We start from the raw sequence: 72,089 nt of genomic DNA on the forward strand, positions 1-72,089 counted from the left end.
CAATTAATAGAAGAAACAAAAATTTTTTTAATTAAACATATTTTTTTTTCATAGAGCTCATTAAGTTTATATATATATATATATATATATATATATATATATATATATATATATATATATATATATATATATATGTAATAACAGGGCTCCAACCCTGTTATCAGTGTTGTATTTAGCTTGAAATAATTGCAGTCATAAGCCATCAGACGTTCTAAACAGGCTTATTTAAATGTTGGCTGGTATTGCTAACAGCTCATGTCCCCACTCCTGCATAGGAGGGGGAGTGGACAAGACTCCGGACAATCCCGGAACAGCTTATCAGGATCACATAATTATGAAAAGGACACGCAAAACTATGCGCTCTTACGTTTTATACCAACACAGATTTGAGGTAAAAAGGCACACTTCATACATTCCTTGTAACCTTACGCATTAAGGAAAATCATTTCTGATTCCTTATATGGAAGTGAAAAAGGAAACGATTCTAAAAATAACTCTTCCCTTGAAATATAAATCTATTTATATTTCAATGGTATGCTTTCAGCCTTGAATTCCCAAAATAGAATCTCTCTACGCTTATTCTTTAACAAAGACATTTTATGAAAACGAAAGAGATTTAATTCTTTTATTAATACAAAAGTATTTACTTTTTGTATTTCATCCCCCCCAAAAATTTTATGGTGAGCCAAAATAAAAATATTTAGAATACTTTAAAATAAAAATTTTTAGGTTGGTACGACTGTTCCTTTTTCCCTACTACAAACAACATTTTTTCAATTATGTAAAGAAGAAAAAAATTATTTACAATGACAAAAATATTAAAAACATGATTATGCAATTTATCTATTTAGTAACTAAACAGAAAGAAAAATTAAACATTTATAAAACTAATCTACTAAAATTTTCAAAAAAAATTTTTCAAACAAAAATATACTACATTTTATGGAAACGAACTGGACAACAAGTGTCATTTAATCAGAATTTAAGATTCTGTGTGGTTAAATGATCATTTACTTGATGAAATATAACTATTTTACTAAAATTTTCAAAAAAATTTTTCACACAAAAATATACAAAATTTTTATGCAAAACGAATGGACAACAAGTGTCATTTAATAAGAATTTAAGATTCTGTGTGTTTAAATGATTATTTACTTGATGAAATACTACTAAAATTTTCAAAAATTTTTCACACAAAAATATACAAAATTTTTATGCAAATGAACTGGATAACAAGTGTCATTTAATCAGAATTTAATTTCAACATTTGTGGTTTGTGATATTTCCTAAGCTTTGAAACATGTACTTTTTCAAAATTTTGTTTACTTAAACTTCTTTTTATTTATTTTGTAATCAGTTTCTTGGTCATTCTTTCTTTTTCCTATTTTTCCTTTTATTTTTTGTTTTTGTTACCCTTTACATATTTTTTCGTCGATATTAACCTGATAATGAACGCATCCATTACCTAGATCTATTTTCGAATCATTTGAACTTTTTGGACATTCTTTCTTTCTATTTTTTGATGTTTACTTTTACTGAAACATCCTTAACATTCATTTTTTCGATGCTTATTTTTTTGACACATCATTCTTTTCTTTTTTCGATGTTTACTTTTTTTTAAACATCTTTTTCACCATTTTTTAACCTTAACATATTGAGAATTCTGCTGTCTAATGTGCAAAGATAAGTTGTCACTTTTAGAATTAGCAGAGATGATCAGTCTCTTACCAAATAGAATAACAACTGGCCCGACACAATCAATAAGCAAACAAAAATCCCTGCAAGTCTACAACCCTGCTAAAGCATATGGTAAATCAGTATCAAATCTAAAACTTTGCTGAGTTAAAAATTTGGCCTATCGTAATAAGGGAGTCTCACAAATTTTGTTAAGTGTTAACTGTCCGTTTGTTTGGGTTTCACATATTTTAAAATAGGAATTTTTAGTTTTGACCAAGTCCGAAAAAGTAAAAGAATTACAAATTTCTTTAAGTTTTTATTTATTTTTTTGAAACTCTTCATCGTTAGGCTGAAAAGAAAGTTCTGAATAATTTAATTTTTTGCGTGTTAAATCTTGAAAAATCATTAGAAAACAAAAGTTTAAATAATGACTTAATTTTGTTTGCCGTCACTAGTTCAATTGACGTTTGAACCACATTTTTTCTTTTCAAAAACATTTTAAATGCACTAAAGAACTAAATTGTATCATATATTTATGTAAAAAAATAAATAAATAACTGAACAATAGAAATGCAATCTAATCCTTAATAATATACTATTGAATTATTCATAATAAAAAGTTTAGAACAAGGCTCAAATTTAACTTCTATAAAATATGAACAACCTACTCTCCAACGCCGACCTTCATCAATTTCGTTGAAGAGAAGAAAAAAAAAACATTTTATATGCACGATAAATACAATACTATATCATAATTTTTTATAAAAAAAATATATAAACACAAGAAATACAATCTAACTCTTAGCAATACTCTATTCCATTATTCAAAATAAAATATTTAGATTACTACTCATATCCAATATTACTAAAATATTTAAGCATAACATTGAGAAAGAAACAAAAATGAGAGAAAAAAAAATCTATCTACAGTAAATCCTTTCCATTTGCCACACTTTTCTCCTTTGACCTTCATCGATTTTTCTTTGACGAGAGACACAAAACATATCTTTTTTTTTTCTTCTTTCGCGCACTTAAATCGTAGCAATTCATGAATATTCATGATTAAGATTCGCGCACATTCACTTTTTATTTCACAACTTGAGTAGTAAGAATTGTAGGATCACTCGGTGTCGAATCACTACCATGTTTGATGTTTCTTCCAACTTAGATGCACTATGGAATTGTAGAGTCATCGGATGGGATACTTTCACTGGTTTCAGGGGACAATCTCCAGCCATCGTGCTTCCTACATCAGCTTTTCAGGCGCGACGAGGTACAAGTAGTACGGGTGGAAAATCGCCATCCTTCCTTCAACGTTTTTTTCACTGCTGATTTTTTTCTCCTCCGGGGGTGATGGAAAATTTCCACGAAGCAGTCAAAATGGGTAAACTGCCTCCGCAAGTATTAATCCTGGCGTCTTGTAATAACAGGGCTCCAATTCTGTTATCAGTGTTGTATTTAGCTTGAAATAATTGCAGTCTTAAGCCATCATACGTTCTAAACAGGTTTATTAAATGTAGGCTGGTATTGCTAACAATTCACGTCCCCACTCCTGAAAAGGAGGGGGAGTGGACAAGACTTCTGACAATTCCTGAACAGCTTATCAGGATCAAATCATGATGAAAGGACACTCAAAACTATGCGCTCTTACGTTTTATACCAACACAGATTTGAGGTAAAAAGGCACACTTCATACATTCCTTGTAACCTTACGCATTAAGGAAAATCATTTGTGCTTCCTTATAGGGAAGTGAAAAAGAGAACGAAACAATAACTCTTCCCTTGAAATATAAATCTATTTATATTTCAATGGTATGCTTTCAGCCTTGAATTCCCAAAATAGAATCTCTCTACGCTTATTCTTTAACAAAGACATTTTATGAAAACGAAAGAGATTTAATTCTTTTATTAATACAAAAGTATTTACTTTTTGTATTACTTATTTATATATATATATATATATATATATATATATATATATATATATATATATATATATATATATATATATATATATATATATATATATATATATATATATATATATATATATATATATATATATATATATATATTATTCATAATATATATATTCATAAATAAAAAAAATTTTTATGAATAACAACAATTTTCTAAAGATAGAAATCTATCTTAAAATCTATGGTTCTAAATTATTTATTCTATTATATTAAATTACTTGTCACAAATTTATTTTTTTGTTAATAATTAAGCTGTTTTTAATTTTAATTAACAGTTTTCAGAAAAACTTTTTTAAATTGATTTTAGGTGAATAAGGATGCGGAAAGATACATGAAATTTATGAGAAAAATATCAATGATATGAAAATATAATATAAACAATTACAGGAATCCTATTTAAAATTTAATTAACATATGTACCGCATAAATTTAAATTATTAATAGACTGCATTATTTTATTACTGATATACGTTAACTTTTTTACGCACAAGAAGAATTAAATTAAAAATATAACATATACTTTAAATTAATTGACTTTTTAATGAAAATAATGATTATACCAAATTAAAATCAAATAAGGGTTATGCAACCTATTACTTCATTAAAAATTTCACTCGTTTGAAAAATATGTAAATTGGAAATAACAGATTTCAAGCTATCAAAAATAAGCGCACTTTTACTTGCCAGACGTGAATGAGAAGAAACAAAACTAATTTGAAATATAAAGCGTGAAGTGCGAAATATAAATTGGAAAAATAAAGGTGAGGAACAGAACTAGAAAAAAAACTGTAGCCGAAAGAGAGAGAAAACAGATCAAGAAAAACCACAGTGAACGAAAGGGGTTACAAGTCAAGGTAAAATGCATTTCCGCGAGACATGAAGAGGTGGTTGGAAACTAATGTAGTTAAGAAAGAAATCGGCATTCATGTGAACAAAGTTACATGGCTTTAAAAAAGGCTGATGTGACTGGGGTGTACATCGTCTGAGGTGTGCAAATGATTCTGCAACCTATTTTTTTAGCAAAATAAAAAAAATATTTTGAATGAGTTGATAACTATGAATGAATGGGGATTAATATTAACCATTATGGAGACCTTATTTGATCATGTTTTCTCTTTTACTTTCAATTTTATCTAACTTCACTTTTCACGTTAATTTTTTATCTTCCTTATATAACTTGAAACTCTTTGCTGTCAAGATTAAAACCTCATTCCCCTCAAAAGTAAAAGCCAATCGAATGAGTGGAAATATTTGTCGAAAAAAAGAAAGCCTTTTTAAGGAATCCGACTGTCTTTATGGCCTAATTTTAATATAGTACCATCACACATCAGGTTTTACGTAAAATGCAAGAATTCGCTTTTATCTCTCCAAAACCCATTTGAATCTTATATCTTAAATGGAGCCAAAGTTTGACTATTTAAAGGACAAAAACATGTACCCATATGCTGACATACCATGACCCGTTTAGCCTTGACCATGTTTAGCCTTGTTTGACCATGTTTAGCCTTGTATCTGAAAACGTGATTCGTTCTACTGTCCTCCATTATCAAGGCCTATCCAAGGCCAAGGATTATCAAGGCCAAGGACCTTCAGACCTACAGATCAGGATTCGTTATTTCCTCACTTTTAAAAGCGGCATCTTGAATTCAGTTAATCCCATTTACTTTGCAATACTGCTGAAATGTGTGTGTTATCGAGGGAACAGACAACTAACTAATTGATCTAACTATTAAAATTATTGCAGAAAATTTTAAAATGTACATAGTTGTACTTTTTTTACGTTTTTGCAGAATGCCTTGCGATATTAGATAGTGTCTAATACATTGTTTGTTTTCCAAGCTTATTATTTACAAACACTTTAAGCAAATAAAATTTTAAAATAATATGTAATTGATTTATAAGACGGCCAGAAAAAAAATTGAAGTCTCAAAGCATGCTTATGTTTTAGTACATAATACATACATAAATTTAAAAAAATAAAATAAATGTTTCAAAATTTGCCCTCAATGGACCAGCGTACCTTCTAAAATCCATTTGTCAGCAGAAAGATTTATGCTATTTTTATTTAGGTCGCTTTTTTTTATCCTAAACTAATGTTATCAGCATTATAACCTTTACTTTAGAAAATATCAGTCTTACTTCACTTCTTGCAGATGTTAGGGAAAAAAAAGATAAGACTGATAGTATTTCGAATCCTATTTGAAGATGTCGGATATTCAAACCCTACTCTAAGATGTCGGATATTCAAATCCTATTCCAAGATGTCGGATATTCAAACTCTCTTCCAGGATGTCGGATATTGAAATCCTTTTCAAGGATGTCGGATATTCAAATCCTTTTCAAGGATGTCAGATGTTCAAATCCTATTTGGAGATGTTGGATATTCAAACCTTATTTGGGGGTGTCGGATTTTCAAATCCCATTTTAGGATGTCAGATACTTCACCCTTTGCGGTATTATTAAGTTTATGCACAGTTGCCATTCTGGTCCGAATAAGTTTTGTAGAAAGAATAGTCAAAATTATGAGGAAGAAATATTTCGTTCTTAAGAGTTCGAAACAATATTACACTTGTCAAAAGCTAAGTTTAATCTTTTCGCTCAGTTGCTTTATATAAACAATTAACAGATATTTATTATAGAAAAAAAGGAAATATTTATTAAGTTTCTAAAGATAAGCTCCCCCTTAAGCAAAAGAAAATGAAAGCAAAAGCTCATCTTGTTGGAAGTAGAACAAAACAAAGACTGAACTAAATCAATTTTTAATTAGAATTCCATAAAAGATTAAGAATAATGCGAACGATATGACAATTAACATAAAAAATGCTAAATGATAATAAGAATAAGTCCAGCATAAAAAGCTCACCGTCAATCTGTTAAAAAATGATTTAAAGAGGAACAAAAAGACAAAATTAAACTCCCAGAAAATAATATTATCTATGTGACATAATTCAGGAATCTATAAACACTTGTTTAGCTTTCGGTAGTTTTGTTCAAACCAGACGATGAATTAAACCTGATCTTAAGAGCAAAAGTTGTATCTTCTCGGGAAGAAATCACTTCTAGAGCTGATATATAGAAAAAAAGCAAGTTTTTTTAAAAAAAAAATAAACCTTAAAAATACATTCATAGTTTTGGCTTTTTTTATTTTTCCGAAAAAATTTCAAAATTCCTTTTAAATAAAATCGTTAAGAAAATAATGAAATATTTTCCTTAACTCATCTTGTTTTGTAAACTTCTCTTGACTCAGAAACTATATGAGAAACATCAGAACTAGTGCGTAAAATGAAATAAATTTTATAAAAACCAAATTATCACTTCGAAAATAAAATATTCGTTGTTTTTTTGTTCAGTGTTTGATGAGTTAAAATGCAAAACTTTGATTAAAATTGATGAAGCTGAACCCAGCAGTATTATATTTACTCAAGGGAAAAAAATATTACTATATCATCAAGAGCTGCCGAAAACTAAACCAAAATTACTTTGGCAGGAAAGACGGGGTCTAACAATTGGGATATAAGAATACGTCATACAAGAATCGGTCATTTTATGTACAGCTTTTGATAGTTACGGTCAAACCGAACGATGGATAAAGACTAATGTTAAGAGCAAAAGCTGAATCTCCTTGAGGAAGAAATACTTTTTATAATGAATATGTGCAAAAATAATCAAATTAAATGTACATAAATCCCTTATACTTATTTTTTAATCATCAAAGTTGTTTAAAAATTAAATCTTTAAGTATTAATGCAACATTTTTTCTCATTTCTGCAGGTTTGTAAACTGCTCTTGACACAATAAATACATAAAAAAAGCCAAAACCAGTAAGTAAAATAAATTCTATCGGTTGAACCGAAAGAATAAGTACAACAATCGGAAGATTATTAATGATGCTACGCAATTCAAGAATATGACGTTTACAGATGTAGTTTTCCGTCGTTTTGTTTAAACTTAACGTTCAATAATTACTTTAGCAATAAATATTTCGCATCAGTGAAGAAACCTTTTCTGAAAAATGAAATAAGCAGTATATACACCTCATAAATATATCTATATTTTTTTTTTCCTTTTTACATAAAGCTTTATAAATTATTTGAAAAAAACGAAATAGTTAAGAATTAATGAATTGTTTTATCTCAGTTCTTCAGTTCGGTAAACAGGTCTTGTCTAAGAAAACATATTTAAGATACTAAATTCAGCGTTTAAAATAAATACAAATTTTATAAATGCTAAATTATTTCTACAACATAAATTATAAAGCGTATTTTTACTCACTATTAGACGATTGTAAGCTATAAAAATTTTTAGAAAAATAATAAAGCCGAACTTTACGATATTATTTTTATTGAAGGAAACAGCATAGATAAATCATCTAGAGCTCTTGAAAACAGAAACAAAATTATTTTTTGTGGAAAGAAAAGAAGAAATCCCACAATATAAGAATATTATCGATGCAATGTTATGCAAGAATGTGACATTCACAAGTGCAAAACTGGTAGTTTTGTTCAAATCAAACGATGAATAATGAATTTTTAGAAGCAAAACATATGTCACCTCGGTAAAAAAATCACATCTAGATAATAATAATTCTGTAAAAAAGTATATATACCTTATAAACATATTTATATTTCTCTTAAAAAATTTCTATTCATTTTACAATAAAAATTTTTTAAAGCAAATAAAGAAATTTTTAAAATAAAATCGTTAAGATTAATGCTTTAATTTCTCACCCTTCGTTGGTCCTATAAGCAGCTTTTGGCCCAAACAACACATTAACTTTAGACAGTGAAACAAAACAAGATTCAATAAATGCAAAATTATGCAACGTAAAGTATGCATTGCAAAGTTTATAGCCTTTTTTTTTTTGCTCAATTTTTAATAACCGAAAAATATACAAATTTCGGGAAAAATAATAAAGCGGAACCAAATGATATTATTTTTATTAAAGGAAAAACATGAACAAGCAGAGCTATTGAAACCGAAACCAAAATTACTTTTGGTTGAAAGAAAAGAAGAAATCCAACAATCAGAAGATAAGAATATTATCCATGCAGCGTAATTCAGGAATCTGGCATTCACAAATGCTGCTACTGGTAGTTTTGTTCAAATCAAACGATGAATAATGACTGTTCTTAGAAGCAAAAAATGCGTCACCTCGGCGAAAATACCTCTCCTAGATGATAATAATTCAGAAAAAAATTTTATATACCTCATTAACATATTTATATTTCTCTTTTAATTTTTTTTCTGTTGATCTTAAAATAAAATTGTTTTAAAATAAATAAAAAAATTTCAAAATAAATAAAAATTATTTTAAAATAAAATTATTAAGAATTAATGTATTAATTTCTCACCCTGCGTTGGTCCTGTAAGCAGCTCTTAACCCAAACAACACATTAACTTTAGACAGTAAAACAACAAAATTATACAACGTAAAGTATACATTGCAAAGTATAAAACGTATTTTTGCTCAATTTTTAATAACCGAAAAATATAAAAATTTAAAGAAAAATAATAAAGTCGAACCAAACGATATTATTTTTATTAAAGGAAAAACATGAATAAATCATCTGGAGCTGTTGAAACGGAAACCAAAATTTCTTTTGGTAGAAAGAAAAGAAGAAATCCAACAATCAGAAAATAAGAATATTATCGATGCAGTGTAATTCAAGAATCTGGCATTCACAGATGCAGCATCTGGTAGTTTTGTTCAAACCAAACGATGAATAATGACTGTTCTTAGAGGCAAAAAAATATGTCACCTCGGCGAAAAAACCTCTCCTAGATACTAATAATTCAGAAAAAAAGTATATTTACCTGATTAACATATTTATATTTCTTTTTTAATTTCTTTTCTATTTATCTTAAAATAAAATTATTTTAAAATCAATAAAAAAAATTGAAAATAAATAAAATTTATTATTAAATAAGTAAAAAAATTTCAAAATAAATAAAAATGATTTTAAAATAAATAAAAAAACTTCAAAATAAATAACAATTATTTTAAAATAAATAAAAAAAACTTAAAAATAAATAAAAATTATTCTAAAATAAAATTATTAAGAATTAATGTATTAATTTCTCCCCCTGCGTTGGTCCTGTAAGCAGCTCTTGACCCAAACAACGTATTACATTTAGACAGTAAAGCAAAAAAAGAGTCACTAAATGCAAAATTATGCAACGTAAAGTATACATTGCAAAGTAGGATATAATGTATTTTTGCTCAATTTTTAATAACCGAAAAATATTAAAATTTAAGGGAAAATGATAAAGTCGAACCAAACGATATTACTTTTATTAAAGGAATTACATGAATAAATCATCTGGAGCTGTTGAAAACGAAACCAAAATTACTTTTGGTAGAAAGAAAAAGAAGAAATCCAACAATCAGAAGATAAGAATATTATCGATGCAGTGTAATTCAAGAATCTGGCATTCACAGATGCAGCATCTGGTAGTTTTGTTCAAACCAAACGATGAATAATGACTGTTCTTAAAGGCAAAAAATATATCACCTCGGTGAAGAAATCTCTTCTGGAATAGATGTATATATATGCGGAAAAAGAATCAAAACAAAAGAAAAGAAAAGAATGACGTTATTCAGAAAACGGAAATAAAGGTCAGCAATATGAATAGCTATCAAGCCCTGATGTTCACCACTTTGTTTGAATTACCGGGTTTTGTTGGAAATGATCTCTTTATTCATATCTTTTTTTCCTACTTGAGTTCGGGTGATAAAACTCTTATCTTTAGTCTATGGATTGTTCAGCTTCAACTGACAGGGTAATTTATGATAGAAAGTAATTTCCCTTAATAAAGACGGATCTCTAATTAGCAATACACAAGAAATAATTATTTTTACCTTTTTTTGTTTTAAGTTGCCCTCGAGAGAAAGAATTTCTATTGGCATGCTTTATCACCATTTGAAAGCAAAAATGAAAGAAATATAATTAGTTTTCAAAAGGAAATTAATTTTACTGTTTCGAATTAAACACAAAAGAAATTCACGGTAAATTATCCATTTTTAAAAATGATGCATTTTAAAAATAAATGTATCAGTTGAAATTAAATATTTTAAATTGAGCAATATTTATTTTTAAAACTAAAAAAGTTAATTAACAGAGCTTTTTTTACAATTTATGATTTTTTTTAAAAATTTCTAATGCTTCCAGTTTCAACACGATAAATCGTTTAACACTGTCATGAATAAATTATTTGTAGGATACAGGAAAGCAGTTTCGAGAGTATTTAAAAAAAAAACTTTCTGAATAAATTTAAAACGTAAAAATCAAACTAATTGATGAAGATTAGTATTTTCTGAAAACTCATAATTACTGATTCGTGCGTTGACAAATTTAATGTTATTTAAAAAGTGATACATTCAACATAAAAATAAGGCATTAATTATTATTGATGATGCTAATTTGTCAGTTTATGATCATTTTTGCATTTTAAAAGAAAGAAAATATCTCTAAATGATTTTAACAAAACTTAATTCCTAGAAAAAGAAAATTAAGTCAATGGAAATATTTGAATAATTTATCAGTATAAGCAGAATTAGGCTGCAATACATCTTTAAAAAACTTTAAACGTTATTTTCTTAAGAAAACATTAATTTTAACTGGTTTAAAATTAAGAATTGATATTAGAAGTTTCGTTTTGCACTTTGTTAATTTAAAACAAGGAAAAGTATTAAATAATTGTTTATTCCACAAATTTTAAATTTTTTTTTTGTCTAATTTGATAATTAAATCCTTTAATGCCCTTTTGTTACACACGTATAGAATCAATTTAAACATATTGAGTGAAAATCGAGCAGCAAAACTTTGCTTATTAAAAATATGTACAGTAAAAAATTATAGCTTATACTTATTTTTAAAATAATTTGATGATTGATATTTTAACTGATTTCGCTCAGACATTAGAAACTCCTTCTCGATAAATATTTTGTACTAATATTATATCATATCCAGATAATTAAATTTATATATCACAAAATATAATTTTTTTTTAAAAAATCATGCAAATTTAGAAAAATTCGAGCAAGAATATTTATATGCAAATGTTTGCATTTATATATGTCCTCCTTTTTACTTTTATGTACTATGCCATATTTACTATTCAATACTTAGAACAGTATCCGTACTATAGTACACATGTATTTATCTTAACTATTTAATTTTGTTGTTCTAAAGCTTCAAATTTGACAACTTTAGGATTGCGAAATAGAATCAGATAGTGAAGTAGAAACAGATACTGCACTTGGCGAAGTTTCTTTTACACTTTGGCATTTTGCTTCTCGTAAGTTTTTTTTTTTTTAATTTTTTTACCATTAAAGAAACATAATAAAGTTGAGTAGGATAGTGATTAACTGATGTAACTATTATTATAAACATATTGCTTTTTTTTATTTATTTTTTTGCAAAATTTCATAATTGGAAGGAAAAAAAACTGTCTATGAACATGCGATAACTACCATAACTGTAGAAAAGTGTAATAAAAAGGACTATGAAGGGTTTTGAAACTCTATTATTTCACAAAATATACATGTATTTTACATTTTCTTTGAAACTTTGAACAGTTAAGATTAATTTAATAAGCAGAAAAAATAAATGAACAAATAAATGATAAAAATAAAAAAGGAAAGAAAATACTTGATATTTTGAGAACCCCCGAATAAACAGACATACATTCCAATTCATACTAATTCCACAGAAAAAATCTTGTTTAATTTTTGAAAACCGTTGTAACTTTCTTAACTACGGTTTTAAATTTAGGAACGCTAGCTGTTCTGCAGAATATTGTTTGTTAGATAAAAAAAAAAAGTCGTGTAAGTTACATTAAAGCAGCATGTTAATTCCACGTAGTCAATTCATGTTAATTCACCGTGGAAAACCTTGCTTAATTTTTGTCTTAATCACGTTTTTAAATTTGGGAATATCGTTAACTGACCTGCAGAATTTTGCTAGTTTGATAAAAAAAATAGTCACTTAAGTTATATTAAAATAGCAATTGCACATTATTATTTTCCAACCTCAATAAGACTACCTACTACATTGCATATGCTAAGCAGTTTGATTCACAAATGTTTTTCTCACTTTAAGTACAATATTTTAACTTATATACTATAAGTACAATACTCTAACTTATATATAATAAGTACTCATTTTAAGTACAATATTTTAACTTATATGTCTTACTAATAAGTGAAAACGCAATATTAACTTAACTTAAGAAAACATAAATAGACAATAGTATCAAAATCATCTTTCGAAAAATCACCACTTAAATTATAATTAAGGTAAAAAGAATTAAAAATATTCGTTTGAAAAGGAAGGTCAGAACATTAAATCAATTATTTTGAAAATATTTCCTTTTAGTACTTGAAAGTCCTGACTTTTTTTTCATTAAAGAAACACTTGTTCCCTTTTGATTATTATTTGCTTTTTTGTTATGAAGACATTTTTGCAAACACTTTTCCAAAAAACCGAACGCAAATTGATTTATTAGTCGAAAATAACATTAAATATGATTTTTTGCAATTTTTTCTTCTTCAATAAATTCTTTTAAAAAAATATTCGAGAAAACTTTTGCTTCTATTGAGAGGCGTTTTTTATTTGATTTAATGAATCTTGTTGAGTGATAATAATGTTTTTTTGCTATTTACGGAAAAAGCAGTTGAAGTTTGGCAACGCTCATTAATTAAAATGCATTTTTTTCCTAAATATGTGTTCTACATGGGGATGACGTAAGTAATTAAAAAAATTCAGTTTTAAGTTGAAAAATAAATCACTGTTTTTTTTTTATACAAACTATTATATTTGTAGTTATTCACTTTTTATATTAATTTTTTGAGAAAAACTATTTTTTTCTGAAAAATAATGTATTATAGTTTCTTAATAGATATTAAATATCATTTAATTGTGCCATTTTAAGCATAAATTTTATATCAAAGTGCAGTTAGATTAAATCAAAGCATTTCCTCTACAGCCCATTGTGTTGCAGGGGGACCATGGAATGTAAGTTTTCGTAATTTGGTGACCAGCAACATGATTCCGGTGATGTCTATACTTTCCAGACCAGCTAGCACCCATCCATTTAAAGCTGGTAGTCAGCTTTAGCTGGTAGAAGCTGGTCATGATTTGGGTTCAACCTGCCACTAAGGATCGAACACCAGTCCTTTATATGAGCATCATAAGTGTCTCTAACGTCAGTGAATTTGTGAATTTAACTAATTGTGAATTTGTTTTCCAGTTCAAAAAAAGTTAAAATTTTAGTTATAGAGAATTCGAGCGAAATGATTGATGTTCTTCAAAATATTAGTGTCACACGGAAAAAAAATCCGGCAAAATTACCACTTTTTATGCTAATGAAGCATTTGAATGCTTACCACGCTTTATGCTAATGAAGCATAATGAACATTTATGTTAAAAAAATAATTTCAGTAATATAAACTGAAATATACGGTGTTTGAACCATGTCTTCTGTAATTTTCGTGTTCATATCATATGGTCACAGCTTACTAGAAATTCCGGGTTTTAAAATTATCCATTCTTATTCCCACACACTTAGCAAAAAATACAAAATTGAAAAGCGCATTTAAGCGATCCCAAGCTCTATAGTAGTAAGATAAAATTACTAAATTTTACCTCATTTACCAACTTAGACTTCAGTTACCAAATTTATCACATATTATAAAACCATATTTTACTGTTAATTTTACCAAAATCGTAACCAAATCGTATCGGTAAAAATAACCTGGATTTTTGGTGTCCCCATAGAGCTAGAAACACGATATATTTTACCATTTATTGGTAGTTTTAACCATACTTTTTTTTCTCACCATGAAGAAGATAATAAAATTCTGAAATCCTTAACATACAGTTTTAATTATTTATACAAATGTCTAAACTTTTATGCTAAGTTTTAAGTTTTAATTGTTATACTAACAGCTGAAAAATTATCTAAAGTATTTTGCAGTTTTATCTCGTGTCTTGTTATTATATCTTGTTCACTATTCCCTTATACTTGACAACTATATTTTGTTTTTTGAAACCTGAAAATATAACTTACTATTATTTTAAATATTAAAATACTCATTTAATAATAGTTTAGTACTTTTTAAGCATTCATTAAAAAAAAATTTCATATATTTCCTTTTAAAATATAAAAGTAAAGAAAAGCGTATTATCTAATACGGTTAAAAACGAGCAAATAAAATGGAATATTTTACTTTTTATTACTTAAAAATGTTAATTTAAAGTACCTTGCTTTACTTGCGAAGCAGTTTTTGAAAACTCTTCTTATATGTAAAACACAAAAACTTCTTTCATTGTAATGCAAATAAAAATCATTCATCTAATTCTTTTCAAAATATTCGTTAAAGATGCTAATTAAATTAAATTGTTTTTAAAGGTTCAGATTTTAAACTAATGCTTATTCAAAGCGGTAGTAAATGATTTCTTTTGTAAGCTTCTTTATTTCACAAAAAGATAAAGAAAAGAAAATTGCTACATAAAAAGAATGTTTTCCTCACGTTAATTTTCAGATGATTTTTTTTACTCGAAAAGCCGGTGATTTAAAGGTTTAAAAATAACACTGAACATAACACTGAATTTAAAATAAAAATACTATTAAACTGTTTATTTTCTTTTCCAATTGTCTATTTTTCATCCAATACTTACATCTTAGTATTACATTTTAGACATTATTTCTTTTTAAACATTCAAGAGGACATAAAACTAACAAAATTTTACTTTATGTAATTTTACTTTAGATATCTTTTGTGGGGAAGTTATAATTTCAAATTTTTACCTATTTTGCATTTATTCCCTGTACTTTCTTTCTTTAAATACAAATACATAAATATCCCCATGAGTAGTAGGGAAAAACAGCGGTTTTATCTGCCAGTATGTGTAAAACTTTTGATTTAGATGTGCTCGATGGCGAACAAATGTTCAGCAGACATCTAAAATTTTTCAAGGTCGTTAGTTTCAAGAAGAATACACGCATAATGCGGAGAAAAAAAACTAGCAGTAGGGCAAAATGCACATGATAATAATCTTTGATAGAACTTGGTATAAAACGGCTCAACCTTATTGTAAGTAAGTCAAATATCAACTCAAAAAATAAAAACGCCTGAATGACAACAATCACACTTATAGCTATATAATGTTACGATATTCCCCCGAAGTCTGGTAAATCCAACGTTTTACCGATAAAACGTAGAATTTACTAAAATGGTTTGGTAAATGTACAAAGCATGCTATAATATGATTCCGTTTCTGACATTTATCAAGTCCTTGTGGTAAAATTAGGAGAAGCCAACGACTTCCGGTAATAGTCCAACATGAGGATTTTTTTAAAACTGTTACTGAAATTATGTTTAAAAAATATTGGAATCTCTTCAACAGTTATCATGAAAATTTTGAATTAATTCAGCTTTTTCACTTGAGATCTTATTTGTGAAATAGTATTTCATAGACAGTGAAAATTTTTTTCCGCCTAATCAAACAAACATAATAAAAATAATCTCTGTTTATCATTTTTCATAACCTGATTACTGTAAGTGCCCTACACTGAAAGTTTTTTTAAGTGCCACTTCCCGGTATATATTTGCCCTTCATACCCTGTACTGATGGTTTTTTTACTGTTAAGTGTCACTTCCCGGTATATATTTGCCTGACATGCCCTGCACTGATGTTTTTTTTTACTGTTAAGTGTCACTTCCCGGTATATATTTTCCCGACCTACCCTGTACTGATGGTTTTTTTACTGTTAAGTGTCACTTCCCGGTATATATTTTCCCGTCATACCCTGCACTCATGTTTTTTTAATGTTAAATGCAGCTGCGAGGTATTCGTTTATCCTATGCACCCAATGCTGATTTTTTAGTGCCATATTTCCCCGTATTCCCTATACTGGCCGTTAAATGTAAAGGTTGTCCTTGTGGTCCTGAATTTTAAGGCGTGATTCTCCGAATTTTAAAGAGCGAATCTCATTGCTAATTTTTTACGGCCTCCTTTAACGGATCAGTACCCTATATATCTGCAAATGGAAAATCCTATCATAAGTAATCCCTCGTTTCGGACTTTTCCTGGAAGACTCTGATAAATTTCTTATTACAAATTTCGTAATACGACAAGAATAAAACCTGTTATATTTATACGTCGATAATTGCTTTATTAAAAGCATGTACCTAAAAAGTAAAAAAAAAACTTAAAGTATAATTTTAAAATGGTAAAATTATACCGAATGTTATAAAATATATTAGATGCTAGTTCTCATTAAGCGTGATAGCTACCATTATGCCCTAATTTAGGTATCATATGCTCTAACTGATGATGTAAAAAAATTTTAAAGTATGTTAACTTGAACTATTTATCGAAAATGGTTTATCAAAAAAAGTCTGGCAACGCCAAGTAATTTATCAGTATTAATTATCATATTAACTATTAACATAAATTATCATCAGCTATATTATCAAGGCAACAGCTTTTTGATTATTTCTAATCCTTGAAAAATAGAAATAGGCTTTATTTCTTAGGTGGTAGATTCGTAGCTACAGGCTAGAAAATTAATCCCTAGACTAATAAAATTTAAATAATTTTGTTTAACAATAGTTAAATTACTTTAAACCACTCATCGAAAAATATACTTTTCCAAGTAATTAAAATAATATGAAATGGAAAATAAAATATAATTTATTAATAAAATAGTCAAATTTAAAATTTTTCATATTAATAAGTGTTTTATATTTATTTCTAAAATTTATCATTTAAGATATTATAGATTTTCATTATTTTTATCAAGACTTATTTTTTATTCTGCTACGTGCATAATAAACATTAATGTACTTTTTGGACTAAAAATGGAATATTTTGTCATTTTTTTAAAAAAATAAATTGAATTATATTTACTGACGGTCTTTTCACGTAAGTATAAGTAGTCTCAAGTATATTTTCCAAATCTAATCCCTTTTAAAATATATTTTCTTAGAGCAGATTGTATTTAATATTTTAAAAATGATAAAATAAAAAATCTCAGGAGAGATCCATATAAGTGTAATTCCTTCTGCTTTTTCAAAATTCTGAAAGTTGTAAAAATGTTTCCTACGCCGGGAACACAAATAAAGTACTTATTCTAAGTACTATCGCTGCATTAGAATCTTTTAATGGAAAATGAAAGCACCCAAGAGTAGCCCGAGGACTTACATGTAGTCTTTCAGCTATGCAATACGAACATAATAATATTTTTTTTCTGAATAGGGAAAAACTCTAGTCGAATAAGTCCCTGATATTTTAAGAAGAGGGATTTTTTTAGGGAAAAAGCGTGTCAAATTTATTCGAAAAGGGAAAATAAATAAAACATTATGGAATAAACATTACGGATAAAGATAAAAATTATACTGTTTAATGGATGCCAAGTAAGTGCAGAAAAAGACAGTCTTGGACTCAAGAGACCCATAAAAGGAAGAAAAAAATCTAAAATAATAGGCTGATTTAAATATTTTTCTCGTAAGAAAAAATGACTTAAATAAGCCTCATATTAAAGTACACGGATATATTGTGTCGTTCTATTGGGTTCGCTTACAAGGAAAAAACTGATTTTCATATGTAAATACAAGTTAGAGAAAATATTATTAACAAGAAGATTTATATAACAAAGAAGGCAGAAAAATTCATTAAAATAAATTAACTTAATAATTTTTTATTACAAAAAAAATATTTAAACTTCTTATAACTTTTTTATATAATACATTTATAATATAACTTAAATATTTCCTAATTTTTCTTTTATAAATCAGGTCTATGGGGAAATAATAAAGCTTAATTCTTATAAGAATAAATAAAGTCTACACTTGTAGAACAATTTAGATATTTTTAGCTCTCTAAGTAACTAAATAATCCAATGATAAAACTTTTCTGTACTTCAAAGCTGTTATTTATTACGAAAATATCACAAATCGTTTTACCCCGAAATAACTTTACAAAGTTCATTTTTTAACCATTTTTAGACATTTCATTTTGTTGATCAATCTATAAACTCCGATAACATGGCACATATTATTAAAATGCAAGTAAGATAGAAAACTTTTAATTAGTTTTTAATTTCATGTTAAAAATTTTATTTGAACATTTGAAAATATTTATACTAACAAATATAAAAGTAACAAAACTTTTTAAAAGTAATAAAATTTCTCTATTATGTCTTCATTTTAGAATAAATATCAAATTATTTCATTGTAAATATTTAAACCTTTAAAATAAAATAAAGCTTTAACAAATGAACTAAAAATCCCTTCCAAAAAATATTATACTTATATAAGTATAATATTCTTTGGAAGGGATTTTTCAGTTTATTTTCTAAAAATGGGTTTAATATATCGTTTATCTTTCAATTACTATAACGTGTAAAAATAATTAATGTCTTTCTTTTTTCAGAAAAAAGGAGTGTACGCAAATTATTTGTATGTTAATATCCTTAATACGCTCATGACAAAGTATTAAAAACGCATCTAAAAAAATGCTAGCGGGGAAAAATATTTATAACTTTAAAAGGGTTCATGTCATTTTTTGCCACTCTGTAAATATCGTAATAAACAAATTTTAAATTATTTTGAAAATTATGAGAAATTTATTATAATTTATAACTGCTTTAAAGACTGGACATTTGAAAAGAGCCGAGTAATACGCAATCAAGGATAATTGAATTAAATAGAAGCAAATAGTTTTGAGTCAAGTATACCAAAAGCCTCATGAACCAAATAATTTTCTCATTACAACTGTATGGACCGAGCGTTTAAGGCTAAAGTGATTACATGAGCTTTGCAAATTAATTTCAGTTAAACAATGCATCCCTATTACCAAATTATGTGTCATCCATCAACGAAAGTGTCATGCTGACCTTATCGACTCATTTTGACAGGACAATGAAAATGCTATTTACTGTAAAGATATCTATGCAATTTATTCCTATGACTGAAAATCGTTAAATTACTTTATTGCTTATAAACAACACTATATATATATATATATATATATATATATATATATATATATATATATATATATATATATATATATATATATATATATATATATATATATATATATATATATATATATATATATATATATATATATATATATATATATATATATATATATATATATATATATATATATATATCGAAAATTTAAATGAACTGTATGTAGAGAAAATGTATTTAAATCATTTAAAATAACCATTGTTTTTATTAGCTTTAGATTTTAAGACCATTTTAAAAAAGTTTTTGACATTTTTTTAAAAGACAATGCATTGTTAAAAACTTTTTTTTATCTAATTTTTTTTACATTTTTGACTATTAAAACCAGCGCCAATGTTAAGAAAGCAAAGTATCAAATTATTAAGCGTCATTATTTTTTTTAAAATTTTAAGTACCATTTAAAACAAAAAAGTTTAACCTATTTTTTAGGTGTTTTGAACTTTTTTTTTTCAAAAATATTGTAATTCATACTCTTTGAAGCTGATGCAAATTTTGTGAAAGTATAAAATAAGTATAAAGTTGTAGCAGTTCCAAGTAAAGATCACAGAGCACGGGTTTAAAGCAAACATTACACTTTACAAGTAAAGTAAGTATTAAGTAAGTATTGCAATGTTCAAACATGAAAAGTATAAAAAATAGGGCATATGAGGTAAATTAGTGTGTGTAAATTATTAGACCAATGTTGGCATAAAAGATATTATAAAATATCAAGAATAAAATTAATATTAAAGTTTAAATTTTATATAATTTGAAACAAGTATTTCGTCTTTAACTTACGTGGTTTTGATAGAATTTCGCAATTATACTCATTGATTTTTAAACAATTTTAAAATAATAATATCATTTAACTTGGATTACTATTATTGCTATTAACGGATCTTGAATCGCACAAATGAGAAATTACATAGCGATTATCGACCACGTTAGATTAATTTGAAACCGATTTCATCGTAATTCCATGTTCGATCGCACTCGTTACTATGGATTTTTACAAGATTTTTAAAATTCCTGAATCTTTTAATACAATATTATTACAATTTATGGAATCAAAAATGTACGAAATGCTCAAAATTTTGCAGATAACGAAAAATTTAATGGTTCTTCCTATAACCGTTACAATTAAGTAGGGAAACGGGAAAAAATATAATGTTTTAGCTGTAATGTAATACTCAGATTAATTTTTTAATGTAAATATTAAGCTATAAGAAATGACAGAAATCAAAAAACTAAATGTATAGTTTAATTTAAAAGCTAAAAGTATAGCTGCCACTTAAAATTTATTGGTGACCAGTCGACCGTATTTCACGTGCCCTGGACATCGTAATTCCTCATCTCACCAAAGAAATAACTTAATTTCCTCAACCATTTTTTACCATGCTTAATTGAACAATAGGAATTAATTCTGGATTCCCTCTCAAAGACTTAGGGTTTTCGATCGTACTTGACAATGCATGTACCATCAACCTAGTTGATAAATTGCTCTGTGCTTTTGCTAGTACTTGACAATGAATGTACTATAAGCCTAGTTGATAGTACTTGACAATGAATATACTATAAGCCTAGTTGATAGTACTTGACAATGCATGTACTATCAACCTAGTTGATAGATACTATTCGTTTAGCTACTCAAGCAATTTTACGTATCTAGCAAGTCTGCTGATTACAACAGTTCTGTTACCGGAATGTATCCGAAATTCTCCCCAATGTGAAAAATTCTGAATCAAATTACGGTATAAAGCCCCGGTACTTTAATCATATGTAAAATGAATTTTTACCGTAAAATTGTATACCTTTAATTTAGAAGTGATATTTACCTGATTAGAGTAAATTAGTGACTTTACGGCAAATATTACTGAAAATATTTCGGTACATAATACTTTTAGTTTCGTAACATGTTCCGGTAAAATAGATTTTACGGTAAAAAGAACTGATCTTCTGAGTGCCTGTAATTTCGCTGTATTGATCCGAAACTTTTCATATTGTACTCTTAATGCGTTTTATAAACGCAGTACCTCTAATATTATCCGCAATTTCTTACCTCTGGATCACTCAAATAGATTGGTGTGAAAGCAAAATTTTAATGCAGTAAAATAATTTCTTAACTTTAGAGCTATTACATCTATATTTGAACTAAAATAGGAAGAAAAACTTGTTGATTATTGTTATAAATCTTAGTTCCGGTTGTTACTCTTAGTTTCGATATTTAAAGTAAATAATTGGCCTGATAATTGAAATTTTGAGTGCCTTTTTAATTAATTTTAACTAACTAATTGTAGTATGGTATACTACATATTCATTAAAATCATTTGTTAATTCTAATTTAATTATCCAATTTCATTATCTAATCATCTAATTTATTTAATCATCATCATCCATCTAATTTAATAATCATTTGTTAATTGTTAATTTGTTAATAATGTAATAAACAGCTTAAATAATTGTAACTGTTAAATTTGTGATAAACTTTTAATTGTATGTTTTTTAATCTCTTCTTTTTACACTTGTAATTAATATTATTTATTTATCAGTATTCAATAATTCCTTGCAACAATTTCATGTAATATTTAAGTTTTAAGCCTCAATTTATTTTGTAACCTTGGGAAAGTAATCTTTCTCTGCATTTATGTTCTTCCTTTAAAAGAAGATTCCTCCTTTTGTTACTTCGCTGACAGCAAGATGTATGTCCAGTCAGCAAACCCCTTTTTTGGATTGAGAAGGAGTGACCCCAATGTCCGTTTTCCCACGTTTCAGCTTGCATCAAATGCAAAGCTCCCCTTTTGATCTTATGATGGCGCCAAGAATGCTCCAGAACATTCCACAAAATTCTTTTCCAGGTGTGTCACCACTTTTGACAACCCTGCTTCATGTTTGGCATGGAGCATAACAATTAATTTCGCCAGTTGGCCAATATTTGCAGCTCTGTGATTTGCCCCTCTAATCCTTCTCCGTCCAACCAATGCGATATTCGTAAAAGTTTAATTTTTTTGGCGAGAGTTTTCTCCCCTATCTTCATAACGAAGAAATAGTCAGTAGTTGTTTTTCTCTCAATTTGTGTTCGTTTGTTTTTCGGCTTAGGCCGAGTTATTTTTTTGTTGGCCTGTTTGCCAATGTGTTGATAGTGCAAAATATGTTAAATTTTTAATAAAATAATCGTATAGCATCCTTTACTATGGGTCTGGTGAGTTACTTTATCATGTAAGTTGTTTTCTCTTCCTTCCTTTTTTCAGCATGTTCCTCGGTTGCACTTATCTGAACCATTGCATCATACAATTGTAATGTACCCCACTATCATCTTTTTCGGCCTTTACTTAATTACTTTCTAAATTGCATTTAATCTTAATTTGACTTAATGTTAGTTACCCCCCCTTTTTTTACCCATTTTTATATAGCTACACCACGCTAATTAAATTCAAAGCGATACATTTAATTTTGACATTTATAATTTTGCTCGTCGCTCACCAGGGCAAATGAATGCCAATCACTGTATCAGATACAGAACACACGATGTTTACGAAATTCAAATAAACATGGACCAAAAATCATATGTTTTTTCCCCCCGTAATACTAAAACCTTTTAGTATGACACATACATTAGTTCTAACTAGTACACACTATAGAATATTCATAAATAATTTTCATAATTCGCCTATTTTTTTTTTTGTTGACAGTATAACAAAACAAATTCATTAAAGATCCAGAATTATGCAATGTATGATGATTTGACCCACAACAATTTTCCTTACCCTACTATTACTAACGAATCCTTAAAAAAACAAAACAGAAACCAATTAAACTGGATATTAAAAAGCATAAATGGAAATGGATTGGTCATGCTCCACGTAAACCTGAAAAATTTAAATTTAAACAATTTTATGACTTTAATCACCAGAAGAATAGAAAAAGAAGAAAACCTAAAACTACTTGGCACCCGTCGATTATACGTGAATTGAAAATAATAAGAAAGACTTGAAGATAAGCAAAATATCCGGCAGCAAATGAAGTGAGATGGAGAATTAGGAACTAAGAAGCCGCGGTGGCTTAGGGGATATAGCGTTCGCCTTCCAATGAGGTGAACAGAGTTCAAATCCCTGCAACGGCTGGTCGAGACGAATCCGCATCTGGCTTGCACCGACTACAGTGCTGACATGAAATATCTTTAGTGGTATACGGAGTCTCCTTGTCGTCAGGCTAACCGTGGAAGTTTCTCGTGGTCTACCTCTCCATGTAACGCAAATGCGGGTTAGTCCAATCAAAAAAGTCCTCCACGAAGGCAAACTTTCTCCCAATACTTGATCCAGGAGTTCCCTTGTCTTCTGGATTGGGTTCAAAATTACAAGGCCTCGGAGGTCAACATTAGTAGTCGTAAACACAAAAATTGGGTCGGCTGTTCAACGACGGTTTTAAAATAAAGCAAAATTAGGAACTAGGATGGAAGTCCTATGCTCCATCAGGAGTGAAGAGAAATGCGTATGCATGTGAACTAATTACTAAAGCAGAAAAATTGTTTTAGTAATAGTAGGGTAGAGTACTCACTCATGCTTTATTTATTAAGAAATAGCAAGAAACAAAGCTATATATAAAGCATTAAGACAAAAAAAAACCTCATTTCAGTCAAAAAACAAATTATATAATCTATTTTCCGAGTTTCAAACGACAGCCTCCAATTATAAAATGTTAACAAACTACATTTATTGCCCAAAATATCCTTCCTTCATCATTTTTTTGCTTCCGTAATCCAGAAATCACAAAAGTGAAAAAAAAATGAATAAATCTTTTAACATATCTGGAAAAGATACGGGTATCAATCACTTCAAATGGGAGGATTTGTTAAGATAAGAATACCATTGATGAAACATTACCCCGGTTGTTTGACGCATATACGGCAACTGGTATTCTTATTCAAGCCAAAAGATGAATAATGATTGTTCTTCCCAAGAAAACTATATACATCTTTTGAAAAAAATCTTTCCCTGAATTGATACCCAACAGAAGCAATTGATACAATCTCGAAGAAAAGTGCGGCATTATTCAGAAGATGCTATTGAACGTCAAGGTTATAAATAGCTATCTGATGTGCCCTACTTTGCCTGAATTTCCTTTCTGTTCAACGAGATATTTTTTGTACCTTTACGAACGCTGCTTTTGCTGAAATAAGGAAACTGTTAGTAAAATATAGAATTTTTTTATACGTGATGGTAACTTTTTTAAATAACAAGCTATTTTGTTCGAATCTCATTTAATTTGATCTATTGATTATTTCCTAGTAGTTTTAGTTAGTAGCCGCAACTTTTATTGGTAGTAAATTTCTCTTTTTTTCACTTTTATAGTTTATAATTTCTATTACACTAGAAATAAATGAAAAAACAATGTTTTTATTTCCTTTGACCAATGGCAAACAATTATTCGTAAAGCAATAGCTGCATTGCAGATTAATAGCTTATTTTTTAAGTTATCTTTATGGGACTGACCAATTAGACCAAGCATCGAATATAACTGAATGCAACTTTCTATTTTGAAAACTTTTGAGGATTCTTTACCTTTTTTTAAAATATTACAAAAAGTACGTGATTTAATTTCATTTTCGTTTTGAAAAATAACTTTTACAATATGAATGCGCAAACCTATCATTACAGCAAGCGATCGCTTGGATCGTAAATCGATGATCGGACTTTTTATGGTCATAAGTCAGTCAAGCTTGCTAATAACTAAGCAAATGTAGATGAGAGGTAGAAGACTGCCTATTTAAGAGAAGGTGGATCGAAAAAAGGGGAAGGCATATAAAGTTGTTTTGAAGTTTTGACTACACATAGTTGCGTTTCCATTGTGTTCACATGTTTTTTCTTTGAGATTGATCATTTCGTTTGCGTTAAAAAAATTTTCCTCAAACCATAACCAGTATAACTAATTTAATTTCGTTGTAGATAAATTCCTGCATGCATTGTGATCAGCGTACTATGTTACGTACAGTCCGCAAAAAAAAAAAAAAAGATATCACCCTGAATAACTTTCGTTCTAATGATCGGATTTTCAGGAACTAAGTGTCAATTTTAATGGTTCCTGGGGGTGATTTCAAATATGCTAATTAATTAGTGCTAACTATTAATTAAGTTACGAAATCAGACACAAAAACGTACTTTCTCTGAATAAACATATAATTTTTTTTACATATTTGGATTTTTAACCTTCAAAATATAGGGGGTAGCCGCAATCTGGGAAATATGGTCCCCATAGTTTGGTCAGGAGAGTGATCCAAAGTTCGTACCCCTTAATGTTAATTTCACTTTTTACGTTTTCAGTCATATTTTTAAAACTAATAAAGCAATTCAAAGAAAATTTCACCCAGTCATAAAAATCACTTACCCAAAGATAATTTCATGAAAAAAATAATTTTTAATAATAATTAATTATTTTTTATTATTTAATTAAATTGAAAATGAAAAAATTTTGAATTATAAGGTATGAATTTTTTTATACCATATTAATCTACATATTTTTCAATTGAAAAATCTAAAGTTTCAACTGTTTTTATTTATTAGAAGCTGAGAAAAATTAAAATTAATTATTTAAAAAAAATTAATTTGGTGACAATAAAGAAATGATTTAATGGGGCGATTAATATTAAAATGTGATAAACTTGCGAGAACTTCACTTCGCGCGCGTCGCGTAAAATTTCATTCATATTTTTTTCACTAATAATCGCTTGCTAATCTTTTTATTTTTATTTTTTTTGAACTATAAATTACAATGTTTCTTTTTTAGTCTTCTAAAAATCGATTTGCAATTTAGAAAAGAAATTTGAATAAAACATTTTATTGAATAAAAAAACATTTTATTCAACGAATGTCGAGTTTTATAAAAGCATGCTTCTGATAGAATATGATTATACAACAGATAGTGCTTCTTTAATGTGATTACTTTTTATTTTTCAGTTTTTTTTACTCAATAACTGATACAATTGCAATAATATACATACGTGTGAATAAATTTGGAATAAAATATTTATCAATTTCTTGAATATATATTTTATAAATATCAATAAAAATGCGTAGTCAACATTTTTAAGCATCTCTCACAACATCGCAAATTTCTCAACATCTTATAGGGTAAACTAACCAGTGAATGAACACTTAAGCTTAGCTTGCCCTTAAAAAAAATCATAAAAATCTCAAAATTTGTAATTTTAGCTAAATGATAGTGTCGAGGTATTTGTTATTAAATGCAAATTATGTAAAAAAATTTAGATAACTTACATAATATTGTTTTAAGCTTTTGGTGCCTTAAATAATAAGTAGTAAGATAACCAAGTGAAGGAACAGTTCTTACCAGTGAATAAACATTAAATTTTCCAGTGAATGAACACTTAATTTTGAGAATGTTTGATGCTCGTTAGGAATCCATAGGCCACACAAATGCCTAAAAACAAGATTTTTCTTAGAATTACAACATATAACCACAGTTAACGTGAAAAATGTTACTTTTTTCAGGCATGGAATGGAAAGTAAAATATGTTTGAATACATAATTTTAAAAAATGTTTTTCATTTTTTTTTCTCACAGTTTAGTAGTCCGTTCTAAATTATGAGCGTTTATCATTGTGTTATCCGGTGATGTTTTTATTATTATTATAATTAGATCACTTTTTTGTTTACTCTTTTCCCTATATTTTTTAAGCTTTTTTTAAAATCTTTTTAAGTATTTTTCTTCTCTTCGTCATACTTTCTGCTTTAACTTTTTTTTTCCAGCTCTTTCAATCTCTTTAAATTTTCGTTCTTTTTCTGAAGTTAATGCAAAAAAGTAATTTATTTCTTTTTCTTTTGATTTAACCTTCCTCCTTTTTCCAAATTTTTGGCCAATGTAAATGTATCTACCAAATTTCTTTTGATTTTTCCAGTACCATTTCTAGAATTCCTCACTGGATAATAAATGAGAAAAAGGAGTTTCGAAGTTTGAGTAAAATCCATCTCCCATTGACTTATATCTAGTGGATCTTCAGCAGTACTTACCATTTACTTATGGAACCAATTTTTTTTGCAACTAACAATGCCTCAAGAGGGCTTATCTCAAAATCAGTTTTCAAGATACTTTCATTATAATATAATTTATTTTATTTTAATTAATAATTTATTTTAATTTAATAATTTATGTTAATTTAATAATTTATTTTAAGCAAATTATTTAATAATTTTAAGCAAATAAAGGTGTAAAAATAAACTCGATCGAAATATTCTGAATGTATACCCTAAAATATTTGTAGAATAAACTTTGAAATCGATATATAAAAATTACCTTTTCAAACAACTTCGAGTAGGACAGGAACGCTAACTTGTTTTAAATAGTTGTCCTTGTAACTATTTAATTTCGATTCCTGGTGCTAGGGGACATTCCATTTTCACATTCGACTTTTGAAATTTCAATTGTAAACGGAATTTTTTTATGTCCTTGAATTAAAATGTTAAGTTTTGCAGCAAAAAAAATTGTACTGCATTGATTTTTTCACAAAGCAGTAAATTATTAATTTTTTCAATCTAAGAACCTGTGCCTCTAACTTATGTAAAACTTATTTTAATATCGAGTGAAATAATTTAATATGTTGTGTAACTAAATGGATAATCCCAAGAAACTGAATCGAAAATATAAAAACTTCATTGATTTAAAAAAATAATAGATAATAGTAAAAATAGACATGTTTTGAGCGTAGAATAATAAAAGTCACAAGTTATTCAAACCTAAAAAGTCTTGAGAATGGGCGATTATATTTGAACGCTCGAAACTTGTCGACTTTTAGTACCCTCTTCATATGTTTTGAAGCCAGTTGACATTTTATTGTCAATTCTACTGTTTTACAGTTGAGTCTTGATCATTATTTTGATAAGGATTTTACACTCGTTAAAGTAAACATATGCATTTTAATATTTTAACAGGATTCATGTGGTCTTTAAGAACGTAAGAGCATCAATATTGTAAAAGTTATGTTTAACTTAAAAATTAAAATTTTGTGAGCAGATATTTTCAGTTAATGAAATTAAATATTTTATCTTTTAAGTTTTTGTGCCCCTATTTCAGTATCTTAAATATCTTACAAGCTCTGTTTAGAAAGAGAGTATCAAATATACATAAGGGAAACAAAAATAATCATAGGAGCAGTATTTGGTGGTAAATGTAGCTTATCGTAATTGAAGAATATGCTGTGCGACACTTATTGGTGAAGTTGAGAACGTAAGTTTCAGAATGTATCGAAACATAAGGATGCTATTTTCTAATCATCTTTATCCAAAAAAAAACATGTAACCTAAATATCTAGCAGAATGAAGTGATTTTTTAAACAATTAATCATACAATATGCAACATATTATTTCAATATCTTATTCTTAAACATAACATATTTCAATGTTTTTAAAATGCCACTAAACATTCAGCAATTCCTTGAGTTATAGAAAGAAGAAATATCGTAAATTATAGAAAACTCTGTGAGTGTGCATTAGAATTACTATACAATCTACATTTTATTTTTCAAGCACTTTTTTTCCCTTCAAAAATGATAATCCCTAAAATTTTGTATATAGCTATAATAAGTTATGTTAATTTGATTTTTCTGTGAAATCCTCGAATAAATATAGCAAAAACAACATAATCTAAATAATATCAGATGAAAAGTTCATGTGTTTAAATACTAAAAACTCAGAACGTAATAAATAATTTATAAATCGATTCAAATTTTCTTTTCAAAGGGGATTTAAAAAAAAAATTTTTTTTTTTGCTTTTTGGACTGAAATCAGCTTAAAAATTGTCTATTGCCTAGAAACTTCGAGATATTTTCTATTAATAATTAATAAAACCTCTTAAAGCAATCACAGAACTTTATTTCAATTTTTTTACGGTCAGATTTTGGTTGCTTAGCAACCTAGTAAAATTAAGCATTCCTCTTTTGAATTAGTCAATGGGTTATCTTAAAATATTCATTTGCGCAGGCGACTTTTTTTGGCGGTTTTCTGGACTATCGCCAAATATATAAACCTTTATTGCTACCCAATTTACCACCCAAATTTTTTAAAATTTTGTCTCTCCCCCTAATTCAAGTGTCTAGATTCCAAATATGTAAAAAAAAATATATGTTTATTCAGAGAAAGTACGTTTTTGTGTCTGATTTCGTAACTTAATTAATAGTTAGCACTAATTAATTAGCATATTTGAGGTCACCCCCAGAAACCATTGAGATTGATACTTAGTTTGTGAAAATCCGATGATTAGAACGAAAGTTATTCAGGGTGATATCTTTTTTTTTTTGCGGACTGTACACCGTTGGTAAAAAATATGTACTGAATGAAAAAATGCCGATAGATTTTTAATTACTTTTGAAAAAACAAATTGGTTTAGACACTGAATCTAGTGAGCATATTCATACAACTACAGTAGGTAACAAAATTCTGAGAAAACTCCAAATATCATTTATTTTTATGGTACATTGCTTAAAACGAATAACTTTAAAATAGTGAAGCAACTGAAATAAACTATATTTTCTCAAATAAATAAAAGAAAAAAAAAGTTTAATTAATTTCACACAGCAAGCGATTTTTTTAAAAAAAAAATTGAATATAACATAAGTATAAGACAACTTATTTCTTTCCCCGAAATCGTTTGATTTTTAAATTTTTTTTCTTTGAAAATCTTATGTAAACTGTAACTTTGCATCGCAGAAAACGAAAACGATAATATTATAAAGAATTTATGATATCATATAATTTCATTTATTTGTTTTCAATGCTACGCGTAAAAGAATTATCTGAGCTAGAAGTTCAAAAAATATAGTTTTTTAAAGGCTCTGGAAAGTCGGAAGGTGAAATATGTAAGTTAATTAAATGTTCTAAAACTGCTGTTCCTAATATTTTGGGCAAAAAAGATTCTCATGGAAAATTTTAAGAAATTTGGTAGGTATGTTGTGAAGTATCTATCGATGAATCAGTGGACTGTAACACACATAATTTATTTAAAAATTTAAAGACATAAAATTGACAGGATCATTGTGAAGTTATCGGGAGATACGCCCTCTTCTGAAGTTGAATGGCAACTGAATGATATTAACATGAGCGCCGTCTCACGGCATAATATGAAAATTTTTTGCATACAGTATTCTAATTTTTGTTAAAATTAAAGACAAGAATATCGTTTTTATTTGTTAGTCTTAACATGGAGCTATTTTTTTTCCGTTAGTATTCTCCATGAGACAAAACTTTTTTTTTGGATAAAAAAATTGTTGAATTACTGATTTTTTTCATATTTTACTGCATATAAAAACATATGTTTTAGTAAAAACTCGAAGACATTTGAGTGCACATGCTAAAATTCAAAAATATTTTCTGTCCTTATAGAATTTGAAAGCTTTTGCGAGCAATCAGTGAAGTTCAAGGTCTGTCTTCAAATTTTGAGGAAGTCTGGTTACCCTAGTTTACAATGGAATCAATTCGACACAAAATAGCACAAATTTATTTATTTTTCAAATTTTTACGAGCTTTTAATATTGTTCAACAGGGAATGTCCAAAATGTACTATCCGCATACCAACACTCTAAGACTGGACATGATCAATATAGTGGGGTGGTCAGCTTAAATTGATTTTATAGTGACACAAAATCCACACAAAAAATCCCAACCCACACAAAATAATTTTTTGTTCTCTTTCTGAAGCACCATTAATTAATTTTAATTTGTATCAACTTAATTTCAAAATCTTTGCTTTTATTCGTCACGATCATAATGTTGCAATAATTTTTGATTGCTATCATAATGTGATTTAAATTTGCTTCATATTCTATAGTTAGAAACGAAATTATTATTCTCTTTAATAACGTACACCAAAACTTTTTTTTATTTAAAATAATGAAAAGTCATATTCACCATAACATGATTGTGTGTATCCTAAAAAAAAGCTTTTAAAATAAACAATTTTCATTACACAAACTTTGCAAAAACCTATTGTTCAATAATTAAAAACAAACTGTTTATATTATATGTAGTGCCTCTGGATATATTATAAAAGACAAAATATTATTAGAAAAGAGTTGGCTGTTTATTTGATATTTCATATTCAAAAGAATCATACTTTAAGGTACGGAATTTAGTTTCGAAAACTTAGAAAATGTTTGAAAACTCAAAGAAAAGTAAATATTTTGTTTGAAGTAATCCTCTGGAAAAACTCAACACAAAAAGATATATAAATATTTCTTTCAAGTTTATATCCCTAACAAAATTTCATTACCTCTAAAATATGAAACCAAGTAATAAATTTTGAAGCTACTTTTAAGATTTCGAGCATACATATTTAATTAATAAAATTAAATTTGTCGAATTTTACGATCAAATTATATACTTTAAGTAAAAGGTTTTATTTCGAAAAAAAACTTATAATTAGTTTAAGAGTATATTAATGTTTCATTACCTGAATTTAACTTTTTGGATGAATAATTTTAATAGAAAAAGAGGTTTAAATAAAGCAAAAAATTACAATTTTTCTCACTATATCATAAAGAATAATGGTCTAAAATCGCTTCTTTCTACCGTAGGTGCATTCTTATTTATCGTAAAAATCACATGATATAAATTTTCAATTAAAATAGATCCTGAATAGCTTAAATCAAAGTTATACTTATATCGCTAAATTATTTATTTATTATTTCATAGTAATTATATTGTCTTCTATTTCTGTTCTAAATATGCTTATTATTTCTAAAATTATCTTCAAATCTAATTTAAGTTATTTTCAACTTTTTTCAAGCATTATATTATACATTGTGGTTATATGATTTACCCACCCTGTTTAGTAACCCTGCTTAGATCCAAATACAGCCTGCTCTAGTTGATGATTGTCAATGAAACTTGTTATATATGTTACAATGAAAGCGAGGAAAAATCTACAACGAAATAACAATTGCTTAAATTTTGATCCCCAGGCTAAAAATTTCCCCACTAAAGGAACCGAAATCGAAGAAGCAAAACCTTTATAAAATAATAGCATATACTTAGTATGCTTTCCATTTCTTCAAGAGCACGTTAAGCACGCTTCAACACTGATTCAAACCATTCAAATCTAGAGCGTAAGGTTTCTCGATATATAAATCTATTACAGAAACAATGTATTACTAGACTATCCTGAAATTATGGAAGAGACACTTTGAGTTTTTGACATTTTTTAATACCTCAGGAAATACTTGAAAGATAATTTTATAACTTTTAGTTCATGCAATTTTTCATACTTAGTAATAAAATTTAAAGTTTTCAGAGGTTTGAGAAACCGACTATAAATTACGAAAGAAAACAAGTATTTTTGAAAATTCTGTGCAAGAAAATCGAGAAATAAGCTTATAACTTGCATTGATTACGAAAGTTGTTATTTTTAAAAATTGCATAAAATATCGTAAACCTAAAGTAAATATTTATGGAGCTATGGACATTTTCATAAAAAAAAACTTTTTTTTAGTTACGTTTTTTACTATAACTTTACAAGTATTCAATGGATTCGAGCAATATTTTTGAAGCAATTTAAAATTAATTACAAAATTATTAAAATAAAGAAATTGTCAAAAACTGGGCAAGATACAAGTATTTAAGGTTGTTCTTTTATTCTGCGCATGAGCGGAAAAATTAAAACCATGTTTTTCATAATTTTGTAGTGAATCTTAGATGAAAATGTTTGATTTAACTAATGAAAAGAGTTTGATTCGAATATCTTAAAAGTTTCAAGCAATTTTCTAAGTAATTTTTTTACTTTTTGAAAGAAAACTCAAAACGATCAAGGATTTTTCTAAATTTTTTTGTTTTTTTCTATTGAGCAAAATTTATTAAAAATGAGACCGGCATTGTGGAGAATCATCCTCCATTAAATTATGTTCTCTTTCGCATGTTTTTCTCCTTATACCATCAAATTTTAGTTTCCGGACTTACATAATTCGAAGTATTTGTTTGCTCCCCGCAAAATTTTTTATCCTATTACAGAGGTAAACGTGTCATCTGATAAATTTGAGCTAAACCGTGGATGGCGTAGTGCTAAAATAAGTTCCTCTATTACACTTCGCTCTGAGAAACGGAAGAATAAACTGGCAGCTGATTGGTTATTATCATCCTGTCATCATTGAGCTCATGGCAAGTATTGCTACCTAGCGATTTTAATGTGCGTGAATCCTATTCTTCACACCAGCAACTACATTTTGAGCTCGTATTAATATACTTACCAGAACACAATGAAATCACTAATACGAAATTTTCGAAAACTATTCTAAGTATTTCATTTCGAAAATTTGTTTTTGTATTTAAATATTCTAATTATTAAGGGGAAAAGTTTAAAATAAAGCGTTTTATGTAATTTTAAAAGAGTACATTAAAAAGTATAAAAAATACTTCAGAGAAGAATATCTTGAGGAATTTGTCAGAAAACAACTCTGAGTTAAAAATACTTTTAATTTAATATTAACTGCAGAAGTTATAAATTATTTAAATCAGTTTATTGGAAATTATACTCACCCAATCATTTAAACTAGAAATTATTGCATTTATTTGACTGACTTTAAGCTATTTTATTTACTGTTAGCTCATGATATTGTAAAATAAACCTCTTTCTAAATAGTTAGATATAAAGTCTCTATAAAAATACGCTTCATATGTTCATTTTGTTTTTTGATTAATCATAAGATAATAGAACTTTTCTTAAAAAAAATAATGCTACATAAAAAAAATTATCGATAAAAAGGTAGAAACATAAAAACGGAGAACTAGCATTACTATCATAGCATTAAAACATCTCCAATAAAAATAATTGATAAAATTATTTAAAAATGCTACTTCATAACCAATAATTTGTATTCCAATCGTTAAAATCTGTTACGTTGACAGTTTGTCAAGTGAAATGGAAAAAAAAGTTTTTATTCTATATTTCTGTAGTTTGCATAGCTCTTAAATTCGAATGAACCTTTTCCAATAATTGTTCTATTGATTTTAAGTTTTTTATTCTAGAAACATTTTATGTTTTTGTTCAACATAATGTACTTGATTCAATTGTTTTCAGAAAACTACATATGTTTTTATTTTTACTTCCTTGAAAGCTTTAATATTTTGCTTTCAGTTCATGTAGGAAACGTTTCTAAATCTCTCTATTTTTTTTATTCCTTTAATCCTTTATATACTATCAAATTGAAATTTCACGTGCATATCTTAAAATCATTACCAGCTTCAAAGAACGAAATCATTCGGTGCCTATTGTAAGCCATGACACCTATTTTAAGAATAATACCAACTTCAATTAACCATGTCTCAATCATTTCTAAATAACCAAGAACTCTTTATGCAAAGTTATATGAAATCATAATCATTTCAAACTGATAATCTATGTTTTTAATCAGCATTTTCAAATAACCATGAATATTTTAAAAATAATAATAATTTACAATACACAAATATCCTTTATACATTGTTATATAATATCATAATCATTTCAAACTTATAGCAAATGTTTTTAAGTATTTTCAGAATGTTTATAGAATAATTATCACTTAAAATAACCATGAATCTTTTATCATCTTTAAATAAACATTTCAAAATAATCATAATTATTTTTAGAATAATAATTAATTAAAATTACAATGAATCCTCGAGGCTATTATCATAATGCTTTCAAAATAACCACCCATTCTTTATCAAAAGATATACAGTATCATGACCATTTCAAACCAATTATATATATTTCTAATAAAATTTTCCTATCATTATATATCTTATTTTAAGAATACTATAATACTTAAAATAGCCATGCATATTTTATCCTAAGTTACATAAAATCCTAATTATTTCAAACTGATAACATATATTTCTGATCCGCTGATTTTAAAAACCTTGATTTCAAACATAGATAGGATGCATAAAAACACGTTTATAATGTATTAAAAGAGGAAGAGTAAATACCAAAAAAAAGGAAATTCTGTATCATAATTATGATACAGAAATTAAAAATGAATTTTGATAATGAGGATATTATAAATGGCTTTTATATTGCAGTAATAAAATGATATTTATGCAGTTTTAACTCTCAAGATCTTGCAATGTGCAACATGAAACGTTTTGAGGAAATTTTAAACACTTGAAAAAATCTTATCAGTATTCATGCGGCGTGTAAAGACATTTTAATGTATTTGACTAAAATGCACGTTAACATTTCTGCACATATGATTAATAATGTTCTTTTCAACTACATTGTTACACTACTACATATTTAATTTTTGCATTATTACAAAATCTGAACAAGATTTAATCCTAATATCTGTAACAACTTTAATTTTAGCATTGAAAGAAATTTGATATTTTCGTAAAAACAGGAAAAAAAAAACTCGTTTCCAAATCACTGCCTAACTAGAACTTTTTAGCTGCAATTTGTTCTACCCATTACGAGACCAGAACAATATGAGAGACCAGAAATATTTCTTTTTATCTCAATTCTAGTCAGCATATTTTTCACACGATAGTATAGCCTGTATTAAAAAAATATTTCATGCTTTAATAAAGAGTTTTTTGTTAATTATAATAATTATAACATCTAATTTTATATTTACTGTTTTTAAGAATTTTTGTGAAATTGCATGCATACCGAAACATTTTATTTTTAATCATAAATTTATAATGTAACAATTGAAATTTTATTAATACTTTTCCTAAATAAATTTAGAAACTTTAAAAAGCAATATGGAATTCCGTTAAAAATCATTTAATGTTCTCAGAAATGTGTTTAAGGAGATTAAGTTTTGTTATTTTGAAAGATTTATAGTTTGGGAATGAAGATTGTTTTACCATTTATTTTACTTTATTATTTATTTTGAAAACAAAACTAAAAACAATAGTTTAGTCGTCTGAAATCTTTCTAAACAGAAAACTGATTAATCGTCTCTTTTCTAATAACAAATTTGGATTATATATAAGAGAAAAGGATCTATAATACTTTCTCTTGCAAAATCTAATTTATTATTGCGTAATGTAAAACTTTTATTTTACAGTGTAGCTTCAACAATCTTAATAATTATAAGACATTGGTATAAGAAAGTAAATAGCAATAAATATCAGTTTGTGAATTTTGCAAAATTTTTTACAGTTTAATTTGATAAGCATGTATCAAAAATTTACCGACATTGTTCTGAGCCTAAAAATAAATTGTTTGCATTTATCCGACGCCCAATACCTGCCATAGTAACGTAAAAATAAGACATTTAAAACATTAAATAACAAAGTAAAACATTTTATGCTTTTATGAAATATTTTTCGTTAATTCCAATTAATAATGTTATCGAATTATAATGTTAAATTTGAATATTTAAAGAATTTTAAGATTATATATATATATATACAGGTGTGCAAAACTTAAGCAACAAGTGCGTTTTTTGTCATAACTCTACAAGAAATCATCCGATTGACATGAAATTTGAATATGATGTACATTATTTTGTACTTAAACGATGGTATGAATAATGGCGCAGCAAAATAATGGCGCAGAAATGAATATAAAGCTTAAAGTAGGGTATGGAACAAAAAAAGGCTTTATTTGACATATAGTGGCATTACACATGATTGCCTGAAGAAGCGTAAGTACAACTGGCAGATGTTCCCTAGTATGGGATATGCCCTCCCCTTACTGTAATTGTTGCTTGGCATCGTCTCTCCATGCTAAGCACCAGATTATCCAGGAGTTCTTGGGGTAAACGTCTCCATTCCTCCTTCAACGCATCTTTCAGCTGATGGGTGTTACCAGGAGGATACTGTCGTGTCGCAAGACGTCTCCCTAATGCATCCCACACATGCTCTATGGGATTTAGATCTGGAGAATAAGCTGGCCAATCCATTCGTGTGATATCTTCACTTTCCAGTTGCTCTTGAACATTTGCAGTACGGTGTGGCCGGGCATTGTCATCCATAAAAATGAAGTCTGGTCCAATGGCCCCTCAGAACAGACGTACATGGGGTAGGATTACCTCATTGCAGTAACGGTCTCCAGTTACAGAACCTCGGTCGAAGATCTGAAGCTCAGTCCGCCCGTTCAACATAATGCCACCCCTTGACGACGACTCCAGGACCACCGTAACGATCTCTTTCTGCGATGTGATTGGGATGATTGGGATCGAGCTCCAACCTCTCTCCAGATCAACTGACGTTGAGAATCGCTTGTAGCACTAAAACGATTCTCATCTGTGAAGAGGACGCGACTCCATTGATGAGGTGTCCAGGTTTCGTGTTCCCTGCACCACTCTAAACGGTGACGCCGATGGCTAATTTTTAAAGGTATGCAGCGTTCATGACGTCTAGCAAATAAGCCACCTTTGTGGAGGCGTCTGGCCACTGTAAATCTTGATACTTGTCGTCCTGTGGCTGTGCACAGTCGCTGAGATATGGCGCTCGCTGACTGAAAACGGTTTCTTTTCACCTGGTGGACAATGTAACGGTCATCTCTTGGTGTTGTTTTCCTTGGACGGCCACCACCAACCATCCGAACAATTGTACCAGTAGTTTGAAAGGCATTCCAAGCACGAGAAACAACACTTTTGTTGATCCCGAACTCTTCGGCGACACTGGTCACACTACGCCTCTCCTCAAGCTTCCCAATCATTCTTCCTCGAGTAAAGTCGTCTAAATGATTTCTTGAAGACATGTTTCACAAAACAAATCACTTGCACTTGCAGCGAATGTCTTTAACTACGGTGCTCTCCATCCTTTTATCACAGCTTTGACCTGCGCGTGCCGATCCACAAGGCTTACGTACACTTACATCCCTTACGACGTTTTATTTCTAAAATTTGCATACAAATAATCTTTCTACTGAATTACGTGCATATTATACTGCAATTTCATGGCTATCTTATACTTTGTTGGGGAGCTGTGACCGAAAAACCACTTGTTGCTTAAGTTCTGCACACCAGTATATATATATATATAAACCTTAAATGCTTTTTGTGCACAAAAAGTACAATTTTTCATTTGTATATACATTTTTATACTTTACGCAACTTTCATTACTATAAAGAAACGTGAAATTTATTTTCCTACGTATTTTTTTACACTATTTCGTAGGAGATAAATTGCGAATCAAGAGGGCTAATATTTCAAAGGTCGGAAGTTTTTGTTTGTTTGTTTAAAAAGTACTATATGTTTAAATTGCACTTACTATGAAGAAAACCCTTGAGACTTCAACGTAATGTTCCTAAATTTCTAACAATTGCGGAAAAAATTTGGTGAAAAGTAGCGGCATTCAGGATGCTGGTACTTTTTACATTAAAATCATTTGTTACCAAAACATGTTACGGAACAAAAAATCTGATTTACCGTAATTTTTACAGTCATAATAACTGTAAAATCACTGAATTTCTCTAATTAAATAAATATGACTTCTAAATTAATCGTATTAAATTTTTTTTTACAGGAAAAATGGCATGGATGATTAGAGTGACGGTACTTTATTCCGTAATTTGATACGAAATTTATCACAGTGTTATAAACCGGAACTTTATTCTATTTAATGTAGCAATGAATAGGAAATAATAACTCATTTGTTTAGATAGCTATGCCAGATGAATAAATGGCTATAAGTACAAAATTTTACTTTTTGTACATAAAACCTTTAAATCTTCCTAAATCTTAAATCTTAAAACCTTTAAGTCTTAAAGCAAGCTTTTAGACCTTTCTATTCAAGCTTTTTTCTGTTTTTTTTTAATTATTTGTTCAAATATTTTCTTTATTTCCAGCAACACCACTTGATGAAGCATTCGCTGGATTGCAAATTCACTTCACGCAATCGCGCAAAATGCAACGGGAAATTAGAAACAAATCACACTTATATAGACAGCAATGTTGAATGATAAGAATTAGGCAACGTATTCAAGGTAAGATTAGTATTTAATGACTCAACAATTGCTTCGAATAAACAAAGTACATTGTATGAATGATTTCCAAACTTCAGCTTATACGAATGATTTCCAAACTATATGCAAATATACCTTCAGCTTAAGTAGAGCGTGACGCGATTAATGCGTTTTCTTATTAGTTTATATAAACTAAATAATTTCGAATTTAAAAAATTTGACTTTTATTTTATCGTACAAAAGAAAACATCATTAAATTGAAGGAGGTTTTTCCGATATAAATTTAATAAAGCTTTATAAAAGGCAGAGCAATATAAATTATATAAATTCTATGGCTTAATTTGAGTGATATTTTGTGTCTCTAAAAGACAAGAATATGCGAAACTCGCTTTTATTATTACTGTTCTATGCATTTATATATGATACAATGATCAAAACTTAACATATCAAAACTTAACATTTATTACATTCTCCAAAGAAATAAAAGTATAATTTTTACTCACAAATCTTTTTAATAATATGGTTACAGACGACACTCCATTAAATGAAATGACGGATACAATAAAACCACAGAACAAATGTTTTTCTTTGAACTTGTTCCGGGTTTGTTTCTGTAAAAGTTTAAAGTTTTCATGTTATTGGCATTAGATAATCTTGGCGAAATATCGGTTTCAAACTTAATGTTGTTCAAAAAACTTTCCACGCGTCTCGCGCACTATTTGTAGGGTTTATTTTGTTTTCCGCCTGTTCAACTGCTATTTATGCTTCGTATTTTTTTTTCTTTATGTGTGCTCACTAAAATATATTTCTGCCAACAATTCCTTCGCTTGGCATGAAACGCTTCTGGGCATTGTCTGAAATGACATTTCTCCGCTTTCTTATCTTTCCTTATATGGTGTTCTATTCCGTCAATAGCTGCCAGAAAAACATGTTAAACCAATAAAACTAGTGGAACGTAATAAACCAAAATGAGAAAACTAGTAAACTGTTTATATTGCTCGAAGAATTACAGTGAAATGAAACCAATAACTATGTAAAGAATACAACGTTTTGATTTTTTGTACTTTTCATTTTTTACATGTATGTGCTTAACGTATTAAAATTACTTTGAATTACTTGGAGAACAAAGTCATATTAAATAAAATAGTAGAGCGGTGGAATGTTTAAAAAATAAAAAAAATGTTAACTGAAGAAATATTTTTATTCATATATTTTTATTGATATACTAATATATTTTTTAAACTCTATACATTTATTGATAAATTAATAACTATTCATTTAACGTATTTTTCGTAAAAAGAAATTTTCTGGTTTTTATTTTAAACTTATTGTTCGGCAATGAGTCGTGCGTTTTTTTTAATCAGTTTTGGAAACTTATTTTGTCGGCAGAGATGTAGCAATTCTTAGTTTTAAGTAAAGTAAAAATTTTCCTTATATTTATGTTAAATAAGATTTCTCGAGAAGTCTGAGGAAATGCTAAAAAATGAAATACTCTCAGTCCCTATAAAACAATGTTTCAAATAACATGTTAATTTCTAAAAATTTACCACACAGTCAAAAATATTTATTGTCAACAAAAAATTAAAACGGAATCTTGTAAACTGATGTTCATAATTAACAAGATGTTTTTGAGATAATCCAAAATTAAACTAGACGCACGACAAAAAAAAATCAATAGTGGTTGTATAAATCAGACTTTTGTACGTTTTAAAATCTAAATAAGAACGCAACAGTATCATTTTGCTTATTTTATTATTTGTAACATTTCTTACGTAATTAGAAAGTAATTTTTTTGGAACGTGCTTTGAGACAGAATATTCTAAAATGAAATAAGGATAAACAAGACTAGTGAAGATTTATTCCCAAAATAAAATGTAGGAAAGATTTTTATAAATAGTGATGAAATTTAAATCAATATTGCGGAGATAAAGCGTTCGTTTTTTCTTATTATTGTTATTAAGAAAGTTGGAAACTTATTATTATTATTATGAAACTTATAATTTAAGACATTCTTCTAACGAAGAAGATATCATTCAAATTCTCTTCACTGAGTAAAGAGTATTTGTCCTCGAAATGGGTTTCGATTTTCGTTCTTAAGAAAAGCATTAACATTAAACAGATAATGTGTTTTGCATTTCCTAGGGGGCAATTTTCAGAATATTATATATCGTATTACTCTAGCATTATATTATAAAGTATGGAGAAAGGAGAATTACCGTTCAAACTGCATTGTGGCATTCTCTTCATAGAGCAAAGAGTATTTCGAAATGCATTTTGGTCTTTATATTATTCTTGGTTTATTATTTCAGCAATATATTGTAAAGTATGTTCACAATAAAACGCAACTTAACGAAAAACGCAAAAATACCTTAATGTCGACCAGAAAGCTGTGTCAAGATTGCTGAAGAAGGGAGAATTACCATTCAAATTCTCTTCATTGAGGAAAGAGTATTTGTACTCGAAATGGGTTTCGATTTTCGCAAAATCCTTCAAGAATTTACCTCGAGAGAAATAACCACGTTTTTAAATTTCCAACAGGAGTTCTATCATGCGAACAACGACGAAACAGTAAAAAAATTTAGGTCACAACAGCAGAACTCCAACTGTTATAATAACATCAATAGTGGCAAGTATTAAAGACAAAATTAAAGTCTCCCTTAAGTCAAGACTCGATAGCTTTGGAATACATTTCAGAGAAAATTAAATCAAGATTTATATACAGGCAAAAAGATCAAAAACATTTCCTATCAAATATTCTTTAATCACTTCGATAGCCTTGTTGTGTGTGCTAATGTTAGTAAAAACGATAACGGAAGTTATTTTTATCATTTTTTGTTATCTGTGCTTAATAAGCTTTCCTTTTTTCAGTCTATCTGACAAACAGCTAAGGATCAGCAAAGAATTTTGGTCGTAACAGCAGAACTTAATTGTTTTAACAGCAAGAAAAGTGAATATTAAATACAAAATTAAAGAATCCTTGAAATCAAGATTCGTCAGCTCTGGACTATATTTCGGAGAATATCGAATCAAGATTGCTATACAGGCAACAAGAGATCAAAAATATTTCCCGAACAAATCTTCTTTATTGTTTCCGACCACCTTGTTGTACGTGCTAATGTTTGTAAAAGCAATAATAGCTGTAATTTTTAGCGTTTTTTTTTATCTCGTTTGCTTAATAAACCCTCCTTTAACTTTTCTTAAGTGTTTATTTAATTTTGGACATTTGTAGTGCATTTTCTAGGTGTCAATTAGTTTTATCCATAAATTACAAATATATATAGCTTTCTTTTATCGATTATATATAAATTAAAAAAAGGCATAAAATAGAGTTAAATTGTACGAGGGTTGCTATTTATATTTCTGGAATTGGCAACAGTAAGTGTTGCTAGGCGTCCGCAGACGATTTTAATCGAAAGTTTGATATTTTTAAACATAAATTCAGCAGACGATTTTCCATTATAGCTTCATTTGTGTTGTTGACAGTAAATTGAAAAGTTCTTCTCTTTCAAAAAATGGAATTGAATCGTGAACATTTTCGTGCCATTATTTTTCATAACTTTCGACGTGGATTGTCAAGACAAGAGTGCTTCGATGAACTTAATTCTTTATTCAGTGATAAAGCGCCATCCTACAGCACTGTAAAAAATTGGTATAACGAATTTAATCGTGGTCGATGTTCGATCCAGGACGAATCCCGTGCAGGTCGTCCAAAATCCGTTGTTGTGCCAGAAAAGATCGATGCTGTGCGTGAACTGATAAAGCAAGATCGTCATGTGACATACCGTGAGATAGAGGCGTCTTTGGACATTAGTATGACTAGCATCAATAAAATATTGCATGAATATTTGAGCGTAAAAAAAATTTGTTCGCGTTGGATCCCGCATAATCTGACAACGCTCAAAAAAAGGCTCGTGTCGATTGGTGCAAGGAAATGTTGGAAAAATACGTTCAAGGTACATCAAAGGCTGTGTATAACATCTACACATGTGACGAATCATGGATCTATGCATATGAACCGGAAACAAAACAGCAATCAACTGTATGGGTCTTCCAAGACGAGGCAAAACCAACAAAAGTTGTTCGAGGAAGAAGCATATCGAAACAAATGATTGCCTGTTTCTTCGGCATTAACGGTCATGTGGCAACAGTGGCGTTAGAGCAACGCAGGACGGTCAATTCTGAATGGTACACGACCATTTATTTGCCAGAAGTCATCGGAGAAATTCGAAAAAAGCAGAAGAACAGGCGAATCATTCTTCATCATGACAATGCGAGCTCTCACACATCGACTCAAACAAAGGCATTTCTGACGGAGCGAAAGATCGAACTGATGGGTCATCCACCGTACAGACCTGATTTGGCACCCAATGACTTCTTCTTATTCCCACACATCAAAACTAAATTACGTGGACAACGATTTTCGACCCCCGAAGAAGCGGTTGATGCATTCAAAACGCATGTTTTGGAGTTACCTCAATCGGACTGGAAAAAGTGCTTTGAAAATTGGTTCAAACGCATGCAAAAGTGTATTGATCATCATGGAGAATATTTTGAAAAACAATAAAACCAATTTCGGTGCTACATATTCGTTTTTTCATTATTAGGCCAGAAATATAAATAGCAACCCTCGTATTTAAAGCTTTTGAAATTGGAAATTGGTATGAGATAATGCAGGGCTCGAAAAAACTCAGAAATTTTACCCGTCCCCGAGGACGGCTTGTCTAATAATGTACCCGTCCTCTTTTGAAACTAACCCGTAGCTTCTACATAAATAAAAATATAATTTTCTCTTATTTATTACAAACATTTATATAAATTGCACTATGAATTAGTAGTTACTAGGATTACAAATACAGGGATTACATTATACAGTAATAAAAGAAATACTAGGTTACTAATAGTAACCTAATATTTCTTTTATGAAAAAAATTATTTCTTTTATGAAATAATTTAAATGATAAAGGTCAAGTTATCTGGAATGTCAATTTATCCGAGGGCACTGCGTTTTTTAAATGAATCAAATATGACGATTGCCAGTTCCACAATCAAGCCAATGATTTACAGAGGTTTCTGCCAGAAATCTGAAAGGGGTTTTCCATTTAGGAGATGTTCAAAATTGTCTTAACGCTTCTTGTTTAAGACCAGTACGTTATGTGTTTTTTTGTAAGTTCATTGCTGAAAAACCTCTTTCAACCGCTGTAGTACTGCCAGACTGAGAAAACATCAATTTCCCCATACGCAGTATGCTGCTGTATTGTGGGTCATTTTGCTGCATTAGGTCTTTATAAATAGCTTGGGCTCGGAGGGCTGAAGTTTTCTGGTGTTTAACGATATTAGGTATCTTAAATTTTAATAACGCCCATTCTTGAGGAAAAATTTTTCTTATCTACGCCTTCTAAAAAGATTGTAAGGTAACAAAAATTGAAAATGTATCACGAACATTAACGGGAAAATGACCGTCCGCGCGGACGTCGGATTCGAGAAATTCGTTATTCGCTGGGAATTTTTGACCTCCGAGGACAGGCGGACGGGCTGTTTTTCGAGCCCTGAGATAATGTATTGCAGCAAGTGATCATTCTTACAAAGAATCATTTTATTGCTAATGAATTTGCGAGTAACTTCATATTTGATTATAAAACTCGGTAATTAATTAAACTATTTTTAACATCTAAAATTAAACATGAAATATAATTATGTTTTGTGAAAAATTTTACTAAAAAAAAAAAAAAAACTTTTATTTTTAGCATATCATATTCAGTGTTCATAGTTAAAACGAAGAAAAAGGCCAGTTTACTAAAAATAGATGTTTTTGAAAGCCAGTTAGCTTTAATATATAACCCGGTTCACTCTTCCAGTTAAAACATGTAAAAAATTGTATATTCCTATAACTATTTATAAATCTTTGAAATATTCCAAGGTTGAAAGATTCAAACATTGATACAAAGTACAACACTACATTGTACGTTGAACCAATTTTTTTATTTAAAAAACATAAGTGTATAACACAATAGGCAAATATAAAATGTATTTCTCATCAAATTTCCTAATCTGCTATTACATTCTTTATGAAATAATAAAGAGCAAAAGTTGGTTTAAGATACAGCAGCAAGTGATCATTCTTACAAAGAATCATTTTATTGCTAATGAATTTGCGAGTAACTTCATATTTGATTATAAAACTCGGTAATTAATTAAACTATTTTTAACATCTAAAATTAAACATGAAATATAATTATGTTTTGTGAAAAATTTTACTAAAAAAAAAAAAAAAACTTTTATTTTTAGCATATCATATTCAGTGTTCATAGTTAAAACGAAGAAAAAGGCCAGTTTACTAAAAATAGATGTTTTTGAAAGCCAGTTAGCTTTAATATATAACCCGGTTCACTCTTCCAGTTAAAACATGTAAAAAATTGTATATTCCTATAACTATTTATAAATCTTTGAAATATTCCAAGGTTGAAAGATTCAAACATTGATACAAAGTACAACACTACATTGTACGTTGAACCAATTTTTTTATTTAAAAAACATAAGTGTATAACACAATAGGCAAATATAAAATGTATTTCTCATCAAATTTCCTAATCTGCTATTACATTCTTTATGAAATAATAAAGAGCAAAAGTTGGTTTAAGATACAGCAGCAAGTGATCATTCTTACAAAGAATCATTTTATTGCTAATGAATTTGCAAATAACTTCATATTAGACTATAAAACTCGGTAATTAATTAAACTATTTTTAACATCTAAAATTAAACATGAAATATAATTATGTTTTGTGAAAAATTTTACTAAAAAAAAAAAAACTTTTATTTTTAGCATATCATATTCAGTGTTCATAGTTAAAACGAAGAAAAAGGCCAGTTTACTAAAAAACACCAATTAAAAAATTGGAGTAGAAAAATATCTTGATTTGAAATAAGATCAATATAAAATATGAAATAACAAACTCTCGTTACGTTTAATTCATATTAAAAGTTACGAAAAAAATCCCTTTGAACTTATTTTTCTTTCATTGTTATTTATGAGAAAATGGAACAAAAAACTATATTGCTTCCTTGAAAATAAATAAAAAAGTTAAAATTCATTATTTTTAAAATTAAAAACAAGCAGATATTATTCCTTTTGATAAAAAGTGATTCTTTGAAATTGTATTAATATTCTTTGATTTTTGATGATTTTTTTCTAAAAATGAGAGATTTGCTTTGAAAGATCATTTTTAACTTTATGAAAAAAGTTTTATCTTTATAAATAATTGGATCATTTAAAAAAAATTGGTCTTTTTAACGAGGCTATGAAATCAAAAATAATTACCACTGCTGCGATACAAAATTAAAAGTTTGAAATAATTCTTAATCTTTTTCCTATCATTTCAAAAAACTTTTTATTCATAAATCACTATCATCTTGTTTCTTGAAACAAGTCTGCAAATTTAAATTAAAATTTTACGTTATTTAAACTGGAGTTTTAAATTACCGTCGATTGGGAATTATGTAGTCAACATTTTTTTTTTTGAAATAAATATTTTAAATTAAATAAATAATCGCAAGAAACTGAAGCAGTAAGATATTACTTGAACAAAATAATTCATTCGTTTCAAAAATATACAGAGTGGAAACAACAGTCGACATGTTTCAAGGGTTCAAAAATAGTCTGGCAGGTGTTGAAAATAGGCACCTATTTTTTAGTGCTTGAAATATGTCGGCAGTTATTTCCAATCTGTATAGCTTCAAAACGATTGAAGTATTTCATTCAAAAAAATATCCTAAATGTTTAAGTTTTTCATATATTTTCTGTGTAAGAAAGCTCACAAGAACAATCAAAACAAAATTTCAAAAAAAAAAAAAAAAAAAAAACTAGCTGTTGACTAATCTTTATTAAACTTTGAGTTCATTATGATTGAGTTTTGAGTAGCTGTCAAGATCACAATACCTGCATTTTAGAAAATTTCCTTTCTCAAATTATTTGCCTCATTTTATTACAAGTCATTTCACTAATAGTTGAAAAACAAAGACAAAATAATTTACTCACCAAGAGATGGCTTTAGGAAAAATTAATGTTCGTTACAAATAAAATTTACATTGCAAATAGAGTAAAGGACCGCAAACTCAATCTGCATTGATATGATTGTCCCATTAGGGTTTATTTAACTGCATTGAAATTATCTAATTCGAATTATTCATTGGTACCGATAAGAGTTACATTATTTTATTGCACTGAAATAGTTCTCTAATTTACGATTTTCGTTTGTATCAAAATAATTCTTCGATTCCCTTTTCGTATTTGTACCAAAAAAATTGTCCAATTTATGTTTTTTATTTGCATTGAAATGATTTTTTACTTTACGTGTTTTATTTGTATTTTAATGTTGGCCAAACTTGCATTTCTTTATTTGTAAAAAAAAGATTAAAAAATTAAGGAATTTCAGGATTTTTATCAGTATTTTTTTATTGCACACAAATAAATGAAGAAGACTGCAAAGAAAATGATGTATAGAATAAAAGAATGAGGTAAAAAATGCCGTATCAAATTATTAACAAAGTATGAGTAATATTAAATTTAAAGCTCAACTTGAAAAATTAACTAAAATAATTAACTAAACTAAGAAACTAAACTATAACTAAAACAGTTAACTAAAAACTTAAGCTAAGTCAATTCGAAAAACAAGTCATATTTTAGAAAATTCAGAAATTTATTTCGATTGCTTAGTTTATATAAGCAATTGTTTTAACAATTTAAAATTTTTCGAAAAAATATTTTTTAAGGTTAAATCACAATATGCAAATTTATCATACAAGTTCATGGGAGTTGAAATCATGCAAGTTCACGGGTGATTTTTCCTACTAAAAAAAGTGCATAAAATCTTTTTCTTCCTATTTTAAACCAAAAATTTGAACCAAAAACGGGTTCTAAAAATCCAAATTAGCCAGGTATTAAAAAATATGTTTTACATAAAAAATTGCCATTTAAGAAATTTCATATATTTCATACACAAAAGGAAAAAAAAATTGTTAAACTTAAATATGGCGCTTTCATTATGTGGGTAAAATCTTCTTGATTATCCTAAATTAATCAAAAAATATAGTTGAATAGATAAAAAGAGAAATCTGGATTAATAGGTCCAACATTTATACCACTCTCTTGACTAATCTAGTAAGACCATATTTTTCAGATCACGGATACCTTCCGAATTTTGAGGATCTCAGATAAGAGTCCGTCAAAAAAAAGAAGACAAGTTTTGGAAGAAACTACGTATCCAATTGATTGTTCTATCCAAAGTTTTGAAAGAAACTACGTATCCAATTGATTGTTCTATCCAAAGTTATGAAAGAAACTACGTATCCAATTGATTGTTCTATCCAAAGTTTTGAAAGAAACTACGTATCCAATTGAATGTTCTATCCAAAGTTTTGAAAGAAAAGTAATATTTTCTCTGACTTGGAGAGTAACCTTAGAGGCAAAGAAGCGAAATTACTGGTTTTGAATGGGGGACAAAATTATTTTAATTCTAATTCATTGAAACATAAATGCTTTATCCTTGCTACCATTGAGGGGAATCGGTAGGTAGGGCATATACCGATAATGCTAAGATGACCTTTTTCAATGTACATCAGCAACTAAACAAGATATTGCTTCAGTTTTTTTCCACAGAATATTTACGTGTACATGTTTACACTGTGATAACTGCTAATGCACATCTTTGGCAGAATTTTGTTAAAGCTTATAAACTAAGAACTTTCCATTTTTTTAAAAGTTTCATCAAGTATCTTTCATAACCACAAAAAATATTCCTGTTATCACTGAAGCATTATCACAGCATATAGCTGATACAGTCTCAAATATCCACAAAAATTTCAAAGATATTACATAAGTAGTTTCTTAGAAAATGTATATCGAAAAAAACCTAACGATTCCCCTTAGAAAAATTCCTTACAAAACTTAATAATTCAAAATTCCTTACAAAACTTACCAGTTCAAAACTTACTAATTTGCGTCACTATAAAGAGGTAAATTTATTCAGAGAAAATACGCCTTTGTGTCTTCTTTTTTAATTAAAACTACATCACAAAAATATATCAAATTACTAAAAGGCATAGTTGTGCGTGATAACCCGAATCTTTGGTCAAAAGCTATTAAGAGAAAAAACTGCTATTTTGTGTACTGCACTACGCAAAAGCATGACATATTTTTTGACAAAAGCACAAAGTGATTAAAAGGACAAAAAGCAGATTCACGTCAATATCCTAGAAGTCGTACCTCTAAAAAATCAGGAAATCTAAAAGAAAGAAGATACCCTTTCCAAGAATAAAAGACAAATGCCATGCTACTTCGAGAAGTAACAAACTTTTATTTTATCTGACAAGTTCAATTTCGAGTGGCAAAATCTAATACAGAAAAGTTTTGCGTACTTTCTGACCTTGAACACCACTTTCGTTTCAAAAATATATTTTACAAGGAACTCAACTCCCATAGTAACATATTCCTATATCGCTATTGTTTTTTACTAACCTAATATCTTTCTTGTTATTTTTTCTATCTAAAAGTAATTGACTATTTTGATAATTAAGTGCTTCTTCCTTTTTACTTACCAAGTAAAACATAACAAATTCAACAGAAAAGAAGATGAAGCTTTCATTTAATGTTTGATCAAATTCGTTTAATGACGAAAATTTTTACCTTCCATAAACTCGTCAACCAAATGAATTATAGGTTATTGTGGAAGGTTTTCCATAAAAAAAAATAATCTGGACTGAGCACCAAGCAACTGTTTTCAAGACATTATTTTGATACCTTAAACGAGTCAGAGGCCATTCAACAAGAAACTTCCACTATCATATAGACCTATTAATTCGTCAACCAAGCGAATTATAGGTTATCGTGGAAGGTTTTCCATAAAAAAAATAATCTGGACTGAGCACCAAGCAACTGTTTTCAAGACATCATTTTGATACCTTAAACCAGTCAAAGGCCGTTCAACAAGAAACTTCCACTATCATATAGACCTATTAATTCGTCAACCAAACGAATTATAGGTTATCGTGGAAGGCTTTCCATAAAAAAAATAATCTGGACTGAGCACCAAGCAACTGTTTTCAAGACATCATTTTGATACCTTAAACCAGTCAAAGGCCGTTCAACAAGAAACTTCCACTATCATATAGACCTATTAATTCGTCAACCAAACGAATTATAGGTTATCGTGGAAGGTTTTCCATAAAAAAAAATAATCTAGACTGAGCACCAAGCAACTGTTTTCAAGACATCATTTTGATACCTTAAACCAGTCAAAGGCCGTTCAACAAGAAACTTCCACTATCATATAGACCTATTAATTCGTCAACCAAACGAATTATAGGTTATCGTGGAAGGTTTTCCATAAAAAAAATAATCTGGACTGAGCACCAAGCAACTGTTTTCAAGACATCATTTTGATACCTTAAACCAGTCAAAGGCCGTTCAACAAGAAACTTCCACTATCATATAGACCTATTAATTCGTCAACCAAACGAATTATAGGTTATCGTGGAAGGTTTTCCATAAAAAAAATAATCTGGACTGAGCACAAAGCAACTGTTTTCAAGACATCATTTTGATACCTTAAACCAGTCAAAGGCCGTTCAACAAGAAACTTCCACTATCATATAGACCTATTAATTCGTCAACCAAACGAATTATAGGTTATCGTGGAAGGCTTTCCATAAAAAAAAGTAATCCGGACTGAGCACCAAGCAACTGTTTTCAAGACATTATTTTGATACCTTAAACGATTCAAAGGCCATTCAACAAGAAACTTCCACTATCATATAGACCTATTAATTCGTCAACCAAACGAATTATAGGTTATCGTGGAAGGTTTTCTATAAAAAAAGTAATCCGGACTGAGCACCAAGCAACTGTTTTCAAGACATTATTTTGATACCTTAATCGAGTCAGAGGCCATTCAACAAGAAACTTCCGCTATCATATAGACCTATTTCTTAGATAATTCGTAGGAGATAGAGGATTCCTGATTCAAATGTTCCATACATTCAAGTGCAGAGAACCAGAATCCACTACAAGCCATCTAATATGATAACTGAGATTTAATGGTTGGAGACATCTTGCTGAATACCTGCATAGAACTCTATGTGTTTGAGAAGGTACTTGCTGAATTATTGTCCAATTTATGCTTTTTACTTGCACCGTAATGATTCTAAAATTTAAGTTTTTTATTGGTACCAAAATGATTGTCCATATTACATTTTTTGTTAGCGGAAATGATTGTTCAATTACTTTTTATGTTCCCTTTACCGGATTTGAGGTAAAGAGACACAGTCTTGGATATTCATGTACGCTTTACATTTTAAATGCTGATTTTATTTCAGATTGGTAGTATAGAGCTAATCTGGCTCAAAATTTTCTGAAAAGTCAAAGATTCTCGAAAAATGTATTTTGCCACCGAATCTCTAGATCTCCCATCCCACTCTAAGTGCATCTCTGGGACGCTCTGGAGCTGGTACCATTTTAACAACCATTCAAGTCCTCAAAACTTCGGTGCTGATAGAATGGAGAGACTTGCTATGTGCAATTCTGAACCACTTTATTCCCACACTATAAGAAAATTTCGGATCAAATTAAAATAAAAAGTACCTCCAATCATAGTGCCGGTACTTTTCACCATTAAGACTATTTTTACTGGAACATAGTACAAAACAATAAAATCTGCCATAATTTTTATACCAATGTCATATTTTTTTCAGTAATGTTTACAGTAAAATTACTGAATCATTCTAATTAAATAAATATTATAGTAAAAATTACGGTATAGTATTTTAATGTGAAAATTTATTTTGCTAATTATGCACGTGCCTATACTTTATATAATATTATACCTAAGTGCCTATACCTAAGTGCCTATACTTTATACCGAAATTTGATCCAGAATATTTTATTGTGCGTCATGTTATCAGGACTTAAGGCCCGTAAGGAGGAACTTAAGACCTACTAGCCTAATGTTCAGTTCCGAACTCATTGCTTCCTACCTTTCTACTCCAATGAGTGTTGCGTGTATGTTTTAATTTTAAAATTATACTTTTTTATATAACATTCATCAATGTTCAAACCTCATTTCGTTATTCTCAAACAAAGAATTTTGAAGAATTCGGAAATCCTCATTAAGAGTACAAATATATTTATAATGTTAACATTCCAAAAACACTTGTACTCAAACTTAAGTTAATTTATAAAACAAATGTTAATTTATAAAAGAAAGAAATTCCTTATTGAAAAAATGTGTTTTATTAGACATAGTATGAAAAGCTATATTGTTCGTAGATATTCTGTTGGTGACAAAAACTACATACACATTTAAAATAAACGGTTCAATCAGTGCCTTAAAAAATAATATTCCGTGTTTTGGATTTATCTATATATGAAAATAATTGAAATGATTTGAAATTAAAACTAATCATAACAGTATAAACTATTACAAATGTTTCAAAAAGCTTTTTTTTAGAAATTATCGAAATTATCCATTTTGTCAACAAGTTAAATAAAAATATTTATCCCTCTATTGCTAGTAAATATATATTTTAATTAGTCAATGCATAGATATTTCCCAGAATGAAAATATTTCGCTTAATTTGTTTTGCAGAACTACTTACATAGAGCTACTATTTTTTTTTGTGAAGCTACTAAATTGGTTTGCGAAACTAGTGAAACTAGTAGTTAAACTTGCGAAACTAGCATTCAAACTAGGGAAATCAAGCACTATTTGAAATCAGAACTGTAATAGAGAATTTCTATCAATAAATCGAAATAGTTTAAACTCAACAATATCATTCCATTCCCATTAATTACGAATATGTATTAGCAATGAATGACAGTTCAATGCCTTAATCATGGAGTTAGTTACGTCTGTCAATCTGCTTTAGAATAGGTGAATATATCTACCGTTTCGATTGTGTGTTTCTTTTAAATTGTTTATTAATTTCTTTTAAAAAAAACTGCCTATATTTATAACCACGAAACCACAACCAGATAATTTATCCCTCATAATTTCCAATTAATGGTAGGTGATTAAGAGCCATTCAATACTTTAATAGTGGGGTTTTATAAATCAGTAAATGCTCTTAAGGATTCAAGAAAATAGATATTGTAGCAGTTATCTGTTACACTTACAATATCTGTTTCTGGTCGTTATAATCATAAATCCTATTATGATCATGAATCATAATAGTAGAGGAATATAAATATATATTCTTATAATCATGAATGTCGAGATTTACAACTGAAAAAGTGGGAAATACAGAAAAGTGTTACATGTAGGTAAATTTAATTAGTAAATGTTAACTAACAATAACGTTTTTCATTTAGGAAAATAAAGTTTCCCCAATTGAAGAAAGAATATTTTCTAGTTAGAACAATATTTGTTTTGAGTAGTATTTTAATAGAATAATATTTTCTGATTTACAAAATAATGCTTTCTTATTATGAAAAATATTGTCTTCTAATTGTGAAAGCAATATTTCAAAATTGGAAACATTAAATATTAAAAAATATCTACAGTATATTTTTTTAAATTTATACGGATTTTTTTCTTAAAAAAATTAGATTTGTTTTCATTCATCCTTTTATAAGCATAAAAAAGTATTCTATATCTTACTATCTTCCTATAATAAGTATTTAAAATAAATATTTGAATAAGACTTTTTCTATAAGATCTTGCTTTTAGATACATTTTTTTAAAGATTTAGTGAATAGATTTTTCTAAGTTTCTCGAACAGCAAATATGTTTGCAGAATACTTATATTCATGAAAATTAAGGTTCATTCACGAGCATTTGGTTTCAAAACAAGCTTTAAAGGTTTTATTTTTTTAATTACTAGTATAGTATTATATGCTTCAACTCCATTGAGCGTTCGCGAAAGAATTTCAATACAAATTTTGAATTTTTTAAAATGCATTAGTTTTCTATTTTTCTCCCAAAAAATTTAATGTTTTGAGTACAATATACGTCGCAAAGAATTTCAAGAAAAAATATTTTCAGACATTTTATTTATTAAAAAATAGAGCTGTCACAAAAAAAACTCAAATAAAATTAAAATACTTTTTTTTCAAGAATTAACTAATAAAAAGTGATCCTTACTTCCCTCTTCACGTAATCTTGTAATTAATATTTCCAAGGAAGTTTTCATTCAAAAAATACATTCATAAGATTAAAATAAATATCTCAACTCATCCAAAATACAAAACAATGAAAAATTACTTTTCTAAAATAATTCAGTTTCACATAAATTTAAAATTGCAATTATTATAAAATTACTTTTAAAATCTAAAATGCAACTAAAACAGTGTTTAAAATTTTGCACAATGTATATTTTTAAATAATTACATTTATCATTAGTTAAAACTCTATTTCGTATTTTACTTAAGTATTTTGAATAAGGTAGATAATTACCATTGTATACGTAAGTTAGTTTTATACAGAATATATCTAAGTAATATATTTCGTAGTTGGAAAAAATGCATGCTTCTGTAATTCAATGAAACTCAAACTCTATTTTATGTGCAGGGTATTCAGCAAAGAGCACCCTTAATGTGGGTTTTTAGAATCCTTTTTTAGAAATTAAAATGAAATAAAATATGCACTTTTGGCGTTGAAAATTTCTGTTTAACTGAGAAAGGAAAGCTTTTAGAAATCTGATATATCACTTTACAGTTAGGCTTATAGTCAAGCACTTCTATAGACAGGCTCAAGTTGATGTATTACACCACAATAGATGTTTGATTATGGAAGGAAACAAAGAGGAATATTGTATTTATCATGCACTTATTAAAACATAACTTAAATTTAACTCACATTTGAAGAAATTGTTGCACAAAACTCACCTAATAAGACTTTATAAAGTGTCTTATAATAAGACCTTTATTCAAAATTCTTTACACATTAAAAATCATAGTAATAACGTGCATTCATAATCGTAAACTATACACTTTTGCTTTATTTCATTAGGAAAAACGAAATAACATTAATCAATTCGTCCAATTATTAGAGACAGGAAATACGCATCTAAAAGTAAATATTCTTTTGCTACATGTTTTTATTTAAAATGGTTAATTGCTTATAAATTCATTTGACCCTTTGACGCAGAATTTTCATAAAATATATCTTAAATACTCGTTTCTCAATTTGTATTACTTTAGGTCAAAACAAGTTAGAAATATTATGTTTAGCATTTTAATCATTTATGGTTATGAAATACAGCATGGATCACTGGTGTCTTTGTAGTTATTAAGCTTAAATCTTCAAAACACAGCGCCAAACAGTAACTTTTTAAATTTGCATTTATTTGCAGCTATTTAAATCTAAGAGAAACAGTTATTGATCGCTGAAATTTCTTTAATTTACAAAATCAATTCTTGATAAATTTTTGAATATGAATGGAAAAAAAATCAAACTAACTTTTTTTTAGGATTTTATTATATTTAATGCAAATATAATTCCGATTATCTAACAGATTTTTTAGTGACTATTAGACTGTTTTTTATAGTTAAAAAACATCAAAATATATGTTTACCTTTAATATATATTTACCTATATTTACTTTTAATTTTTAAAGCAATATGTAATAGAGCCATCAGTTTCCCAACTACGTCGGAGGTATAACAGCGATAACTTAAATTTAAACTTAGAACTTTTGACCGGCTAAAATTCTAATAAGTTTATAATAATTTTAAAATTTAAATATGAATTAAAATTCATAAATTACTCTTATTATTTAACTCTTTATATTTCAAATTAGGAACACTTTCAATGAAAAAGGTCGAATAACCAATTCCAAATTGCAATGTTTTTAAAATCTTTAAAATACATGTCTTTTATGATGCTAATTTAACAGAAATGTATGCTCGTTTTGTACATATTTCAACAGTGTAATGATGTTTTGATAGATGTAAAAGTCTACAGTACTCATATATTTAAAGTAGTTATTTAAAATGATAAACTATTCATGATACATGCCGATTTTAAATGCGTTATAATGCGTTTTTATGTATTTATCGCTTTTTTTTCTTTTTGTTTTATATTAACAATTTTGGAATTTACTGGAATATATACCTTATTTTAATCTTAAATCCATTATAATGCATTTTCTATGTTTTTATTACATTTTATCTAATTTATCACAGTTTTTTTTTCTTTTTGTTTTATATCATCAATTTTGGTTTTTATTGGAATTCATAACTTGTTTTCATTTTAAAGCAATTAAAATGCATTTTCTATGTATTTATCACATTTTTTTCGCCTTTATAGCATTTATTTTCTTCCTTTTGTTTTATATTATCAATTTTAGATTTTATTGGAACACATAACTTGTTTTAATCCTAAATTCATTAATTTTATTAATGAAGGATAGGAGAAAGTGTTTTTACAAATTATGTTAGTCTCCTGGAAATTATGTTAGTTTTGTAAATTATGTTAGACGAGGGAAGTATAATTCCCGCCAAATTCACTTGTTTTTTGAATTTCATAGGGGAATTATTTCCCCCACCTATTTCCTATGATTTATGCAGCTATCTAGTAACAACTTCAGAAAAAAGAACCGAAAAAATATTGTTTTAGTTTCATAAATATGACTAACAGTGAAGGTTAGCATGGGTCAAAGAAGAAGATCTAACAAAGAAAAGCAATTTTCTCTTTTGTTTACCTTTATTTGCTTAATAATTTCTCATTGCGTTTATTTTAATTCATGAGGACAGAGTTAATAAATTAAATTATTTATAAGCATAGAAATTTAAGTTTATTGCGGAATCTCTTTTTACTTGCTTTCATTTGTGTGCAGAAACTTTTTCAATCCGCTTCAAAAGTTCTCGAGATTTGGTGAAATTGGCAAAAAGTAAAATTTACATTAAGGGGTCCAAACCTTGAATCGCTCTCCAAGCCAAATGACGGAGGACCATATTTCCCAACTAAAGGCTACCCCCCATATATGTCAGAAATCCAAATCCATCAAAAAAAGGTATTTTTATTCAGAGAAAGTAAGTTTTTGTGTCTGATTCTGTAACGTAAAATGTTGTCTGCACTTAGTAATCAGCATATTTGATGTCCCCCCCCTTTGAACCATTAACAATGTGACCTAAAATGTGAAGATCCGATCATAAGATCAAAAGTTATTCACGGTGGTCTGCTTTTATTTACTTATTTATTTTGATGCACTGTACATCGGAACGAGGTATAAAATATATTCTGCTAGGGAAAAATACCTTATAATTTTTATTAATTTAAGATGGAAAAAAATAGGAAAAAACTGGATCATTTTTGTTAATTAAGAATGCGTTAACAGTAATGCAAAGATTTTATCAACATTTTTTTTTAATCAAAAATATAATAATATATTTCAATGAGCATTCCTAAGCTTTACAAAAATAACTTCATTTAAAGGGAGAAAATGTAATTGAGCAGTCATTTATCACATTTTGTGATCAGTTATGCACATTTCAAAATCAAACACATTAAATATTAGGAGACGGTTAATGCATAAAGTCGTAATATAAATAATAAACAGATGAGAAGCATAATAATTAAGTATTTTAAAAATAAGTAACCAAATTGGAAAAACAAGAAACTCGGGATGAACATTTCAAAGAATTTTCCGTTCATGAAGCAGAAATGATAAAGGGATTAATTCCGAAATCGATTAAAAAAACACGAAGCAAACTTTTTTTTCACGTTTAGGATATTTTTAGATTTTCCTCATTTATTTATTTTTCTTTTTTTTTACAATATGAGAAAAAAACACATTATGAGATACTTTATCTATTTTCCACCTAAATACTGTTCTCGGAAAAAAAGAACACAAAAAATAAAAATAAATTAGTGAAAAGATTCATTTTCAAAATTTCAATGTAAAGAATATTAAAAGAAAAAATTAAAGCAAAGGTATGTTATCATGTGCTTAGTACAGTTTTAAGTTCTTACTAATCCCCAGAAATGATGGTAATATTTTAGATAAAAGTACATAAAAAATCATAAAATCTTCTTTAAAAATATTTTATATATAATTCTGTCATTAAATATACATACGTTTTGAAAATAATTTATTCAATAAATTATAAAAATGAATAATTAGAGAATATTTTTTCGTTATCTTTAATTGCTCATGAGCAATTTAACTGATTCATTATAAATTTGTATAAACGATTTCATTGTAGGACATTATCATTCTTTATTATTCGAAGAAAAAATAATGTATACTTATTTCATATGTATATGTAACTGCATTTGTTTATCTGTTATCTATCCATTATCTATATCTGTCCATTTTATGGTTAAAACGTGATGGAAATTATAAAATTTCATGATTGTCATCATGTGTTTCTTCTGCTTACATTTTTTGGCCATTTTAGAAAAAAGTCAAATAAGAACTATATAGTTCTAGCAACAAAAAAAAACGATATATATATATGTTGCTCTACTTATTCGTTTATGCAAATTCTACTTTTTTGTGGTTAAGACGAGAAAAAAATGGAAAAAAATTTATGTAGTTGTAGTCATGTATATATACTACGGTACTTCTTTGTTTATATAGATTTCTGGTCATTTTATAGTTATGACCAGAAATTAGTAAAACATCTAGTTTTAGTCAAATACATATGGTACTATTCATGTTAATATGGTGCTTTTTTCTAATCTTTTCATGGTTAAGACGTGAAAAAAATTATAAAAATACATGGATGAAATCATATGTATACATAAGTATACTTGTTTACAATTTCTCACCAATTTAATACACGATTTCTGAACATTCTACGACAAAGACGATAAAGGAATTAAACAATATATATAGTTATATGTATATGTTGCAGTACTTGTTAGTTAACTCAATTGCTGCACATTTTATAGATGATAAGAGAAAATAAATTAAAAATTTTACAGTTGCTGTTATGTGTATATGCTACAGTATTTGTTTGTTTACCCAATTTTCCGGGCATTTTATTATTAAAATGAAAAGCTATAAAAACATGCAAAACATGCAATTATAGTCACATGCATATGCTTCTGCATTTGTAACTGCTCATTTTATGGTTAATACGAGAAAGAAATGATTAAAATTCACACATGTAAAAATGTGCAGATAATGTACTTTTTTATAATTCCTGGCCATTTTATGATTAACACTAGAAAATAATTATAAAATACATATTTATAGTACGCTGCTGTACTTGTTCGTCAATACAACTTCTTACCTTTTTGTGGTTAAGACGAAAAATAAATTATAAAACTACATAATTGTGGTCATGGGCGTTCTACATTAATGTAAGTGCTTGTTTGCATAATCTCTGGCCATTTTTCGGTTGAAATGAGAAAGTAATATAAAATATATAAAAAGTAGTCATACGTGCATGCTGATGGAATTCATATTCGCACAACACTATATCCGTTCACTTTCTGATTTAGGCAAATTTCGAATAATTATATACAATAATAATTTAAAAAAAAAAAAAAAACACGCGCACGCACGCACACACACACACACACACACACACACATAAACTGCTGTTTGTAGAAAATGCAACACCATGAAAGAATCATCAGAATCAAATGAAATTTAATGCAGAAACGACTTGTACTGATACAAATAAATGATGAAATTTTCAAAACAAAAGAAACAAATTAAGCGTCCGAAATCAGTATTTGGTGCAGCCACCACGCGCTGCAATAAGTGCTGCTATACGACGTGGCATGGAGTCAAACAGATGTTGAATATCTGCTTGAGGAAGAGAATTCCATATCGCTTGTATGCGCAACCAAAGTTCGTCTTTGGAAACTGCAGGACGCGGATCACGAGTGAGACGCCGACCAACCATATCCCACACGTGCTCAATAGGCGACATATCCGGCGAATAAGCAGGCCAAGGAAGAAGTTGCATGCGTTGTGCTGAACAGAAGTCTCTAACAGTCCGCGCAACATGTGGGCGTGCATTATCCTGCTGAAAGATAGCTCCAGGGATGCCTTGAAGGAAAGGAACGACTTCGGGCTGTAGCACTTCACGGACGTATCTGTTGCTATTGAGATTACCCTCAATTCGTATCAAATTGGATCGTCCATGATACGAAATCGCACCCCAGACCATAACTCCGGGTGTTCGACCACTATGTCGTTCAATAATACACTCAGGAAGGCAGCGTTGACCGGCATAACGTCTAACACGAACACGGCCATCATGGGTCCACAAATTGAAGCGTGATTCATCTGAAAAGACAACTTGGTGCCAATCAGCTCGCCAGTCTCTGTGCTCAAGAGCCCACTGCCGACGCAGCCGTCGATGATCCGCCGTGAGGGGAATCCTGTATAATGGCACCCTTGCACGCAATCCACGGCGCAGCAGACGACGACGAATTGACGAAGCCGACAATTGTACACCTGTAGCAGTAGACCAATGTGCTGCCAGCTGCCTGGAGGAAGCTGTGCGATCATTCACCGCCATGCGGAGCAGGTGTCGATCATCGCGCTCTGACGTCACCTTCTGTCGTCCAGTGCCTGTTTTTCGAGTTGTTCGGTGCTCGTCGGTCCACTGCTTCCAAACTCGCATCACTGTGGAACTGTTCCGCTGCATACGAGCTGCTATTGCGCGATAGGAAAATCCTCCTTCTCGAAGGCCGATTATCCTCCCTCGTTCAAACTCCGTAAGTTGCTTGAATTTCTTATTCTTCCGTCGTGGAGGCATACTCAGGTCTCACTAAACGTTTGCCACTAACAAATAATCATAGACTATTTTCAACGTCCCGCTACAGCACTTTATTTATACGCTTTCAGCATCAATTCAGAGGGCGCTGCGCGCGCCACGCACGCGCGATGGCTCTGAAACTTTATTAATTTGCATAATATCCTATAATTGACATTTGCTGCGAATTTCATTTGATTCTGATGATTCCTTCATGGTGTTGCATTTTCTACAAACAGCAGTTTATATATATATATATATATATATATATATATATATATATATATATATATATATATATCCAAACATAAATTCAAATCTTAATTGAAATAAATAAAGCAGGAGATCAGGAGACAGGATTTCAATTTTAATGTTATTAACCTTACGCATTTTTATTCCAACCTTTGCTATAAAATTTTCAAGAATATTGTATTTGGTCAAATAATGAGATTCAATAACCGTATAGATTTTTTGACGGCTATTGAGGTATTAAAGAACAGTTTAAAGAAGAATAAATTTCCTTTCAACTTTAATAATTTTGATGTTTTGATTAAAGACATTTTAAACAAATTCTATTAACTTGGCCGATATTGAAGCCCGTCTAAGCAGGCCTAGACGGTGAACAATTTGATTTTCATCTTGAAATTTTTGGAATTTGTTTTCATTTACAAAATTTATTGGGAATATGTTTTTTTTTTCAAAATTGTTGGGATTTTTTAGATAGATGGCGGCACTTGGATTCTATTGCTCTTTAATTTGATTTTTATCTAGGTGTCAGCACAATATAAATTTTGAGCTGATTTGGAATTTATAAGGAAATTCTTCTTCACTTTTACTAACTGTAACTGTTTTTATGTGTTTTGGGGGCGGTTTTTTTTATGTCTTTTAAATGTTTTGTATATTTGTTTCAGTGAAGGTGATTTTATTACAAAGTTTTTCATGAATGTTATTATGGTAGATATTTATTTAATGTGGTAATTATTATTATTATTATTCTTTATGCTTGAATTTTCATTAGGGGCCTCGGGGCACTGTTAGTTTTGGCTTTGCCACCAACAACAGAAAGGCTCCTGTGTGTTTACAGACAGTGTGTCTCCTGATGAAGTGCTGCTCTGTAAACACACAACTTTATTTAATTTTCTTTTAATTATATTTATATATTTTTTTGAGTAAATTTATATTATTACTTGTATATATATATATATATATATATATATATATATATATATATATATATATATATATATATATATATATATATATATATATATATATATATATATACATACATAATAAAAAGTACTATAAATCATCAAGAGCCAATAGGATGGGTTGGGTTTTGTTACAAACAATATTACACAACGTATAACTTTCGTATAACATAACGTATAACATAACACAACGCAACGCGTCTATAATCAAAAGGTATGTGGTGGTGTTGGTTGCTGATGAATAACAACACATTTTATTATTTTTATATTTATTTATATTATAATTTCAGTTATATTTGAAAGTTGCATGTTATTCCCAGAGCAAAATAATGCTATTCACATTACTTTATTCTCATATAATTTATGTAATAAATATTATTTAGATGATATTTAGACTTTATAGTGTATTTTAACTAAATCTTATTATACTTTTATAACTCACAATTAAAAAAACATGCAGTCTTATCCAAGGTTTGAGGGACCGACAATAAGTTACAAACGGGAAATAATGTTCATGAGCACCCTATGTCAAAAAATATATCAATAGATTTGTAACTTGTGATAGTAAATTTGGTTATTATACACAATATTTACACAAAATTCGTAATCTTAGCTTAAATAATTATGGGGATTTGGAAAACTAATTTTTTTTGTCTTACGCTTTTTTTCTACAATTTTAAAAATATTCAAGTAAAATTAAACAACACGTTAAGAGCAATTTAAAATTAAGTAGAAAATTCTTGCTTTAAAATTTGAAACAAAAATTATTGAAAACTGCACAATATAAGTAATTAAAGTTGTTCTAAAGGACGTTTAATATACTGCACATGTGCAAAAAAATTAATTTTTCTCTCATAATTTTATAGTCAATCTTATTTGGTAACTTTTGAAAAATAACAGATTTGAATATCTTAATAATTCAAAAAGATTCAAGCAATTTTCCAAGTAGTTTTTGTACCAGTTAAAAGAAAGTTCAAATTGGTTAGGGGATTTCTAGAAATATTATTTTGTATCATGAGACAAAATTTAATAGCAAATGTAAATAATTAATAATAAACCTAACAATAAACATCCAAATACCACAATGTGATTTAATAAAGAAAGAAAATGGGTGAAAGTAAAGATAATTTTGTGGGGGATAATTCCCAACAATGCCGTCCTCTTTTTTAATAAATCTTGTTTAATACCACAAAATAAATTATGAGGAAAACCAGTTACCATTCCAAACTACCTTTTTGTGAAGTACGAAAACAACTTAGAAAATTACTTGAGACTTTCAAAATTTTTAAGATATGTAGGTCGGACTTATTTCATTAATTGCCAAATACGATTCCTTACAAATTTTAGAGAAATATTTCCTTTTTTTTTTATTTGCCCAAGCTTGCACGGTATCTTGCACAGTTTTAAAAGTCTTTTTCTCAAATTTCAAAGCAAGATTTTGTTTTATTTTATTGAAAATATTTAAAGTTATAGCAAAAAAACGCAAGACAAATATTAGTTTCTTATTACAATGTCCATATCTCTACAAATATTTAATATTGATTTAAGACATTTTGAGCAATTGTTGAATATAATGACCGAAATAACTGTGACAAGTTACAAATTTATTGCTACTTTTTGCCACAGGGTGTTCAAAAACACACTTTTTTCCGTTTGTAATTTACTGCTGGTCTCTCAAATCCTTAAATGTTTTAAACATACTTGATATATATGACAAGTCTCACAACGTACATATCTCTAAGTTTATAAAATGATTCTCTAGGTATTTGAGAAAGAACAAAAAATGCATTAGCACAGAAGCCATTATTTTGTTCAACCCCTAAATGCAATAAAAGACTACTACTGTAAAAAAAATTGTTTGTTAATTACTTTGAATTTTTTGGAAATATTATGTAGACATATAATGGAAGTAAACGAATTTAAAAACTTTTTTCTTCTTCCTTTCTTTAAACTTATCTTAACATTGAAAGGATTAGTTAGATCTATAGTTTGCATAAACAAATTTTAATTAAATAAAGATTAGTTTTAAGTTGTATAATCAATGTTTCAGAATATAGACGACAGCGACTTTTGTTTAAAGAATAAAAAAAATTTACACAATAATGTTCACAAGTTTTTTAATTTAAACGTAATTTATAATAAATTTACTACCGGCATTAAAAAACAATTTCACTTTCAGCTGTAGAAAAAAGAACACTTTCTAGCTTCTTCAGATAAAAGTTGCCTTTAAAAATAAATCTTTTTAATAAAATTTAAAAAACCTTCATTGTGGGAAAAATTTTTGAAAAAAAAAAAAAAAAAAGAGTAAAAATATTTTTTTTTGTCTAAGCAAAATAATACTGAGAATCGTAAAAGTATCTCAAACTTTAAAAATGTTTCTTGTTTTTCTTATTTATTCACTTTCCGCATTTGTTCAAAAGAAAATTCATAAAAAAGAAGCGGTTGACTTTGAAAAGTGTATTTCTTTCTGCATAAAAAATAAATATTTTATTCTTTTGTACTATTTGAAATTGTACATTTACCATGTTAAATATGTTTGTTTTATTTTAATTAAGTTCAGTCTTTCAAGTTCAGTTAATCAGATCATAGTTGTTATATTAATTGGCTTCTTTCTAACAATAGTAATGCAAGTTTAGTTATTTTTGAATGGTTAAATATCTTATTTAGATTAATATTTCGAGAAAAATATTTTTTTCGTGAGTACAAGAAATGTTTATAATTGTTAAGAAAGTATTAAAATAATTTTTTGTCTACAAAATGAGCAAAATTGATTTAAAGAGACCAGCATTTATGTTCAAAATATACCTAAAATTTAATTTCAAAACAAATTTCATATCAATAAATTATAAAATCTTTCAATTAATAATGCGTGCTTATTTCTGTACAGCTAGGTGGTTTATTTTGATAAGGTTTCACAGAAACAAATTTTTTTTTTTTACAAAAACAGGAATTTTTCATGATGATTATTAAAAGTACAGTCATAATTTTAGTCCTCAAATAATGTACGCAAATAAGTTTTAAAGAGAATTTAACTTTGAAATTGAAAGTAGGGCTTAACGGAACAAAAGAGAACAAATATTTATGAACAATGGTCGAAAAGAGGACACGCTGCACCAAAAAAAAAAAAAAAAGGTAAAATGCGTACAGCAAATTTCTTGTGCTCAAATTTATAAAATAGAGAAAATGGTGTACATTTTAACTTCAGATGATTGATTGACACTAATTTTTAAATGGATGATAAGGAGACCAAACTAAAATTTATTGCGATTTTTCTAGTTTAGAGCTCATTCGGGTATCGAATTTCCCTTTGGTCCAAATGTATCAAAACTAAAATTCAAGACAAATATCCTACCAATAGATGCAAGAAACAATTTTTAAGAGAATGTTATAAAATATTGCCCAATTTAAAAGCATTCGTAAAATCAAATATTCCAACATTATTCATACAATATAATAAACCAACTGAAAAAAGAAAATAATTAGATATAGAAGAAATCCAATAAAATGATCTAAACATGATTCTCGGTTAAATTGAAAATAAAAAGCTTTCAATCTTTAAAATCATCCGTAAAAACAATCTATTCCTTAGATTAAAGGGATATTCTTACTTGCCTATTTCAAGAAACATATCCTGTGAAATACTTCTTTTATTTCCGATGACCGGTACTAAAGACAATTCTGATACAAAGGGACAAAATCACATGAATCAACAAAAAAAAGTCTATGGACCCATTAGCTAAAATACTTCCAACGGCTGATGCTAAAGACAACTCTGAAATAAAGTGACAAAATCATATGAAGCAACGACAAAAAGTCTATGGACCCATTAGCTAAAATACTTCCAATGGCTGATACTAAAGACAATTTTGAAACAAAGTGACAAAATCACATGAATCAACAAAAAAAAGTCTATGGACCCATTAGCTAAAATACTTCCAACGGCTGATGCTAAAGACAACTCTGAAACCAAGTGACAAAATCATATGAAGCAACGACAAAAAGTCTATGGACATATTAGCTAAAATACTTCCAATGGCTGATACTAAAGACAATTTTGAAACAAAGTGACAAAATCACATGAATCAACAAAAAAAAGTCTATGGACCCATTAGCTGAAATACTTCCAATGGCTGATGCTAAGGATAATTTTGAAACAAAGCGGCAAAATCACATGGAATAATGAAAAAAAATCTAACGACTCATTAGCAATAATACTTCCCATGGCAGGTAGTGAAGGAGAGATCGATTCTGAAGCAAAACTACAAAATCACATAAATCAACGGAAAAAAATGAATCCATTAGCCGAAAGGCTTATTTTTGCTTCCAAATACCAAATCACTAAAAAAATCATGTAAAAATGGAATTAACTCCGAAAAAAGTGAAAAATGAAAATTAATTTCACTGAGATTTATATTCAATATCAAATAGTTTCACAATCATGTATATATAATTTGACTCAAACTTTTATACTTCAAAATAATACTTTAAATTAACTCAAAATGAGACGCCTTAAAATCACATTAAATTAGAATTTGTCATTTCAAAACAGCATTTAAAATGTAATTGGCAAAGTTATATTCAAAGTAAAATTAAATTAAAATCATATTTATAATTAAAATACCGCGTATTCAGAATAAAATTCGGGCACAAAATGTTTAAAGAAAAACAAATTAATAATAAAAATAATAATTAAAATTTAAATAATGAATGAAAATTTTCTGGAAACAATTGTGCATGTTAATGTCAAGAACATTAATGAAGAGAATACTGAGAAAATTAAGGTGAAATAATGACTTTATCTATAGGAGTTTGCAATTTCATTTACTGCTTCTTTTGATTATTACTTGCTGTTCTGATTAAAATACCACTTTCTTAGAATTTTTTTTATAAAATGTTTTCGCTCGGTTTTTCTGGAATTTAATTAATTTTTTTTTTTTCATTTTAACCAAATGGGAAGGAACCGGCTTTACTTGAGACGAAAACAAACATTCGGAAATATTTTGTGAAACGAGTCATTAGTCAGAAAAGAAATCAAGATCTCGTAGAAACGCTTAAATTTTTTTTTCTTTCATATGCTTCCATATTTGAATAATTAATAATTAATGCAAACAATTAACAAAAAAAATTGCTGAATTTATTTGGAAACGCATATTTCTTAAATAGTTTCTGCGAAAAAATAATATTAGAATTCCCAGAACTTAGATACACTCATAAAAACTAAAATTTCCCCTTATGAGTCACGGATCTTAAGTTTTAAATTATAATTGCATTATTTTCTCAATTAAATTAAAAATGTATGATTATTATAATAATATTTTAAATTAATGTTTAAAATAAATATTAATCACCGTGAATTTAATGCAGGTTCATTCATCATTATTTAAATATCCATATTAATAAGAAAAATACATCATATTAAATCCTTCAGATGTGAAAAATACATTAAATGTAAAAAAATAATGGCACAGAGCTTGAATGGAGCATGTAATCACGTTATCTCCCTAAAAGTTAATTTCAATATAATTTCTCTGTAACGGTGAACGATTAATCATTTCAAAAAATTTGAACTTCACAACAATTAAATTATTAATATTTTTATTTATAAAATATGGGAGTTTACGTGGCTTTAAACATACGTCAAAGACAACATACACAACATACGTCTTACATACGTTTAAACATACGTCCTTAGATCATACGAAAATACTTCTTAAAAATCTAAAATACTTTAATATCTAATTTAACTTTAAATGTTAGCTTACAGGAGGAAAAAAGAAATTTTTTCCTGACCTCATCTTTCACACTGCTTGCATAATGTATGCAATTACAGCAGAAGATATTCTGCCCCACGTATTCCTTTACTGTTTAACATGTATTTAATTTCAAGCGTCACATGCTTTTCCATTTTATTTTTATGAGTTAGGAAACAAATTATTGATATATGATGCAATTAATAATTTTCTAGTAATATTGCTTGCATTTCATTTAATAAAGAATGATACAAAAACTCAACTCTTATGATTTGTTCGCGAGACAGACTTCAACCTAGTACATGGAAAATTACTAGGTTAACCTAGTACACAATTGCGTATAGTAAAACCAGACGCACTAAAGTAAGTATAAAAGAAACCTAATACAGTTTTAACAATCATATGAAATTGCGCTTATTATACAGCTGCCAACAATTGTGGTTTTTCTGTAGGATTTTATTGCTATATTTAAAGTAAACACAAATTATTTCTTTGATACAGAAGTTTTGATTTAATAATTTTAAGTTTATTTTGATCATTCATGTAAGAGTTTTAAAAAGTCATTTGATCACGGTTTTAACTGTAGACAAAAATTAAAGCTTGCATGCATTTTAGCGCTAATTATTTCACATGCAGAGAAAACAATTCCCACCAAATTGTGCTGAAAATATTAATTATATTAATGTTTATTTCACTTATTTGTTAATAATATTTATTTCAGTATTAGTTTTGTTCACGTATACAACAATGTCAAAATTTAATTTCCTTTATTTTCTATGTATAATAAGAAAAAGGGTCAAAGAATTTCAAAAATAAAGCATCAAAATTTAATATGTATTATATCTATTGATTGAGGTTGAAAATGATAAAAAAAGAAAACTGATATAAGTTCTATAATTTAATGACTAAAATTTTTGCATTTAGTAAGCAATTGCTCAACCTTCATAATAATATCACAACATTACAATCTCGCAAATAAAAGCGCCACAATTACACAATGCAAAATAAAAATTCTTTCAAAGAATGAAACATATTTATGACTGTACTTAGTATGAATCTAATCAAAGTATTTTCAACAAATTAGATTATAGAATTATCGAAAATCAATTTTTCCATTTCTTTTGATGTATTTCAATACGAATCATATAATTTACACCATGTCATTTCATTTTACAGTTTTAGAAAACTTTTAAATACTAGCTTGTTTCACTTTCAGGTATTTTATAATTATGAATTGAAAATTAAAATTAATGAATTTATCATTTTCATAGTACAATGATTATGTACCAATGTCTCCAAGTAATTAAATGAGAAAATGCTTCTCTAAACATCCTTTCACATTTAAGAACACATTTTGCAATAAACACAAAAAACCCTAGGTAAGGAAATGATATTCAATTGAAAAATTTCATATCTTTGAAATTAATTAAATACTTTTAACAAACTTAAATAACAGTTTGCTCGTTGAAGCATGAAAACATACGAAATGCATATGCAGAAAAATTTCACAATGACTTCATTCTAAATTTGTGAAGACTCTCTAAATGCTTGCTAACTGTTAGCTACTCAAAGCTATTCTTAATCGTGTAGAAATTTTAAGAAACATTTCATTTATTTTTCCTAATTCCATGACGTTAGAAAGCTAAACTTCTATGAAATATATAAGAAACCATGTATCTTCATGAAGCATTTAGAAAAAAATTAAAAAAGATTCATTTCTATATTTTCTAATTATAGAGGCAATCAGCCTATAATGCTAAATAACTGTTTTCATCTAGATAGAAGTCTTAAATTTAGACTATGTAGAAGTAAATAGAAAACCTAAAAAGTCCCATCTCGATATTTTGTTATTATCGGAAGTAATTATTCTGACTGACAGCAATGTTTAGAAATACATTCTTAATACAATAATAAAAGGAAGAAAACTGGGAAAAAGATAACACTTTTCCATTAATTTAATTTTATTCATACATCTTCTTTAAAATGTGTGATGCAAATAGTTGACAAATCGGGGTTGATCTGACTATTCAACTAAAAATGCAAAATTTGCTTTTGTGTGAAGTAGGTTAGAATATTTTTTTTTTAAAAAAAGAAGAATCATAATCATATTGTAAAACATTAATATTAGATGCACAGAAATTAACGAAACATTATTTCCAATAATCAAAGAAATAAATTTTCAAATCAATGTTTCCTACCATTGGGTTTAAGGTTCAAAACTGGTTTTAGATAAGTCTCAAAGAATTTACTAGCTAATTCTTTCTGAAACTGTTCATAAGTGTCCAAAAGCATATTTTAGTCACACGAACTTTTAATTTTAAAAAAGAGTTCAAGCATTTTTGAAATTCAATTTAAAAATCTATCGCAAAATACCAATTAAATATATATAATAAATATTTAAAAAATTAATATCTAAATAACTAATATGTAATTAATAAATATTTAAATAATAAAATTATAATTGATAAATATATTTTTTACTTATATTTTTATGCATATTTGCTTGGTATCAATATATTAACTGAGATTTCATAATCAAGTTAATATATTATGAAAAAAGAAATAATCTTAAAGACACATTTCAAAAACTTAAATGATGTTTACATAATGTTCCTAACGCTTTTAAATAAAAGAAAAGAAATTTTTTTATGTTCTTAAAAATTAAATCCCTAAAATTTAGCATTTTTTTATATTTTATTCATAATATTTTTTATCTGTTTTTTTAATTTTTCAACTTTATTCTCATTAAAGTACCTTACAATTTCTAGGTTTTGACATTATTAGACAGAAGAATAAAAGTATTTTAAGCTTTAAAATAAGTTTCTTTTTGTTAAATATATTACAAAAACAAAGTTTCGTATTTAATAATAAAAGAACTATAAATTTGTAATTCTACAGCTATTTTCGCTATTTTTCAGCATTTTAACATTGTTTAAATTTAGCTTCTAAAACATCTAACTATGGACAAAAGATTTTAGACTGCTTAAAGCAGATTTGAAGAAAAAATTTTATGCAGAATTGCTGAAACTTTGGAATAGCAGTAATATTTATAGCGGTAATAATAAAGGAAGATATAATAATAGTAGTAATACAAGTAATAAAATGAATTTTGTCTTCATTGTTTACGCTGTAAGTTTAACTGTTATTCAAACTCTATCCAAACCAAATGACAGCATATTAGGCACCAAAAAAATTACGAATAAATATTACCTTATTATTTTTTGATTTTTAAAAGAAATCATAAATTCTCTTAAAGCTTAACATTTACAACTTAAAAAAAATTCTAATTACAAGTTTCCAATTTATTTTAGCAAAAGGTTTTTTTTTTTCATAGTAATATAACTTGTGTTTTTTATGACCATCAGTGAAGCATTTATAAAATACGGTTAAACAATCTAATGAATTCCCAAGAGCTTCTGTAAAATACGGGGTCATTAATTGAAAGAGAAAGTAAATCTCATCGTCGAACCTATACAGCTTCAGAATAAAATAAAAAAAAAGGGGATTGGCGAGAGAATTGGCAAAGCTTTAAAATGAAAGTGATGCTGAATAACGTATTTAACTTGAGATTCCTGAAGACGTTTCTTGAACCCATTTAATGAAGAAAGGAATTTTCTTATTTTTTTTCATTTGAAAAATTGTTTAAAAAACATTCTTTCTGTGTTTCGTTTCTTTAGGAATGTTTTTAATGTTGGCGTTTGAGGAAAAGTTTAATTATTTTCTCTTAGAATGTTTAGAAGTAATAGTGTTTTGTACATTGAGAAAAAATCTGGTTAAAACTACTAGAATATGGTAAAAAGTTTACCTTGTTTCTGGCTCTATGGGAACACTAAAAAGCTCGGT

The 72,089-nt window shown here is 28.0% G+C and overlaps 1 long non-coding RNA gene across 1 annotated transcript; it reads left to right on the forward strand.

Moving 5' to 3' along the window:
* The first annotated feature begins 22,118 nt into the window (after positions 1-22,118).
* Positions 22,119-42,756, forward strand: LOC122271494 (uncharacterized). Its single transcript, XR_006226412.3, has 3 exons — positions 22,119-22,896; positions 39,460-39,597; positions 42,445-42,756. It is a non-coding gene; the product is annotated as an uncharacterized LOC122271494 (long non-coding RNA).
* The last annotated feature ends 29,333 nt before the right edge of the window (positions 42,757-72,089 follow it).

The sequence above is a fragment of the Parasteatoda tepidariorum genome, chromosome 4 (genome assembly GCF_982258835.1).
Source record: "Parasteatoda tepidariorum strain Cologne lab strain chromosome 4, Ptep-v5.0, whole genome shotgun sequence".
Taxonomy (NCBI): domain Eukaryota; kingdom Metazoa; phylum Arthropoda; class Arachnida; order Araneae; family Theridiidae; genus Parasteatoda; species Parasteatoda tepidariorum.